Below are 72,089 nucleotides of genomic sequence, written 5' to 3'. Positions count from 1 at the left end.
TGTAATGGCATCCTGGCATTAAAGAGGAAGTACAACAGTGATGAACTGAACTGTAGTTTGGTCAGTTACACTACAGTTCTGTGCTGCTAACTGCAGAACAAATGGGATGGATAGATTTGACTGACTTCTCTGTTCCACATGATTACGCTTGGCCAACACATTAGTAGATGGCAGCACAGTTACACAGTTCCACAGGGCACTTAGTGGTGCTCTCTTGTGGAAGGCACGAAGAGTTCCTTGAGGCACATGCCTAACTAACACAAGGCATTTAGAATCAAACAAAAACATACATGAAAATTCCCAGCTGCCACCAAGTTGGAATTTCACAGTACATTCGGTGTGTATGGTGGTCCTATCCATTCCATATCTAGAGTTTGGTGAACCCTTTGTTTGACTCACATCTGTGGCATCCAGCTCTTCATTGTCATTGATGCTGGCCACAGTGATCTGTCCCTGGCTGCACATGGGGAAGTCGTAGGGGTTAGTGGTGATGAGCGCCATTTCTGTGGACAACGGAGAAATCTCTTAGAATTCTGCTGTCCTACCTTTACAGTATCTCTCCCTCTTTTACTCAGTAGATGGACTCAATGATACATGTAGTATATAATAAATAGCATCAAAAGAGGAGACTGAGACTTGTGGACTAGTGCATCACAGTGCATTACTTGATAGATATTTCCCAGAGACCTTCCAAATGTCTAGATGCTTTGTTACCTTGTAAGTAATCATTGTAATAGTATTATTAGTCTGTACTATAAATATTTTTAACAAGTTACACAGATGGGGGTGGGAAAGAGTTCCTCTGAACCTCTACTTTGTCGTACCAACTAGCTCAGGTTTGTGGCCTGTCATCATCTGGAAGAAGATGTGGTAGCCTCTCTCATCGGGCAGTTGGAAGGACACTCTGGACTTCTCCAGCAGGTCTGAGGGTGAAAGAGAGAGAGAGAGAGAGAGAGAGAGAGAGAGTGAACGACACAAAGAGAGAGAGAAAAAGAAGTGAGATCGAGAGAACAAGAGAGAGCAAGAGAGAGAACATGAGATACATTTAAATTGAATGATCTCCCCCAAAAATTCTGTGTGCATTTAGGAAAGCATTGAGAAACAATCAAAACTAACTCACAGGTTTCAATATCAGCTTTAGCCAGTTTACCACCTTGGAAGTGAATCCTGATGAATTTACCCTATATCAGAGCATGGGGGTTAGAAATAGGCCAACAAATAAATCTAACATTTGACTTTGATAGACCCCTTTAAACGTTACAGTTTGTTGGACAGATGTTGGATCTATTGATACAGATATAGGATCTTGATGTAGGATCCAGTTTGCTACAGCAGGAAAATAATCCTGCAGCAACAGGAAATGTGAATTATGATGAAATTTTAAAGATGAAAATTACAATTTTAGAACCTCGAATACACTACAAGTTCGAATTTTCAGCAACAAATCAGTGAACAAAATAAAATTGTAAATCTGTATAACGAAAGGGTATAACGTATCTGTATAACACATTTTTCCAATATAAGGTAACTTCCACAGTATGCCCTTCATACTTACAAAGCGAGACGAGTTGTCGTTCCTCACTGTCTTGGCATTACCGTAAGACTCCAGCAGAGGGTTAGCTGCAATGATCTGATCCTCAAGAGACCCCTGATTGAGACAAACACAAGTTGCTCAAAAACTGGTAACATTGTCAAGTTAGTTTTTCTCAATTGCTTGAAAGAGGATTCACCACTGGAAAAAAAGTTTACACAACCAACCAAACTGAAATGTGTTAAAAAGACAAACATAAGAACAACCTACCTGCATTTTGCCAGGTTCTGCTTCCTTCTTTGCCCCAGACACTGCAATGGTGGCGAAGTACTGGATGACACGCTTGGTGTTGACAGTCTTTCCTGCACCGGATTCTCCACTGGTTTATATGACAGAGAAAGAGGGGTTTTAGTTACATGTCCGAGTGTCAGATTGGCTTTCACTAAGAAATAGCATAGAAAAATACACTGTTAACCTGTGTTCTGACATAAGTCTTTAACAAATACTACTTCTCATCGACTCGTTATTACACATAGCCTAATGCTCTAATCCATTCATATTGTCATGTATTTCATCACACCAAGTGACCCAACTTATTACAATAGAAACACTTTCTCAAGTGACATTTTAGTAAACAACTTACGTAATCAGGACGGACTGGTTCTCCTTATCTGGAACCAAAAAACGCATTGCTTATCATACTCAAGCAACATTATGAGGACATTATTTAATTCATAGCATCATCATGAATTTCAATTTGGAACATTTTCCATTCAAGGGTAGTGAAATCAGATATTCCCAGCAAACTGTTATTACCTAGACTAGAAAACAGGAGATACCTTTCTGATGCATATTTTAATTTCCATTGATGCATCCATCCATCTATCCATGAGCACTTAATGGACATCTATCCAACCAACCATCCATTCCTCCATCCATCCATCCATCCAACCATCCATTCCTCCATCCAACCATCCATGAGAGCTCGTACCAATCATCATGAACTGAAAGGCGTTGTCAGAGACGGAGAAGATATGGGGTGGAGCCTCCATCCTCTTCTTCCCTCTGTAGGCGTTGACAACCTCTGCGTCGTACACTGGGAGCCATTTGTAGGGGTTCACCGTGGCACAGAAGAGCCCAGAGTAGGTCTGGATGAAAGCATAATTACATTTGTGGATTAGTAAAGTCAGATGTACTTTTACCTGGATTTATGTAAGGATGTGGGTGTACTTTGGTTTACTGATGTGGGTCGACTGTATTGATTTGTTTTGGTTTCTACCATTCATTTATGTGTGTATTTATTTTGTTCATGTATGTGAGTGTTTGTATGTGCAGGTTTCTTACATAGATCATCCATGCTGCATAACGCTCTTTGAGGTTATACAACACAGAGGCTTCATTCAGGTAGGTCATCATGGCCATGTCCTCAATCTTGTCGTACTTAGGGGGGTTCATCTCATAGATGTCTGCATCTTTGAACTCTTTTCCTTCCTGAAACAGTCAGAAATCTAAATTACATACAGATCAAACTGGACATGACTAAATGCTTTTAAAAGTTGAATCTTTAAAAAATTGTACTTCCACATTTAATCCACTACTTAGTTATCATCCACTGACACATAACTGGTGATTCTTGACTTGTCAATATCAAAAGTTCCATGCCAATATTAAATACAGCTTTAAACATCATGTGTTTGAAGGTTATATTCTGCTTACAAAAACAAATACATGTTTAATCTATCTGTTGTTACTGATTTCAAAAAAATGCTTCATAATATATATTTTGTTTTAAAGTTTTTATATTGAAATGCTTTTGATAATTTTGATGATTTTTCATGAAACAGAGTAATTATACGAACTTGAACTTGAATACTTTTCAGATCAGGCTTACCTCCTTAGTGCCGTCAGGTTTCGTGACTGTTACAGTACACTTCCCGTCGGCCCTGGCAGTGACCAGACCCTTAAGGTACAGCTCTGCCTTGTCTGTCACATAGCAGGAGTTCTTTGAATCAAAGGGTGCGGTTTGTGCCTCAATCCTCTCCCTCTCAGGCTTACGGAGGTATATGGCAGCCTTGCCGTAGATTTGCATCTCCGCGTCCGTACTCATGGTGACGGATAACTAGGAAAGAGATGAAACATGATTGACTCTGTGGTGCTTCCTTCCCAGTCAACAGAGTTAAGTGAGCGGTATCTCTCAGAAGACTCAAACCATGTCTCACCTTCTTTTTCCCCTCCTACAGATGAATGTGTACTTCTTGGAGGACCCTGTGAAACATGAGAGTGTTGTGAAAATGCAAAAGTCTAAAGCATTATCATTTTAACCCCAGAATGTCTAAAAAAAACATTTAACTAAATAATTAAAGCCATGTCAATTTAAACTACAGGTGCAACTGCTAACTTTCATTTTCCTAATAGCATCTCACTTTACTACTGAAATAAATACCCCTGAAAACCCAGTTGCATTCTAGACTACTCCCTTAATTTACAAACAGGTGCTGGAGCACCACTTTAGACCATAAAAGGAAGTTACAGATTTGAAGTAATGCACATTTAAAGAAAACCAATGGCACTTGATTGCATATTGTAAAATCTTACAAGAGACATGCAGCACTCAATTTAAACAGTGCAGTTAGCTACTGCCTCAGTTGCTGAGTAAAGATGAGACACATTTACAACTCTAAGGAGGTGGAGAGGTCTTACCACAGAGGAAGAAGGTATCTGACTTATGGATGCTGGGGCCTCAGCCTCCTTATATCTGGTTGGAAGTGCCAACCAGGCAAAAGTTAATTATGGACCACTCTGGGAAAGGAAATGAATTGTAGGAGAGAGGTGTTTATTTCTGTGTCTCACTAGCACCTCCCACTTCCAGGAGCACCACACTCCCATTACTTTTTAATGTCATATTTGTCTCTGAATTGAATTTCGCTGAATTTACGTAAATGAGAGATGTCATTACTAATAAATATGACAATACCAAAAGTTTGATTCATCCCAATGTTACCTCTACTGATCCTCATATACTGTAATGGAGTGAGTCCATGTTGCCCCACTACAACTAAAATAGTTTTCATTAAACCTAATCTGGCCTTATTTAGTTCCATTTTAGTGGCATTAATCCTCATCAACAACTTTATATATATGTTCACCTGTTATTTCTATTATTTTGCTTGTAAACACATCTGAACTGTCTCCTCACCTCATGCTTGTGACGGAGTTGGCCGTTACCTCGCGCTTTGCTCACTTTGATTTATCACCCTGGTGGAACCATATTAAATTAATATTTAAAATCTAGAACAGAAACATTTAGGCCTTCAATAACAGCTTATAAAACCGTTAAATCTAATGTGTTATTTATCTACAGTATGATCTAGTAAAAAGATTCTCGAGACACTTTTATTAGTCTCACATTTCAGTTGGCTAAAACGGTTCAGTAGGATTCTTATGACTTACATAACACCAGTACAGTATTTCAATCATCTTATCCACTCATATTGCTGACAGCGATATAGCTGCCTCAAACTTTTATAACACTCTGAAGTTAACCGCTTAGCAGCTGAGCTGACTTCAGTAAAATTGTTATAAAATGAATAGGGAATAGTTGCAAAAAAGTAACAGATTCCTTCACATTTACATTGCATTTTCACCACCTGAATACACCCTGTGTGTTTGGGGTGCTGTGTCCACCCAGCACATTAGTAGGGAGACCGGGGTTGGTTGTCACTTTTTACTCTGGTGTGTATTTCTCATCACCAGTATATCTGTCACGGATCCCTCCGGAACTGTCATTATGCACACCTGGTTCCTTTTCCCAGTGATTAGTAATTGTATAAGTATGCCTTTGGTTTACCAGTGTCCTGTCGATTATTGTCACAATGTCCGTTGGTTTGTGTGAGTGCCTGTGCTATGTTGTGTTGGCTTTCGTGCCATTGTGGATTGTGCAGATGATTACGATTTTTGTCCCGTGTAGAATCATTGTTTGCGTGTGTGTTATGGGTCTCGTCCCGGTGTATTTATTCGATGTACTCCTCGCTCTTTTGTTAGGGTCTCAACCCTGTGTTTTGAATACGTGTTTGTTTGGTCTTCGTCCCCGTGCCTTAAACATGGCACGCTGTCATTTGGGAAATTAAAACCCCTATTACACATTCCTGCGCCTGCCTCCCGATCCTTCATACCAACGTGACAACATTTTATGAGGAAACCAATGTCTTGGGTTGAAATGGGGACCCTTTTTATCCTCATATCTAATTCCAACATGGAGTTATGAGTCATCAAACACACTCTGTCCACTTGTGACAACCAGCCCCATCGCAGGGGCAGTATTATTCTACAATTCTGATGATGTCACACAGTATGGGGTTATTCTTGTGGAAAGAGGAAGTGATGCAATAGTTTCCCAGTGCCACTCGTTTCCCAGTGTCAATGTAACTTAAGCACTGCGATGATCGCACCAGATGCATCGTTATTTTACAAGCACATTTTTTAATAGTTTCCCAAACAAGCACGTAGAGAAAGCGTTTGCTAAATGCATCGTTAGACCATGTGTCGATACTGATAGGATGGAAAGAAAAGCACCTCTGCTCTGGGATCAGCTTTCTCCATTCAAATCTTACCTTAACATTAGAATTATTCCACAATACTGATGATGGATGAGCTCCTAGAGAGATATTGTCACCTATGGCTGCAAATAGGCAATTGAGGCGGCTTATTATGCTTGCCCAATAATAATGCACAAATCACAGATTGGGAACATAATTTGCTCACATGCTGTTGCACATCATGAAACACAGAGGCAAAAATTACAGATAGTAGCCTGGTCGCAAAATAGACTTCAGTTGATTGAACATTACATTTATTTCAATACGATTGAAAAGCCTATCATTTTATCCTTCACTTGTTTATAACAATTTAAAATTCCTTGGCAACTTTGTATTTGTAGTCAACTTTGTTCTGAAGTTATCGGCAGTCACAGTCAGACAGATAACCCAAACTTCTTGATTCTATGTTTAGCGGAGATCTGTGAATAACAATGCACTTTGGCTGCTCTACGAGTGGTCACTCGTAGATGTGCAAAGCTTCTTAAGAGACACGTTACTAACAAAGGCTCTGGGAAACACCTTGACTATTAAAGAGACATTGTAAGAAGGTTCTAAAGATTATCTTAATGCTACGAAAGCTCAGAGAATTCACACATTTGAACCTTAAAAATTACACAGTGCCATTTAGATTGGGAATCATTAGCACTCTGACAACCAACCTGTGAGACAACCAACCCTGGTCTCCCCTACAAGAAGCCCCAAAGGGGGAGCGACTGGATGCAATAGATGAGCAGGGTGACCATCTGGAAGAACCCCATCTAGGCCTTTTCATTTCTTGGACTGTGCTCTCATCTTCACTGCAGCCAAGGTTTATTGTTAGATATATCTGCAAACGCAGCCTAATTCTGGCACTGATGCCACTGTTATTAGACAAGATATTTACTTGCCATGTTTGTGGTTGGAGAGAACATTAGCACCATGCAGACTAAATGTTTATGAGATTAAGTTATTTTAATGTGCAAATATCTTGCATGATATATGACCTGTCATGTACACCCGGCATGAGCTCCAAAACTTGCTCTGGGCAGAAGTTACCCTCAGGGAAATTAACCAAATTTGAACTTTGATTGAAAGTGCAGTGATAGACAATTGGGTGACAAAAAACCAAAAGTCTGATATCATTTTTTCATCGGAATTTGGTTATGCTTTAATATGTTTGAAAGCATAATGATCACACATTGGAAATTCAACTATCTTTTGGCTGTCTTTATGAGTGGGTGAATATAGGTTGTAATCTCATTGATTAACATCTCAACCAAATATTACCCAATTATCCACGTTGAAATGACGTGGTGTGCCCAGTGGGATGACCCTTCACAACAAGTTGATTTAGCTGAACCGGCTGAGTTAGTGCTTGGGGTGGAACAAGAGCCTGCAAACCATGTGGATGGGCTGTCCAGAACAAGAGTTGCAGGCCCCTTGTATACTGTTATTAACTGCCAGATGTCATTAAGCTGTTGAGTAAACTGTCATTATAAAACTGTTTTGTACATATTGGCACATGGGGGAATCGAATAGTAACTCTTGATCCAATACAATTTAAGGGTGCTTTAAACGATCAGTCTGTGCTTGCAAAGAAGTTTTATCACGACATACAGGAGTTTGGCTGAGACACCCCAGCGCCTTGGCTCAAGTCAGCATTTCTTTTACATGAATCAATCCATTAAAATGTCACAGCCAGTAAAAATCTAAATCTGGATATGAAATGTCAGATGCTTGTGGCATGGATCCACAAAACAACCAATCTTGGCTCGGTTAATTCAGATCTTATTTTCCAGGTCACATATCTTGCTGTAAATCTATTACGGTGTCAGCAATGTGAGGACCGTCTGGTTGACTAATAAGGTCAAAATAATGTGCTGGCCTGTATCAGATCTCTGTGGTCCACAGTATAGGTATGAGGTCTTCACCTTTCAGCATGCAGTGTGAAGTCAATGGAGGGCTAAATGTAATATTAATCTAATACATTTACAAGGAGAAACACTTGGATCAAATGGGGAGCTGTTGAAATTTTCAGCAAGCTGTACAGATCTTTAGTCCAAATTATTCCAATTATTACCCCCTTTCAGTGACCTCCAACCATGGCCATGATATGAAACTGCATGTCAGAAATACATGCAGCCTGAAGTCAATTGGGATTGCTTTATGACCCTCTGGGATTGCTTCATGATACCTGCTGAGCTGTTCTTGAAACTAACATTTGATCCCATACAGTCGATGGCAAAGTTACAAGAAGTGTACCAAAGCAACAGATCATTTCCAAGCCCAATATGTCCATGTTCAGAAACAGGTGTCAGAAATACATCCAGCTTCCCCAGCAATATATCTAAAGTAATTTGGCATTGCTTTATTGGCAGATCTGCTGCCATTTGAGCTGTGCACCAGAGGATAGGACCATATATGAAACAGACTTATAACTGATATGGCCATTAAACGGACATTTCAAATACCTGCTTCTTTTGGACAGCTTTATTTTTAGACTTTCAAATGTAAAAACAGCAGAGATCGCAGAAAGACACAGTCAAGGACAATATATATAAAGTCCATAACAGAGAACATCAATAAAACTGGGAATCCCACACCCTCCCTTCAGCTGCAGCTGTTGGAACACAAGTGTCTCTGGGGGAGCAGGGACTCGTCCTAGCCAAGCATTTTAGAACAGAAAAGACAAGTGACAGCCCAATCCACTAGATGACCCCACCAAGGATCAATGTTTAGAAGTTAAACCCTTCACATCCAGTCGCACAATTGGAAGACTGATTTAAATCATGGGGGAAATGGGAAGTGTTCCTGTCTACCTGTGAATGAGTTGAATAGAAGGTGGTGAATGGAAAGTTGTCCAGTTAACTGCTGCTTTGGTAATATCCTTGACGTCTATACCAGCTGTTATATCTGGAATGACTGAAGACCTGATGATAGGAGCCTCTGTTTTATAGTCCTGCAATTTATGAACCAAAAAGTGATAACATGTCAAACAGTCATAATAACAGTCAACTTCAATATTGCAATTATATAAATAATGTTGTACTCAACTTGTTGGATCAGAATCAGGGTTGTGTTCATTAGGTACACCATAGCAAAACATTAAGAAGCTGGCGGCCACAGGCTTCTTAATTAGGCATTGTTCAATGTTAAATAAAAAATATTTATACCATCCCATCTAAGCCAATATAACAACAATTTCAATGAAACTCAGCAAATTAATTTATACGGAGGTGCACAACACACTCCCCATCCTCTCGTCATGTTCTGTTCAGCCGTTAACGAGAACCACATACCTGATTTATAAACAGGGTCGTTAAATGTCACAAATGTTCCAACTTAAATGGTGTATTTCTCAATTATGCTTTAAGATACAAATGTCAAATATATGTCAACAATCCTTCCTCCAAAGGACTCTTCAATGGATTAAATGTGAAAATCCCAAAATCTTGTTTTCTCGTTTGGTGAGGAATCACCCCAATAACTTTCTAATAGCTACAATAATGTGGCATACAGACTGTGACTTTCTAGTTAACCTTCTTCTCTCAAGTAGTTAATGTTTCCTCTTTCAGAACCTGTTCATAATCCACTTCATTTTTACATGTTGAACGCTAAATATGTTCAAAATCACATTGAGGTGACATTAGTGTGGGACCAATGTGTCTGATCAACTTCCCCTCGCACTCCATGGTCCTGGACCTTTCTCTTTGGTTTTGACTAGATGGTATACAGCTCTACGTCAGAATTGAGTTTTTGAATTTACACAGCAGGTTAGGAGAATTAGGTTAAGGTTAGGAAAAGCGTTAGGGTTAGTTAAAATGCAAAATGTTCAAACTTAAAGCTGTATCCCATCTAGCCTGCAACTAATGTAAGCATACAGAGTGGGTAACTGCTCACTGCTCCAAAAACTGCCTTCTGGCACCATGTATTTAGTCTGAGTTGACTGGCTGTTTGGCCTTCATTCCATCCTCTCCCGCCACTGTGGATTCTATTTATAGCCATCTCATAAAACTGTGAAGCTTCTATTATGTGTATGCTGACAAAGTGATCTAGCCTCCAACTCATTGCAATTTGAACCCTCTGGTAAATGTGGATAAGTGTAACATTACCGAATACATGAAATGCTTTGTTCCTAAACGGGTAAAGACTTGTTACTGCTTGTCTAATAATATATTATCGAATTATTGCAACAACCAAGCCAGACTGTGAGAAATTCCTGCTGCTGCCACTGCATCACATGCTCTCTGCGCCTTTTAATACACCAATGGTTCGCAGAATGAGTTACTTACATAGCTAGCTAGTCTAGTGGTGCCTGCAGAGTGTTAGCAAAGATACTTACGTTGCCTTATTCATATGGGGAGAATGGTGTAGTCGACACAGATGTATTAATTTAAACACTGAATAACGTTATGCATAGAATTAAATATAGATTTTCTCTTTGAATTGCATGCTAGTACAAGTTCTAAAAAAGATGTATGCTCAGCACACGTGGGAACTTCCTCAGGATTGTTGGAAAAGCATTCCAGTTGAAGCTGGTTGAGAGAATGCCAAGAGTGTGCAAAGCTGTCATCAAGGCAAAGGGTGGCTACATTGAAGAATCTCAAATATAAAATATACTTTGTTTGGTTACTGCATGATTCCATATGTGTTATTTCATAGTTTGGATGTCTTCACTATTATTCTACAATGAAGAAAATAGTAAAAATACTTTTTTGACTGGTACAGTATATACAGTCATTGGTCCAGATACATCATTCGAACAAAAACAATTAGCCAGCTTGCTAGCTAGCCAGCCACACCATAAAGAGTTAACCTAATAGACATCTGGTGTCATCGAAACAATTATTGGTAGCATGATTGTCTTTAAAAAAAATTACACAAAGATTGATCTCCCCTGATCTGGACACTGCGCCAGCTTTTTTGTTTCACCTGGCTGATGGTTCCTGATCTTTTGAAAACATAATTTGAAGCTTGAGAGGAATGGGAGATGCAGTACAGTGATGCAATGCTGAGGCAGAGGGCTCATAGTGAGGATGACTGCCTACTGCTCTGAATCTGAAGTGTGTGGAGAGCTTTCTGGCACCCAGAGCTGCTGAGGAATCACCCACGTGGGTGCTACAGATTGTGGAGGAGGAGAAGTCCAGTGTCTACATGACTCTACAAGATCGTAACTACACATTTCATCAACCACCTCTTTGATCACATTCCTCTAATGAAGGTTCTGACTGTTGTCGGATGTGGCAGCTCTTGCAAACTATCACAGATTACCAAAAGAAACCCAGTCGCGAGCTGCCCAGTGAAGCAAGCTTACCAGACGAGCTGGTAAGTACCTTCTATGCTCACTTTGAGGCAAGCAACACTGAACCATGCAAGAGACCACCAGCAGTTCTGGATGACTGTGTGATCACGCTCTCCGTAGCCGATGTGAGTAAGACCTTTAAACATATGTATGTACGGTCACAAGGCCAGACGGAATAGCTACAGAGCATGCGCTGACCTGCTGGAAAGTAAACTTGGTTAGAAGGCCTAGACTACTTCATCCTAATGTAATCTAAATGCATTTGATACAAAACAAACACTGGCTAATTATAAAGGAGAATGTTCAATTTAATTATATGCATGCATATCAAAACAGATAATACAGTGCATTCAGAAAGTATTCAAACCCCTTCACTTTTTCAAATGTTGTTACATTACTGCCTTATTCTAAAATGTATTAAAATCGTTTTTTCCCCTCATCAATCTAAACACAACCCATGATGACAAAGCAAAAACAGGATTTTATAAATATTTGCACATTTATAAAAAAAAAACTGAAATATCACATTTACATAAGTATTCAGACCCTTTACTCAGTACTTTGTTGAAGCATCTTTGGCAGCGATTACAGCCTTGAGTCTTCTTGGGTATGACGCTACAAGCTAGGCACACCTGTATTTGGGTGGTTTCTCCCATTCTTCTCTGCAGATCCTCTCAAGCTCTGTCAGGTTGGATGTGGAGCGTTGCTGCACAGCTATTTTCAGGTCTCTCCATAGATATTTGATCAGGTTCAAGTCTGGGCTATGGCTGGGCCACTCAAGGACATTCAGAGACTTGTCCCGAAGCCACTCCTGCATTGTCTTGGCGGTGTGCTTAGGGTCATTGTCCTGTTGGAAGGTGAACCTTTACCACAGTCGGAGGTCCTGAGCGCTCTGGAGCAGGATTTCATCAAGGATCTGTCTGTACTTTGTTGCGTTCATCTTTCCCTTGATCCTGACTATTCTCCCAATCTCTGCCACTGAAAAACATCCCCACAGCATGATGCTGCCACCACCATGCTTCACCGTAGAGATGGTGCCAGGTTTCCTCCAGCCACAATGCTTGGAATTCAGGCCAGAGAATCTTGTTTCTCATGATCTGAGAGTCCTTTAGGTGCCTTTTCACAAACTCCAAGTGGGCTGTCTTTTACTGAGGAGTAGCTTCTGACTGGCCACTCTACTATAATGGTCTGATTGGTGGAGTGCTGCAAAGATCGTTGTCCTTCTAGAAGGTTCTCTCATCAGAGGAACACAGAGGAACTCTGGAGCTCTGTCAGAGTAGCCATTGGATTGTTGGTCACCTCCCGGACCAAGGCCCTTCTCCTCCGATTGCTCAGTATGGCCGGGAGACTAGCTCTTGGTGGTTCCAAACTTCTTCCATTTAAGGATGATGGAGACAGCAGCCAGCCGCAACCAGGAGACCCATGAGGCGGCGCACAATTAGCCCAGCGTTGTCCGGATTAGGGGAGGGTTTGGCCGGCCAGGGTGTCCTCGTCCCGTCGTGCTCTAGCAACTCCTTGTGGTGGGCCGGGCACGTGGACGCTGACTTCGGTCACCACTATTTTGTCCTACCACGTCAATGCCACTGAGTGAAATGAATGCATCAGTTGCCATCTGTCCCTGAAAACAAATTGAAATTAGCTAGCTAGCTAGCTAGCTAGCAAGTTCACCAATTCAGGATTTTTTAAAAAACTGTCGACACTGCTGATTTTATGATTAGTTAATTTAGTTGTTCATCCCTAAACAGCTGATAACTAGGACGAGATTGCCTGCTAGCTAGCTAGCCATTGCATCTGATGAGATAACTTCGCTTGGCTAGCGGGGCTGATAAACAGCAATGACTTAACATTTGAATACAAAATTCATATGAAAAAGTAATTTGCTGAACATAATTTGGTGAATAAATAAACGTAATACGTAAAGTTATTCCTCAGGAATATTTTTTCCCCAAAAGGGTCTTCAGTCTGCCATTGAAACAGAAGTTTGGGGAATTTTTGCTGTGTCGCAAGGTGCTATGGGATAGCTTCCCCATCAAAGGGAACAAAAAAGTATTCTCCCGTGCATGCTTTGTTTTCCAGCTCTCCCAAGTACGCTTATAGAACTTCCGGTAAACTTAGTACATACTTGCCATTTCGTGTTCCTGTGTTTGGAATCCCACTTGAAAAGTGAGTGCTTAGTCCCATCCTGCACTCCCTGTTCACCCACTACTGCGTGGCTGACTCCCAACATCCTCATTAAGTTTGCGGACAACACAACAGTGTTAGGCCTGATCACCGATGACAATAAGACAGCCTACAAGGAGAAGGTCAGAGACCTGGCAGTGTGGTACCAGGACAATAACCTCCTCCTTAATGTCAGTGACACCAAGGAGCTGATCACGGACCTCAGGAAACGGGAGGCCAAGCACGCCCCCATTCAAATCGACGTGGCTGTAATGGAGTGGGTCGAGAGCTTCAAGATCCTCAGTGTCGACATCACTAAGGACCTATCATGGTTTGAACACAACATAGGGGGCTGAAAAGATTTGGCATGGGCCCTCAAATCCTCTCAAAGTTCAACAGCTACACCGTTGAGAGCATCTTGACTGGCTGCATCACCGCTTGGTATGGCAACAACTTGGCATCCGACCGCAAGGCGCTACAGAGTGTAGTGCCTACGGTCCAGTACATCACTGGGGCTGAGCTCCTTGCCATCCAAGACCTCTATAACAGGCGGTGTCAACAACTCCAGCCACAAGTCTGGGACCAAAAGGCTCCTGAACAGCTTCTACACCGAAGCCATAAGACTACTGAACAGTTAATCAAATGCTGACCTGGACTATTTGCGTTGAACCCCTTTTTGAAAATTTATATTTATACACATACACACTGCTCAAAAAAATAAAGGGAACACAAAAATAACACATTCTAGATCTGAATGAATGAAATAATCTTATTAAATACTGTTATCTTTACATAGTTGAATGTGCTGACAACAAAATCACACAAAAATAATCAATGGAAATCCAATTTATCAACCCATGGAGGTCTGGATTTGGAGTCACACTCAAAATTAAAGTGGAAAACCCCACAACAGGCTGATCCAACTTTGATGTAATGTCCTTAAAACAAGTCAAAATGAGGCTCAGTAGTGTGTGTGGCCTCCACGTGCCTGTATGACCTCCCTACAACGCCTGGGCATGCTCCTGATGAGGTGGCGGATGGTCTCCTGAGGGATCTCCTCCCAGACCTGGACTAAAGCATCCGCCAACTCCTAGACAGTCTGTGGTGCAACGTGGCGTTGGTGGATGGAGTGAGACATGATGTCCCAGATGTGCTCAATTGGTTTCAGGTCTGGGGAACGGGCGGGCCAGTCCATAGCATCAATGCCTTCCTCTTGCAGGAACTGCTGACACACTCCAGCCACATGAGGTCTAGCATTGTCTTGCATTAGGAGGAACCCAGGGCCAACCGCACCAGCATATGGTCTCACAAGGGGTCTGAGGATCTCCTCTCGGTACCTAATGGCAGTCAGGCTACCTCTGGCGAGCACATGGAGGGCTGTGCGGCCCCCCCCAAAGAAATGCCACCCCACACCATGACTCACCCACCGCCAAACCGGTCATGCTGGAAGATGTTGCAGGCAGCAGAACGTTCTCCACGGCGTCTCCAGACTGTCACATGTGCTCAGTGTGAACCTGCTTTCATCTGTGAAGAGCACAGGGCGCCAGTGGCGAATTTCCCAATCTTGGTGTTCTCTGGCAAATGCCAAACGTCCTGCACGGTGTTTGGCTGTAATCACAACCCCCACCTGTGGACGTCGGGCCCTCATACCACCCTCATGGAGTCTGTTTCTGACCGTTTGAGCAGACACATGCACATTTGTGGCCTGCTGGAGGTCATTTTGCAGGGCTCTGGCAGTGCTCCTCCTTGCACAAAGGCGGAGGTAGCGGACCTGCTGCTGTGTTGTTGCCCTCCTACGGCCTCATCCACGTCTCCTGATGTACTGGCCTGTCTCCTGGTAGCGCCTCCATGCTCTGGACACTACGCTGACAGACACAACAAACCTTCTTGCCACAACTCGCATTGATGTGCCATCCTGGATGAGCTGCACTACCTGAGCCACTTGTGTGGGTTGTAGACTCCGTCTCATGCTACCACTAGAGTGAAAGCAACGCCAGCATTCAAAAGTGACCAAAACATCAGCCAGGAAGCATAGGAACTGAGAAGTGGTCTGTGGTTAACACCTGCAGAACCACTCCTTTATTGGGGGTGTCTTGCTAATTGCCTATAATTTCCACCTGTTGTCTATTCCATTTGCACAACAGCATGTGAAATGTATTGTCAATCAGTGTTGCTTCCTAAGTGGACAGTTTGATTTCACAGAAGTGTGATTGACTTGGGAGTTACATTGTGTTGTTTAAGTGTTCCCTTTATTTTTTTGAGCAGTATATATATATATATATATATATATATATATATATATATATATATATATATATATATACACTGTGTTTATTATCTATCCTGATTGCCTATTCACTTTTACCCCTACCTACATGTACATAGTACCTCAATTACCTCAACTACCTCGTACCCCTGCACATTGACTCGGTACCTGTACTGCTTGTATATAGCCTCTTTATTATTTTATTGTGTTACTATTTCTTTTTTAAATTAGTAATTATTTATTTGCTAATCATTTCTTACTTTTTAACTCTGCATTGTTGAGAAAGGGCTCATAAGTCAGCATTTCAAGGTAAAGTCTGTTGTATTCGGCCATATGACATTTTTTTTTTTATTGATTTGAGTTTTTCCTAGCCACTGTGCTTATACATCTGCATGGCTTGGTGTTTGGGGCTTTAGGCTGGTAAAGTATAGCACTTTGAGACAACAGCTGATGTAAAAAGGGCCTTATAAAATACACTTGATTGAAATGTCATGTAAACATATTTAAAGATTTTTCATTTTGTTCCGTTTTACACACACACACACACACACACACACACACACACACACACACACACACACACACGATCCACTGTCTGTTTCCTAAAGACCACACACACCACAGTAGTCCATAAATACTGCCAGCCAGCCCAGGGGAAGCCCTTCTTGAGAACTGCCTTGATCCCCGGTTTCCTAAAACACTTGCACATGTTGTCCATAAATAGGCCAACCAACTGTCAGTGGAAGCCCTACATGCTGACTCAAAGACAGACAGTCAGGGTGGAGAGGTTAACTGTGGTTATTGAACAGTTTGTTTTAGCAATGCTTTAGGCTCCTCCAATTTCACTCCAAGATCTCTTTCAGGCACCTCCAATAAACTTTGATGTGGCAGGCAAAAAAAAGCCCCTTGTATTGGCTCTTCTAGCCTTGGCGATTAGTGCCCTCTATTGAGGAATAGTTATACTACATCAATCAAATGTATTTATAAAGCCCTTTTTACATCAGCAGATGTCACAAAGTGCTTATACAGAAACCCAGCCTAAAACACCAAACAGCAAGCAATGCAGATGTAGAAGCATGGTGACTAGGAAAACTCCCTAGAAAGGCAGGAACCTAGGAAGAAACCTAGAGAGAAACCAGGCTCTAAGGGGTGGCCATTCCTCTTCTGGCTGTGCCGGGTGGAGATAGAATAATGTGGCCTTAATGGCCATGTACTTCAAGATGTTCAAACGTTCATAGATGACCAGCAGGGTCAAATAATAATCACAGTTGTTTTAGAGGGTGCAACAGGTCAGCACCTCAGGAGTAAGTGCCAGTTGGCTTTTCATAGCCGAGCATTCAGAGGTCGAGACAGCAGGTACAGTAGAGAGAGAGAGAGAGAGAGCGAGAGACCGGGAAAGTTGAATACAGCAGGTCCGGGACAAGATAGCACATTCGGTGAACAGGTCGGGGTTCCATAGCAGCAGGCAGAACAGTTGAAACTGGAGCAGCAGCACGACCAGGTGGACTGGGGACAGCCAGGAGTCATCAGGCCAGGTAGTCCCGAGGCATGGTCCTAGGGCTCAGGTCTTCTGGGAGGGGAGGGAAATAAATAAATAATTAGGAGGAGCATACTTAAATTCCCACAGGACACCAGATAAGACAGGAGAATTATACCAGATATAACAGACTGACCCTAGCCCCCCGGCACATAGACATAGATACTGGAGGCTGAGACGAGGGACAGGGCCAACCAGGCAGGATATAACCCCACCCACTTTGCTAAAGCACAACCCCCACACCACTAGAGGGATATCAACAGACCACCAACTTACTACCTTGAGACAGAGCTGAGTATAGCCCACGAAGATCTCCACCGCACGAGCCCGAGGAGGCACAAAACCAGACAGGAAGATCACGTCAGTGACTCAAAGCAGTCAAGTCGAGTATAGCGTAAAAAGGCCTGGCACGACGTGACGTATCCCTCCTAGGGACGGCATGGAAAAGCACTAGGAAGCTAGTGACTGAGCTCCCGTAATAGGGTCAGAGGCAGAGAATCCCAGCGGAGAGAGGGGAGCCTGCCAGGCAAGACAGCAAGGGCGGTTTGTCATTCAAGTGCCTTGCCGTTCACCTTTGCACGCCTGGGCCAGACTACACTTAATCATAGGAGGTTGGTATACCATTGTTTGCCAGTGCTGTGATAAGAAAGTGTAAAATAATGAGATTGAAGAATTTATATGCACTGCTTGTTTGTTTGGTAACTAGCCAGTCACACTTACAAAAATGTATTTGTTGCGGCAATCTTCCTGCAAACTAAATAGTGTGCCAGAAGTTTGGAAATGTTTGCCACTAGTGGTTAATCTGCAGCAAACCTTTGGCAACAATAATATTTATTGCAACTCGTGGCAAATAGTTTACCAGAAGCCATTTCTGGAGAACACATGAGTTCCAAGACCAGTAACCGTTGACCAGTCAGGGGGAGAAGAACAATCTGTTGGAAAATGGAAACCAAGCTATCTAGTTGTCCGGTGAGTGTCTACCTTCCTAATAAACTTTAAAATAGTGTTAGCTAATTGATGCCTAGATGGGATAGAGTAAAACACATTGTATTGATATCAGTTTCAATCTGTCAGCGCTATTGACTGGTTATCTAGATAGCCAACGTTAACTGGCTAGTGCTTAGCTAGTTAATGTTAGCTATATTTTTGCACAATGAATGTGATATCTAGCTAGCTAACTAATGATTTGCCTAAACACATTTTTTGGTGAATATGTTGCTGTCTTTTAATACCATATGCATGTCAATATGCTAGCGTCACGGTTCAGTAGCATGTTAGCTAGCACAACAGCAGTAGCAACAATGTGAGCACACTTGGCGTCAAAGCAAAACTTTTGCAGATACCCTTCTCCTATCCGTGGTGTTGCAAGAGGCTGCATTGAGAAGAGGATGCATCAACACCCTGGAAATATGTTTTTGGTGCACTCACTCATAACACTTTGTTTGAGTGAGAAATGTAGCCTATTCATTCTTTGTAACAATTAGATGGGTGACATGTCTGGTGAGTATGCAGGCCATGGAAGAACTGGGACATTTTCAGCTTCCAGGAAATGTTGTACAGATCCTTGTGACATGGGCCCATGCATTATCATGCTTAAACATGAGGTGATGGCGACGGATGAATGGCATGACAATGGGCCCCGGGATCTCTGTGCATTCAAATAGCCATCGCTAAAATGCAATTCTGTTCGTTGTCCGTAGCTTATGCCTGCCCATACCATAACGCCACCATGGGGCACTACGTTGACATCAGCACACCACTCACCCACATGACGCCATACATGCTGTCTGCCATCTATCTGCCCGGTACAGTTGAAACTGGGATTCATCCGTGAAGAGCACACTTCTTCAGCATGCCAGTGGCCATCGAAGGTGAGCATTTTCCCACTGAAGTCTGTATGACGCCGAATTGCAGTCAGGTCAAGACCTTGGTGAGGACAACGAGCGTATGAGCTTCGACCTAAGACCATTCCTAACCCAAAGTTTTATCAGCTGTCCGGGTGGCTGGTCCCAGACGATCCCACAGGTGAAGAAGCCGGATGTGGAGGTCCTGGGCTGGTGTGATTACACATGGTCTGCGGTTTAGAGGGCGGTTGGACGTACTGCCAAATTCATTAAAACGACGTTGGAAGCGGCTTCTCTGGCAACAGCTCTGATGGACATTCCTGCAGTCAGCATGCCAATTACACGCTACCCTCAAAACTTGAGACATCCGTGCCATTGTGTTGTGTGACGTAACTGCACATTTTAGAGTGGCCTTTTATTGTCCCCGGCACAAGGTGCACCTGTGTAATGATCATGCTGTTTAATCAGCTTATTGATATGCTACACCTGTCAGGTGGATGGATTATATTGGCAAAAGAGAAATGCTCACTTACAGGGATGTAAACAAATTTGTTCAAACATTGAGAGAAATGAGCTCTTTTATTTCAGCTCATGAAACATGGGACCAACACTTTACCTGTTGCGTTAATATTTTTGTTCAGTATACATGAAGTGCCTTGGGTATACAAGTCTAGGGGTATACAAGTCTAGGGTTGATTATTTAGAATTACGAGAGAACATTTTTGATCCCCCAGAGCTGTGTGATTTGTACTAATGTCCCTGCTTTTCCCTACAAATTATAAACTGTCTATGTTCATTACAGGCCCCACCTAACCTGAAGTCAGTGCTGCAGGCCGGCTGGCTGCTGACTGTAGCCTTTGGCAACGTCATTGTGCTGATCGTAGCCAAGGGGGCAGGTCTGAATCAGGTAAGTCCCTGTCCCACTAGTCCCACCCTGTATCACTGCTGGCTTGCCTCTGAAGCTAAGCAGGATCAGTCCTGGTCTGTCCCTGGATGGGAGACCAGATGCTGCTGGAAGTTGTGTTGGAGGGCCAAGTAAAGGACACTTTTCCCTCTGGTTTAAGGAGATCCCAGGGCAGTGAAGGGGACATTTCCCTCTGGTCTGAGATCCCAGGGCAGTAAAGGGGACATTGCCCTGCATAGGGTGCTGTCTTTCGGATAGGACTTTAAAACGGGTGTCATTGACCTCAGGATGAACCTGTTACTCCAGTAGGTCGTTGGTGGTGATGCAGACGGCTCTGATCTCCATGGAACTAGAAAGGTCAGTCCAGGAGCTGGACAGGTCATCGTCCATGGAGCTAGACATCACCTTCTCCCCCCCCAAACTAATTGCTAAACACGCCCCCAGAACTAGAGGCCCGTTGAGGCTTGAATCCCATTAGCGGGATCGATATGACGACAGACAGTGAAAGTGCAGGGCGGCAAATTCAAAACAACAAAATTCTCACTTTTAAAATTCCTCTAACATACAAGTCTTATACACCATTTTAAAGCTTTACTTCTTGTTAATCCAGCAACAGTGTCTGATTTCAAAAAGGCTTTACGCCGAAAGCAAACAATATGATTATGTTAGGTCAGCGCCATCACACACAAAAACACAGCCATTTTCCAGCCAAAGAGAGTCACAAAAAGCCGAAAGAGGGAAAATGAATCACTAACCTTTGATGATCTTCATCAGATGACACTCATATGACTTCATGTTACACAATACATGTATTTTTGTTTGATAAAGTTCATATTTATATCCAAAAATTTCAGTTTACATTGGCGCGTAATGTTCAGTAATCTTTTGCCTCCAAAAACATCCGGTGATTTTGTAGAGAGGCACATCAATTTACAGAAATACTCATCAGAAATGTTCATGTCAATACAAGTGTTATACATGGAACTTTAGATAAACTTCTCCTTAATGCAACCGCTGTGTCAGATTTCAAAAAAGCTTTACCGAAAAAGCAATAATCTGAGTACGGCGCTCAGACACAAAAACATGCCATACAATATATCCGCCATGTTGGTTGGAGTCAACAATCGTCAGAAATAGCATTATAAATATTCACTTACCTTTGATGATCTTAAATCAGAATGTACTCCCAGGTCCACAATAAATGTTTGTTTTGTTCGATAAAGTCCATCCTTTATGTCCAAATACCTCCTTTTTGTTCGCGCCTTCAGTTCACAAATCCAAATTCAGGACACGCATTTCAGACGAAAACTCAAAAATGTCCATTACAGTTCGTAGAAACATGTCAAACGATGTATAGAATCAATCTTTAGGATGCTTTTATCGTAAATCCGCAATAAAGTTTCAACCGGAGAAATCCTTGGTCTTTAGAAATGCAATGGAACTGAGGTACCTCTCACGTAAGCGCGCATGTCTGAGGCTCATGCCCTGATAATATGCATATCTTAGTTTCTGGGAGTGAGTAGCAGGCAGTTTACTCTGGGCACGTCAGTCATCCAAGCTACTCAATACTGCCACCATCCATAAGAAGTTAAAAGGAACTGGAACTTATCTTCAGCACCATTGGGACTGGGGACCTCTCCACCTCGTTACTGCTGTGCGCTGCTTCTCTACGCTGTTCGCCTGCTGACACGGGGACATGCCCGACGCAACTGCGAGAGGCTTCACCCAACGCTAAAACCCAGCAGGCCCGGCGCAACGCGAGACCACCAAGCAACCAGCCACAGACAACCGTGCCAGGCTACCAAGAGCTCAACTCATACAACGCGCTCTACAGCACTATTAAAGAAAAATGTTTGGTTTTTTTCCAGCATGTGAGTGTGACTCCAATTGTTGGCCAGTACATGCTCTAATTGTAAGTTCTGTGTCCCCCGAGGCTACAGACACAGGGGACACATCCGACGAGGCTACCAACACAGGGGACACATCCGACGAGGCTACCAACACAGGGGAGACATCCGACGAGGCTACAGACACGGGACTCGTACGACGAGGCTACAGATAAAGGGGACACATCCGATGAGGCTACAGACACAGGGGACTCATCCGATGAGGCTACAGACATAGGGGACTCATCCGACGATGCTGAGAGGCCTCGTATTCATGGATGCCAAGGGAAGACAGGCTTTTTTAAAATATAATTTTCGTATCTCTATATTTCATAATTTTCTTTCAAGTCATAAGAGGCTGAATGTATCTCACCAGAGAAAGTACCTGAGCGAGCACCCCCCGTCCCTATGTGTAGACCATCTATCTGATTCTCTCTGGTCAAAAATGGTATGATTGTTACGCCTGTAGCATTGAATGCAAGGGAAGCCAGCAAGGATTTGGCCTCCCTTGATAAAACATGATAAAATAATAGCCAATCAGCATCGAATTAAACTGAGTGAGCTCAACTGTGAATGGTCCTGGCGCACCAAAACAAAGTGTCAAGGGAGGCCAGTTTGGATTTGGCTTCACACCAATCACATTACATCAAGGCAAATGTCATTGACAGAAAAGAAATTGAATTACTACATCTCATTACGCCTGGCGAAAACCAAACACTACATTCCACTGTAAGAAGCTTATACCAACGGTCAAGCATGGTGGTAGTAGTGTGATGGTTTGGAGATGCTTTGCTGCCTCAGGATCTGGACGACTTGCCTTAATAGAAGAAACATGAATTCTTCTCTGTATCAGAGAATTCTACAGGATAATCCGTATGTGAGCTGAAGCTCAGCTGGATCATGCAGCAAGACAATGATCCAAAACACACAATCAAGTCTACATGAAAACGGTTAAAAAGCAACAAATTTGAAGTTTTGGAATGACCTAGTCAAAGTCCAGACATAATCCAAATTGAGATGTTGTGGCAGGACTTGAAACGAGCAGTTCATGCTTGAAAACCCACAAATGTCGCACAGTTAAAGCAGTTCTGCATGCAAGAGTGGGCCAAAATTCCTCCACAGCGATGTGAGAGTCCGATCAACAACTACAGGAAGCATTTGGTTGTAGTCATTGCAGCTAAAGGTGGCACACCCAGTTATTGCTTGAAAAGGGGGCAATTACTTTTTCACACAGGGGAATTGGGTGTTGCATAACTTTGTTAATTAAATAAATAAAATAAGTATATTTTTTTGTGTTATTTGTAAACTCAGGTTCCCTTTATCTAAGATTAGGTTTTGGTTGAATATCGAATAATTCAATATTAAAAATATAAAAAAATCAGAATGGGGGCATATACTTTTTTAAAGCACTGTATATCCTCCTCCACCTCCTCTTTGACTTCGGTCTCCACCTCCTGCTCTTCTTCTTTCACTCCTCTACCTCTTCTGTAACTTCTGTCTCTATGTTCCTTTTCAATCTCTTCCTCTGTCTTCTCTCTCTCCTCCTCCTCCCTTTCTTCTCCTCCACCACCACCTTCTCTTCTTCTACTTTAAGTTCTCTCTCTTCCTCTTTAACAATCACATTGACTTCCAATGGTTCACTGCAGTCCTCCAGCTTCTCTGGACCCCGCTGTGAACTTCTCTAGGCTGGAAGACTACAGCCAAAACCGGGGGACTCGGGTTCAGACATGGTAGGCTAGTAGGTGTATCTGTAGGTGGTTTAGTCAAAAGAGGCAGATACAGTGGAGGGTTTGGTTCACGTTGTTAGCTCAAGCTACATTCTAATAACTGATAAAGTCGTAGCGAACTAGCTAGCTAAGTTAGTTGTTAAAATTACAACTTTTCTCATCACTGGTTGAGTTAACTTCAATGACTTACTACCCATTAACACGCATTGCATGCCGCACAGTTTTGGAAACAAGGACATTATCTTTCACATCGGCAAGAAATTATTTTATTTTTTACACTGAAAAGGTTAAATTACAACACACCTTTATAAAGGTTAGGCTTAGGGTTCCTAAAGTGGAAATATTTCCATGTTCCAGCACTTGTTTACGAAAGACAGAGGCGACCACTTGTACCTAACTAGCATGCTCCAAACACCTGTGTGTAACGGGAGGAAGGACGGCAGAAAGTGTTTTAAGTGAAAAATACTGTCTGCTACAACTGTGATAAAGCCGGTTACAGCGCACAGAAAGTGTATATTTTACAACTGAAATGATTTTAATGTGATATGAAAGTAGAGGGATTTATGTTTCTAGAACCATATCGTAATTGAGAATTGATTCACGTTTAGATGGAATAAACCTTGTTGATATCAATAGCAAATTCAGTGAGGTTCATTTTAGGGACGTCCATGATAGCAATGACAAGTTGACAGTGGATTTACAGAGGTCTAAATGGAAACGTAAAATCAAACTAACTGAGCCATTTTTTGACCAATCCCTAAACTTTTCTCAAACTAAGTTAAGACATGTACCATGGATATACATTCCATATTTGGTGTGATTTGGTTCTATGGTTCATGAGAAGATTTTTTTAGTATTTTTAGCATTTAGTGTGGCCATATTTGAATGCATAAATGTTGTTTTCTCAAACTCTTTAGGGACTATTGTGATTAGCCCAAAGACCACATTAGGAGTGAATTTGACTTTTAGTCCATGAGAATAATATTTTTGATTATTACTTTAATTATTAGCATTACATAGTCAAAGTGAATTGTTAATGGTTTCCTTAATTGCTTAAGATATCAATGCCAAACTTAACAATGTTCATCATAGTGGCTTTGATGACCCTAAAAATGTTCATCATAATGGCTTTGATGACCCTAAAAAGTTTAAAGTTTCCATTATGGAGTGGATTTACAAAGGATTTAAATGGACAAGTAAAATCTGATTTATCAATAACTCAGCCATCTCTTAACCAATCCCTTAGCTTTTCTCAAACTAAGTTAATGGTTTGGGTGTTATTTGTACTTATGGTTCATGAGAAGTTTTTCAAAATGTTTTCAGAAATTTCCAAGATAGAGGAAAATCTATCCTGACAAACCTTGTGGGTCCGTGAGGCAAATGTGTTCAGCACGAAGAAAGAAACATTCATACAAAGTTTCAAGTGTCTTGGTCAAATGGAGAGAAGAATATGGAGGGTTTACGTGAGGCGGCTTATAACAGCGCCACCTATAGGCCAATCAGTGCCATTATTATTGACCAAGTTACTCATGGCCTCTAGTTTCTGTGTGCCAAATTAGAATAAACAGTTACCAATCTATACTTCAGTCATTTAGCATTAAAAAAAAGACTACAGAGAACCCCTAATTATTCAAGTAATCGTCTTAGATTTTTTTTCCATCACTCACACCCGAAGATATTAACATCTAATATTCATCCAATGTCTGCCATGCTTCTGGATGACGTCATCGCTGCTTGCGCTGGGCTCCAGTGCGCATGCGCTATCGGCTCTTCAAACCGGATCTAGAAAGTTGTCTGTCACCACAAAACGGCGGATGTGAACGTGAGTAGATTTAAGTTGAAAACAACGGTCGTCAATTTTTAGATGAAGTCTCCTGTTCTTCTCCAGCTCAATGGTATCACTTGATTAGAAGCACGTCATCAATGATGTCCAAAGCATTGTTTTCTCACAACCACCTGATTGGTTTGTTACATTTTTTTCGTTGGAGACAAAAACCGCTATGCTAAGCACGTGCTACGGGCTGTTTTGATCATGCCTCCAGTAATGAAGACATTTTTGACACAATTGGCTGGAAAGCCTCAATCACTAGTGCTGCAAAAATCAGAAGATAGCCTTTTTTGTTGAGTCCTGAAATAGTGGCAAAATGCTCACAATAATAAACAGTTGATGCCCAGTAAGTCAGACCCTGTGATAATCTAATAAAAATAGCTGTTATGAAAAGAAAAACCTGTTTTAAAGAAATACATTATACACAGTAAGGTCAAACGTTTGGACAAAATCGTGAAGACATAATATATGAAATAACATATGGAATCATGAAGTAACCCAAAACATGTTAACTAAATCCAAATATATTGTATATTTTAGATTCTGTAAAGTAGCCACCCTTTGCCTTGATGACAGCTTGCACACTCTTAGCATTCTCTCAACCAGCTACAAGAGGAATGCTTTTCCAAGAGTCTTGGAGTTCCCACATATGCTGAGCCCTTGTTGCCTGCTTTTCCTTCACTCTGTGGTCCAACTCATCCCAAACCATCTCAATTGGGTTGAGGTCAGTGATTGTTGAGGCCAGGTCATCGGATGCAGCACTCCATAACTCTCCTTCTTGGTCAAATAGCCCTTACACACCCTGGAGGTGTGTTGGGTCATTGTCCTGTTGAAAAACAAATGATAGTCCCACTAAGAGCAAACCATATGGGATGGCGTACCATTGCAGAATGCTGTGGTAGCCATGCTGGTTAAGTGTGCATTGAATTCTAAATAAATCACCAGCAAAGCACCCCAAACCATCACACCTCCTCCTCCATGCTTCATGGTGGGAACCACACATGCAAAGGTCATCCGTTCACCTACTCTGCGTCTCACAAAGAAGTGGCGGCTGGAACCAAAAATCTCAAATTTGAACTCATCAGACCAAAGGACAGATTTCCACCGGTCTAATGTCCATTGCTTGTGTTTCTTGGCCCAAGCTAGTCTCTTCTTATTTTTGGTGTCCTTTAGTAGTGGTTCCTATGCAGCAATTCGACCATGAAGGCAGATTCACGCAGTCTCCTCTGAACAGTTGATGTGTCTGTTACTTGAAGTCTGAAGCATTTATTTGGGCTGCAATTTCTGAGGCTGTTAAGAACTCTAATGAATTTATCCTCTGCAGCAGAGGTAACTCTGGGTCTTCCTTTCCTGTGGCGGTCCTCATGAGAGCCAGTTTGATGGTTTTTGCGACTGCACTTTAAGAAACTTTCAAAGTTCTTGACATTTTCCAGATTGACTGACCTTTGACTAGCTCATGAAGCTGGTTAAGGGAAAGCCAAGAGTGTGCAAAGCTGTCATCAAGGCAAAGGGTGGCTATTCTGAAGAATCTCAACTAGAAAATATATTCTGATCTGTTGCTAATATTTTTTTATTTAACTTGGCAAGTCAGTTAAGAACAAATTATTTTTAAAAAAACCTACCCCGGCCAAACCTGGGCCAATTGTGCTCCGCCCTATGGTACTCCCAATCACGGCCGGATGTGATTCAGCCTGGATTCGAACCAGGGACTGTAGTGACGCCTCTTGCACTGCGATGCAGTGCCTTAGACCGCTGCGCCACTCGGCAGCCCCTCAGTTCAACACTTTTTTGGTTACTACATGATTCCATGTGTTATTTAATAGTTTTGATGTCTTCACTATTATTCAGCAATGAAGAAAATAGTAAAAATAAAGAAAAACCCAGGAATGAGTAGGTGTTCTAAAACTGTTGACTGAGCTAGATAGATGATTAGCTAGATAGGATACACACAGATTTTCAATAATTTTTGTTATCGAATATTTTATCTCAACGATTTTGAGAGGTTTCATGCAAAAAAATCAAAAATTTGTTAAAACTGCATCAAAACCTCAGGAGAGGCGCCAGGGTATGAGTTGCCGATCGCCATATGCAGCAGCTACATTCCTATTCATTGAAATGCATTCAAATTGCATGCACGTGCACACGTTCCTTACTCCAGTCACTAGGCAAGATCAAGCAGATCCCTTTTGTCCAAGTCATCCTTGGTCAGCACCTTTCAAAGTGTGTTGCATTATGGTTATAAAATGTGTCAGACTTGCGACTGATTACATGTCGACTGCATAACTTTTACAAAAATCATGTGATTGAAAACAAAAACTTGAAAAATGAAGCCCAAATACCACTGTACAGTGCATTCAGAAAGTATTCAGATCCCTTTACTTTTTCCACATTTTGTTACAGCCTTATTCTAAAATGAATTAAACTATTTATTTTCCTCATCAATCTACACACAATACCCCATAATGTCAAGGTGACCCATGAGCATTATTTCAATATACAATACTCAAACTCCAAAACATGACTTGGAATCCTCTACTTTCGCCACTAACATTTTTATTTAATAATATAGCTAGTGTTTATAACATGACACCCAAGTTAAAAGGTTGTCAACCATTCTTCCTTCACAAATATCTACCTATTATACCCATGATTACCATCATTTATTAACAGACGTCCAGTGTTTATTACATGATACTCAAGGTTTATAAGATGTTACCAGGTTTACCCAGGATTGAAGTGGTAAAACAATAGGTTAGGTAAACGCTGAGCAGTGATCCAGATGACCAGAGACAAGTTGTGTGGACGTTAATGCCATAACCCCTGTCCTATTTGGGGGGCAAGTCCTATCCCATAATAAAATGCAACAGAACTCACTTTAACAGGTATGTCGTCAGATTTGATGAGTGACCGAAACCTTTCCCATACTCAGAGCAGTGATTAGGCTTCTCTCTTGTGTGCGTAAGCAGGTGTCTATTTAGGGTCTGTAAAAGGGAAAAACTCATCCCACAAACAGAGCAGTGGTAAGGCTTCTCTCCGGTGTGAGTTTGCTGGTGTACCTTCAGGGCTGCTACTCGACTGAAACCATTCCCACACTGAGAGCAGTGGAAAAGCTTATTTCCTGTGTGAGTAAACTGGTGTCTTGTTAGGTCTCCTGCCCGACTGAAACCCTTCCCACACTGAGAGCAGTGGTGATGCTTCTCTCCTGTATGAATTAGCTGGTGTGTCTTCAGAGTTGATGAATGACTGAAACTCTTCCCACACTGAGAGCAGAGGAAAGGCTTCTTTCCTGTGTGAGTTATTTGGTGTCGATTTAAGTTCTGTGAAAGAGAAAAACTCTTCCCACAAACAGAGCAATGGAAAGGTTGCTCCCCCGTGTGAGTTCGCTGGTGTATTTTTAGTTTGCTTGGGGTCTGAAAACTCTTTCCACATTGCCCACATGGGTGCGTCTTTCTTTTTTTTGTCGGTTTTGATTTGAGGTGAGTTGGACAAATAAAACTGCCTCTGCAATCTGAGCAGGAGCGGGGCCTACACGTGTGCCTTCTCAACTCCTCTGGCTCATAGAAACTAGTGAAACAGTCCATGCAGTGGTGTTTCTGTCTTGAGTTCCTCTGTCTGTGTTGTTTATGGTTTCCTGATGCTGTGGAACTGGGCTCACTGTCTGAACCTGGGTTGGAGATCTCTCCTGTGGGAATATGAACAGATATGGGGTTAAGGCCTTTTTCTCACCAAGTCCAATTTTTGTCAAAATAATTCTGACCAAAAAGAAAAATACGAGCATGTCATGAAAAGTGGTCTATATTTAAGAAATTAAGGCATATATACATTTTAAACATTTTCCATCCTAAAAATGTGAAATAAGCAAAGACTTTGATTTCTGGTCAAACAGATGGTAAAGGGGTCTTAGAAAACATTTACTAGAAAAAGTCTTACGGCATCAGAAACACATCAGAACACAATAATGAAGTAAAGACACCAACTAATATTAGCACTTCTATTTAGATTAGGATCAACTTCCCGGCCTTCCATACGTTTAAGAAACATTGCCTTGTGTCTTGTGGGTTTCTGGTAACAGAATTACATATCTTGAAGATATTGTCTAATTTCTCTCCCTCATGAGGATAATGAAAGTTCACAGAAATAACAAGTAAAAGGTAGAACTATCAATTAAATTTGTGTTTTAATGATTCATAGGTAATTGATATCAGTAAAGTGTTTAGAACTCGAAATAACCAAAATCAGTAACAGAATTTCGGAAAAATCGTTAACGTAATTGTAAATTGGCTACAATGGATAATCATAGTAGTCACAAAACACAATTGGGTTCACAGGTTTGGACAGCACAGTAGAGTATAGTTCAGTACAATAGAGTTAAGTACAGTAGACGTTTATGATTCGTTCAGATTTGGTCCAGACCGGACCAACCAAATTTGGTTGTTTGGAGGCAGAGCTCATTAAAATAATAGCTAGCCAGTGTAGAATAATGCCCAAAGTAGGATATTGCATATATATACACACACACACACACACACACACCTTTGTGTACCTATTTAGGGTACATCACCATGAAGAGAATGACATTCATATCCAAATGATCTCCATCATTTCTGTGTAGTACAGATCAGGAATCCATGATGAAATTCCATTACCACAATTCCGTTACCAGGTGTAAATCCACTTCAATAACCAAAAGAGATTTTTTCAAAGTCAATGTGTCATGTCATAGCTGAGACCCCATGATTTCTACAGATATTGTTGAATCTAAATTCAGAGCAGATATTTAAGAGTTTTGGGAAAACGTGGACGCAACCCGTTTCCAAACTTTGCATCTGCACAGTTCTTCCAGTAAATGTATCTTTGTAAAAATATTCAGAGGAAATTGTTAAAAGTAGTCCTTGTGCATAGAGTTGTATGGTTTGTTAACTCTTGAAAATCAATGGTTTTTGTTTGGCATATATACTGCTCAAAAAAATAAAGGGAACACTTAAACAACACAATGTAACTCCAAGTCAATCACACTTCTGTGAAATCAAACTGTCCACTTAGGAAGCAACACTGATTGACAATACATGTCACATGCTGTTGTGCAAATGGAATAGACAAACAGGTGGAAATTATAGGCAATAAGCAAGACACCCCCAATAAGGCAGTGGTTCTGCAGGTGGTAACCACAGACCATTTCTCAGTTCCTATGCTTCCTGGCTGATGTTTTGGTCACTTTTGAATGCTGGTGGGGCTTTCACACTAGTGGTAGCATGAGACGGAATCTACAACCCACACAAGTGGCTCAGGTAGTGCAGCTCATCCAGGATGGCACATCAATGCGAGCTATGGCAAGAAGGTTTGCTGTGTCTGTCAGCGTAGTGTCCAGAGCATGGAGACAGGAGACAGGCCGGTACATCAGGAGACGTGGAGGAGGCCGTAGGAGGGCAACAACCCAGCAGCAGGACCGCTACCTCCGCCTTTGTGCAAGGAGGAGCAGGAGGAGCACTGCCAGAATGACCTCCAGCAGGCCACAAATGTGCATGTGTCTGCTCAAACGGTCAGAAACAGACTCCATGAGGGTGGTATGAGGGCCCGACGTCCACAGGTGGGGATTGTGCTTGCAGCCTAACACCGTGCAGGACGTTTGGCATTTGCCAGAGAACACCAAGATTGGCAAATTCGCCACTGGTGCCCTGTGCTCTTCACAGATGAAAGCAGGTTCACACTGAGCACGTGACAGACGTGACAGAGTCTGGAGACGCCGTGGAGAACGTTCTGCTGCCTGCAACATCCTCCAGCATAACCGGTTTGGCGGTGGGTCAGTCATGGTGTGGGGTGGCATTTCTTTGGGGGGGCCGCACAGCCCTCCATGTGCTCGCCAGAGGTAGCCTGACTGCCATTAGGTACCGAGATGAGATCCTTAGACCCCTTGTGAGACCATATGCTGGTGCGGTTGGCCCTGGGTTCCTCCTAATGCAAGACAATGCTTGACCTCATGTGGCTGGAGTGTGTCAGCAGTTCCTGTAAGAGGAAGGCATTGATGCTATGGACTGGCCCGCCCGTTCCCCAGACCTGAATCCAATTGAGCACATGATGGGACATCATGTCTCGCTCCATCCACCAACGCCACGTTGCACCACAGACTGTCCAGGAGTTGGCGGATGCTTTAGTCCAGGTCTGGGAGGAGATCCCTCAGGAGACCATCCGCCACCTCATCAGGAGCATGCCCAGGCGTTGTAGGGAGGTCATACAGGCACGTGGAGGCCACACACACTACTGAGCCTCATTTTGACTTGTTTTAAGGACATTACATCAAAGTTGGATCAGCCTGTATTGTAGTTTTCCACTTTAATTTTGAGTGTGACTCCAAATCCAGACCTCCATGGGTTGATAAATTGGATTTCAATTGATTATTTTTGTGTGATTTTGTTGTCAGCACATTCAACTATGTAAAGAAAAAAGTATTTAATAAGATTATTTCTTTCATTCAGATCTAGGATGTGTTGTTTAAGTGTTCCCTTTATTTTTTTGAGCAGTGTATTTTAAGTGAAAAGTCTCAGGACAATTTTGTTATGGTGGAATTGCCCCACTACAATATTATTTCTCTCATTACACAGTCCTTCCTCTCTGCAGCAGCGTTTGTGACGTTGAACAAATATTTAATTAAAGTGTGGGGAAAAACGCATCAGACTTGTGAATGGTTTTAAGGTTTGGGGTCAATTCCGTTTTAATTCAGAAAGTAAACCAAAATTCTAATTCCAATTCCAACATCTCCTCATGGAAAAGCATTGAAGAGAATTGGAATTTCAGTGTGATTCCTGAATTGACCCCAACTCTGATGGTTTTGTGTGTCAAAATCAGAATCCATATTTTTCCAGAATATGTAACGCAGTTGGTATGAAAAGGCCTTTAGAATCAGAAACAGAGCATTGAAGGGGGCTTTAAAATACTTGTTGATACAAGTAGAAGCACAACAATAGGGTTTTACAATCCCCTGTGGCCACCAACCTCTCCATACTCCACACCTGAACTTACCTGGGTCAGTGATACTATCTACTTCCTCCTCTTCCTCTAGATCTGGAGCAGACACTTCCCTGTTCTCCACCTCTTCTTTGACTGCTCTTTCCTCCACTTCTTCTTTGACTGCTCTCTCCTCCACTTCTTCTTTGACTGCTCTCTCCTCCACCTCTTCTTGGATTTCTGTCTCCTCTTCTTCCTCTTTGACAATCACATTGAGTTCCAGTGTTTGACTGCAGTCTTCCAGCTTCACTGACACCATCTCTGGACCCTGCTGTGAACTTCTCTGGGCTGGAAGGCCACAGCCAGAACCCGGGGACTCCATGGACTTGGGTTCAGCCATGGCAGGTTAGTAGGTAGGTGGATCTGTAGGTGGTTTAGTCATAAGAGGCAGATACAGTGGAGGGTGAGTTGCACATAGCTAGCTGAAACTACACTGAACAAAAATATAAAACGCAACAATTTCAATGTCAGGCCCAGCCAATCAGAATGAGTTTTCCCCACAAAAGGACTTTATTACAGACAGAAATATACCTCAGCACCCCCCTTCTCCCTCCTCAGTATTTAGTTTTATATTTTTGTTCATTCAAAAGTGTTGTAAACGATCATGGCACTCCTACAGGACTGCTAGTTGTAGAGCCCTATTAAAAATTTAAAATAAATAAATGTTTACATTTTTTTTAAATAAAAATAGGTTTAAATTTGGTTCCCGGTTTTGTTTTTCCCAAATTCCATTTTGTTTTTCCAGGTTTCAGTTTTTCACTCTCTAAATCAGTTTTTAACCCTTTACACTTGTGGGAATTGGCCTATATTGATAGGGCTAAACTGAAATGTTTCTTACATAAAAAAATATTAACAGCATATTAAATGCATATGCATGGTAGCAACTGAAAGGGAACACTTTGGAGATTATGGTAAAATGATTAGACTTAAGTTGAGGACACAACAGTTGACCTGACAAGACTATATCCAAACATTACACTGTTGATTTTATGTGCATTTTACATTTATTTTGACACATTTGTTGATAACAAAATCTGAAAATACTCTGGATACATTCAGTAACATGATAAGAATATTCCTGTAATATGTGGGGTAGGTGCAACATAAGACAAAAAAAAATGACAAGGGTTTGAGTGAGAGGACTAACTGGAGTCTCCAAGTGGACACACACCTCTCCAAAGTGTTCACAGTTCTTAAGTAACTTCAATGAACTTGAATGACTCAAAGAGTCTTAATAATCATCATAATAACCTTCATAGTTGCTCTCCTAGCTGTGCCGCTGAGGAACTAGAGCAAGCACACTTGTAGTTGTTTTGAACATAATCCTGCATCCCCGCCATCACACAATTACTGTTGTTGTTTACGCCATCCAAACACGGCCCATTATAAATGGCAATCTGGGTCAAGCTTGTTCTATTGCCAACATAACTAGTATTTATTAGTCCCTCAACGTCTCATCTTTCAAAATACATTGAGTCATTTTCAAAATACATTACAGCATTTCCCTCTCAAGACAGCAAAACATTTGCAAAAGTTACTCAATTAGCGGGAGAGATGGGGGCAACTTGTCGCGCACGATGCTCAAGTTCAGAACGGCTGTCAGTCAAAACCCATACAGCGCTGTGAAGCGCAGAGTCTGAGCTCTGACATCATGTATAGCATGTTAATGTACAGCCACTGGGTTCCAATGTAGCTTTATCAGTGCCCCAATCTGTCATTCTGAGTGTAAAGGTTACTAGAAAAACTAAATTGGACAATGCTTAAACCACTTTTGAGGTCTGGGAAAAATAGAAGAAATTTAGATTTTTGGGTGTAGTTACACTTTAGTGCGCACCAGCAACAAACCGTTGCTTGGTTACCAATGTTTCTGTAGCAATGATGTAATTGCAGTTTGCAAAACAAATGGCCACTGGATTGATGTAAATAATCATGATATCACTCTGCCAGGTAGGTGTTTATCGCCCCGTCCGTGTTGCAACATAATTAAAGCCCTTTCTGACTGAAAAGTTCTGTTACCAAAATCCCTAATTTGTTTAGCAAAAACATTCCTTATTCCCTCAACCTGTAAGCATCTCATGCATGTAACCAATAGGAGCTGACCTATAGCATATCATAATCACAATAATACATTGATTATAACAAATACCGTGACAGCAACATTTGACAGCAAAATGGATGCAGAGGACGTGACAAATTAACTCGAAACGAGGGAATGTTTACAGATTGCTCAGGAGGTAAAGGGGAAGTCAGGTGTGGAATAAATGTGACTAGTTGTGGAAAATACTGGAGATCTAGAAAAATAAGGTAAGGAGCAAGCACTACAGGCATATTATATGTGCCAAGCAGGTGCTGATAGATTACAATATACTTTTTCTGACCGTTTGGAACAATGTAAACAACAGCAAATAAATGATAAGCATACCAGAGTGTCTGTTGTAACGTTTTTTTGTAAAGCCTTTATTACAGCAAAGACTAAAAAGCATTGCATTAATTTGTGAAAGCAATTTCCGGAATTGAACGGTAAACAAACACTCAGACAGGCAACAGAATCTGTCTTATTTCTGGAGATATATGGATGATTTATTTTACTAGGTAAATTCTTATTATCAATGATGGCCTAGGAACAGTGGGTTAACTGCCTTGTTCAGGGGCAGCTCGGGGATTCGATCTCGCAACCTTTCAGTTACTGGCACAATGCTCTAACCACTAGGCTACCTGCCGCCCCAAGCTTAACAGTTAGGCTATTGATTATAGACCTAATTAAGTTGGGGTTTCCTCTTTCCTTGTCTCCTAACTCCAACGCATCGTTCTCAACACCTATATGCTGGATAACTTTGCTATTATGCACATAGCAACATGGTCTAGGAAAAGGCGCCAATTCAACAGCGCATTGATTGTTTCAGACCCGCGGACAGCGACCGTTATCCAACATGAGAGAAAGTGCATGTCATTAAAAAGTTTTATTAGTGTTGTTCCGACAATATAACCATACACAATTACAGTAGCACGTCTTAGATTGATGGACTGTACCATCCTCACGGCCTCCACATTGGATCAGTCCACTCAGACACGAGCCAATCAGAAAGGTGCCACCATGAATTATTTTTTTTTACTAAAGAAATATCGGACGACCAACAGCCAAACAATGGACCAGTTGACTAAATGGGGTCAGCCCTAAGGCATAGCCTATAGGCACTCACTCAGCCCACACACACAGACAGAGACGGGCATTGCTGTGACATTTCAGAAAGTTGCATGAAAATATGAATCACTAATGCATTTAGTCTCATAACTTGGGCAAATTAATGACCGTTCTATTAAGTTCAATACATTTTATATTTTTAAATTATGTTTTAATGTCTGGATTTTGTCCATGTTCTCCGCAATGCATATTTTATAGGGCCTTACAATTGCTCAATTACCTCAGGCCACGCCCCTTCCCTCCACACCTGTTCCCACTCTCTAATCACCTCTCCTCTGCCTTTTACCTCAGGCCACGCCCCTTCCCTCCACACCTGTTCCCACTCTCTAATCACCTCTCCTCTGCCTTTTACCTCAGGCCACGCCCCTTCCCTCCACACCTGTTCCCACTCTCTAATCACCTCTCCTCTGCCTTTTACCTCAGGCCACGCCCCTTCCCTCCACACCTGTTCCCACTCTCTAATCACCTCTCCTCTGCCTTTTACCTCAGGCCACGCCCCTTCCCTCCACACCTGTTCCCACTCTCTAATCACCTCTCCTCTGCCTTTTACCTCAGGCCACGCCCCCTGGTTGGAGCGTTGGGCCAGTAACCAAAAGCTTGCTGGATCGAATCCCCAAGATGACCAGGTAAAAATCTGTCGTTCTGCCCCTGAGCAAGGCAGTTAACCCCCTGTTCCCCGGGCGCCAAAGACGTGGAGGTCGATTAAGGCAGCCCCCGCACCTCTCTGATTCAGTTGTACAACTGACTAGGTATCCCCCTTTCCCCACTCTCTAATCACCTGCCTTTTACCTCAGGCCACACACATTCCCTCCACACCTGTTTCCACTCTAAATCACCTCTGGTCTCCAACATAAGTAGCATGCTACCTTTACCTTTGTAGATGCCACGGGGTGGCTCTATCCTAACCTGTGTGTGACATGATGTAAGTGCCTTTATTATAAAGTGGTAGGGCTGGGCGATTATGGCCATAATCTCATCCCGATATAGGTCATTTCATATCACATTCTGTATATTTAATTAATATAGTTTATATAAAATGACCACATGTAAAGGCCTATTTATTACATTTTGAATTAAACTCAATAAAAAGGTACTTACTCATATTTGATTATTTCTCCTTTTACTTAGAACCTTAACAACTTTTCAGTTAAGCATGTAACGAAATATTAATGTATAAAAAAAATAAAAAACACTACCAAAAAACATAGGCCTAAAATAAAAATATTTTGGGGGGCTTGCCTGTTATTTTGGCATTAATACTTGTCACATATCAATTTGGTACCTTGGGTCGAGTGTTAACACCAGTCATGAAACCCTCGTTTCTCTACGTGTAAATTGGGGCCATGTCTTTGCAGATGTTAGTTGTAACTGCAGTTGTTATCTCCTTCCATCTTCGTGATTCTTTGCCAGATGGTGTGCCGTGGGCAAAAGCCTCTTCCAACGTCTGAGTTGGGGTTGTTTTGAGCACTCGACTGTACTTTTTTGGGCCTCATCCGTAGACTCTCTCCGCACTGTTTCACATGATTCTTGAGTAGGTGGTAAAAGAGGTTAGTGGTGTTTGAGCCGGTTGTTGGGACCGGCCTGCGGCATATTTCGCAGAGGACGGTTTTCTGGCTCTTTTTCATACCCAAACCACGTCCATGCGACCGAAGTAGCCTCTCTTTTAGGTACCAGCTCCGTGTCACTTTCACTCTCCTCCGTGTTTGTTTGTGTTGCAAATTTTCTTTTCACGGCACGCAAAGCGTCGTCTAATTGACGACAAATATTGCCGTAAAGAGTGTGATTTGCGACACAAGGAAATAAATAGACGTTTTCTATCGTCACACGATATATATCGTCATATCGCCCAGCCCTATATTACGGTGTAGAAGTATTAAGAATCTGTATTGCAGCCCTGTCGCTATAGTAAGTATTAAGCATGTACAGTGCCTTCAGAAATTATTCACACCCCTTGATGTTTTCCCACATTTTGTTGTTACAGCCTGGATTTAATTGAGATTGTGTGTAGGCCAGTGACAATAGCCCATAATGTTAACGTGGAATTATGTTAGACATTTTTAAATTAATACAAAATTAAAATCAAATGTCTTGAGTTACTAAGTATTCAACCCCTTTACAGCAAGTCTAAAAAAAAGTAAAGGAGTAAAAATGTGCTTAACAAGTCACATTAATTTGCATGGACTCTCTCCGTGTGCAATAATGGTGTTAAACATGATTTTTGAATGACTACCTCATCTCTGTACCCCACACCTACAATAATCTGTAAGGTCCCTCAGTCGTGCAGTGAATTTCAAACAGATTCAACCACAAATACCAGGGAGGTTTTCCAGTGCCTCACAAAGAAGGGTGCCTATTGGTAGATGTGTAAAACATTTATAACAGACATTGAATATCCCTTTGAGCAGGGTGAAGTTATTGATTACACTTTGGATTGTGTATCAATACACCCAGTCACTACAAAGATACAGGCGTCCTTCTTAACTCAGTTGCCGGAGAAAAAAGAAACCACTCAGCGATTTCACCGAGGCCAATGGTGACTAAAACAATTAAGGAGTTTAATGGCTGTGATTGGAGAAATATGAGGATGGATCAACATTGTAGTTACTCTACAATACTAACCTAATGAAAGATTGAAAAGGAAGCCTGTACAGAATAAAAAATATTCAAAAACATGCATCCTGTTTGCGATAAAGCACTGAAGTAAAACAGCAAAACACATAACATAGAAATTAACTATGTCCTGAATACGAAGCGTTATGTTTGGGGCAAATCCAACAACAACACTGAGTACCACGCCTCATTTCCAAGCATGGTGGTGGCTTCATCATGTTGTGGGTATGCGTGTCATCGGCAAGGACTAGGGAGTTTTTAGGATGAAAATAAATAGTATAGAGCTAAGCACAGGCAAAATCCTGGACAAAAACCTGGTTCAGTCTGTTCCAACAGACGTTCACCTTTCATCAGGACAATAACTTACAACACAAGGTCAAATATACACTGGAATTGCTTACCAAGGCGACATTGAATGTTCCTAAGTAGCCAAGTTACAGTTTTGACTTAAATCAGCCTGACAATATATGTCAAGACTTGAAAATGGCTATCTAGCAATGATCAACAACCAACTCGCCAGAGCTTGAAGTTTGCAAGTATTGTACAATCCAGGTGTGCAACGCTCTTACCCAGAAAGACTCACAGCTCTAATCACTGCCAAAGATGACTATAATATGTATTGAATCAGGGTTGTGAATACTTATGTAAATGAGATATTTCTGTATTTGATTTTCAATAAATTTGCTAACTTCTAAAAACACTTTAACTTTTATTATGGGGTACCGTGTGTAGATGAGTGAGAGAAAAATCTGTAATCCATTTTGAATTCAGACTGTAACAACAAAATCTGGAATAAGTCAAGGGGTATGAATATGTTCAGAAGGCACTGTATCAGAGGCCTGCAACACCTGTTCTGGACAGCCCATCCACATGGTGTGCAGGCTCTTGTTCCATACCAGCACTAACACAGTGGGCTCAGCTAAATCAAATAATCAATCCTCAATTTAGCCCTTATTACTTGACATTCGTATGGGTATGAATATTTTCTAAAGGCACTGTAGCTATAGCTTATGATATGTCCCTATTGTATAACCATGACCTGTTTGATATGCTAATGCCCTCCTTTGTCGTGTTTAGTCCTGGCAGTCTCATACATATGTAACTATATGTTAAGCCTAGTCATATGGCATTACTTCATGATTTATGCACCTTTGTTGATGTGTTCCTAATGCGTTTCTCTAATCTCTCTTCTAGACCGCCACTTCCTACCTTACCGTCCTACCGGCCTTACAAGCCCCAACTCCAACCCTTCCCCCATATGCAACTGTGCTTATTATAAATACCCTAAACGTGGATTATTAACCTCCATCTCCTAAATGTGTTCTGACCGATGCTGCAACACCCCGGAACTAGCCTATACAGTTCACATAGTCCTTTATTGTTGACATCGTAGCTACTGCAAGTAGTATAGCTAGTACTAACTTGGGTGGGTCTACATTGAGGATATTGAAGTGACGAGACATTTGTTTGATGTCTACTTCTAGCTAATCTCGGTTACCCAGAAGTAAATTATCGCTAAACCTTAGGTGGTGGAAAATAGTTCAGGACTGTTGCTCCTCTTCATCACTGCTAGTAAACAAAGCTAGCTAACGTTAGCTAGCTAACAGTAGATAGGTTGTTGGCCCTCAGTAGCGGTTAACCTTCCAATGAGGTTTTCACTGACGATTGATAATGGAAGCCAGACCTTATTCACGTTCATAAATAGTTCAACAGTTCATAAACTCACCTTTAAAAATAGTCCTTGTCGTCAGTTGTTTGGCTGAGAAAGGACACGCGACAAAAACCAGCAGGACTGTAAACTACCGCCCGCGTTCTAAAAACGGAAGTGACGTTATATTTGTGCTGCCGCCAGTTAGATACTGTAGGTATGTAGCCAGCAACTCAAAGGCTTTCTAGTAAACAAAATATATAAGGCAGCTGAAAAGTATATAGTATTGATACTTCTTCCCTTCTGCCACTACCAAAACGCTAGAGAATTAAATAGTTCAACTCTATAAAAAAAGGGCAGGACATGCCAGTCACAGAGCAAGCTAACAAAGTTAGCTAGCATCGTTAGCATTGGTGTGTGGATGTTTTGTTTGCAGCAGTGGTACTAACATCTGAATTATTGTACCATAATTTGTTAGACATCCAGGGTTTTTACCTGATACTAAATTAATTATTACATGTTACCCAGAGTTGAAGTGATAATGTAGGGTAAGTAAATAATGAGTACTGATGAACAGTAGTGTTCATGTTAACGCAAGAACCCCTGCCTGCTCTATTGTCACATAACAGTTGCGGTTGGTAAATACTATTTACATAATAACATGCGTATACATGTGTTTTACTTCTGTGGTTTGAAGTTGACTTTCTTCTAAAGCAACAGTCCAGTGTCAGGCCTGTGATATAACATCACTACTCTATATTCACGCTCATAAATAGTTCAACAGATCATAAACTCATTTTAAAAAATAGTCCTTGTCGTCAGTTGTTTGGCTGAGTAAGGACACCCGACAAAACCAGTAGACATACCCTCGTAAAACTGACCATCTTACCGATCCTCGACTTTGGCGATGTCATTTACAAAATAGCCTCCAACACCCTACTCAACAAATTGGATGCAGTCTATCACAGTGCCATCCGTTTTGTCACCGAAGCACCATATACTACCCACCACTGCGACCTGTACGTTCTCGTTGGCTGGCCCTTGCTTCATACTCGTCGCCAAACCCACTTGCTCCAGGTCATCTACAAGACCCTGCTAGGTAAAGTCCCACCTTATCTCTGCTCGCTGGTCACCATAGCCGCATCCACCTGTAGCACGCATTCCAGCAGGTATATCTCACTTGTCACCCCCAAAGCTAATAACTCCTTTGGCCGCCTCTCTTTCCAGTTCTCTGCTGCCAGTGACTGGATCGAACTACAAAAATCTCTGAAATTGGAAACACTTATCTCCCTCACTAGCTTTAAGCACAAACTGTCAGAGCAGCTCACAGATTACTGCACCTGTAGATAGCCCATCTATAATTTAGCCCAAACAACTACCTCTTCCCCTACTGTATTTATTTATTTTACTCCTTTGCACCCCAGTATTTCTACTTTGCACACTCGTGTCAAATCTACCATTCCAGTGTTTTAATTGCTATATTGCATTTACTTCGCCACTATGGCCTATTTATTGCCTTTACCTCCCTTATCTCACCTCACCTGCTCATATTGTATATAGACTTATTTTTCTACTGTATTATTGGCTGCATGTTTGTTTTACTCCATGTGTAACTCTGTTGTTATATGTGTCGAACTACTTTGCTTTATCTTGGTCAGGTCGCAGTTGTAAATGAGAACTTGTTCTCAACTTGCCTACCTGGTTAAATAAAGGTGAAATAAATAAATAACTAAAAAAATACTAACCAGTGTGTCATTTTTTGATGACCAACAGAAACCCTTCCCACACTCTGAGCAGTGGAAAGGTTTCTTCCATGTGTGAGTGAGCTGGTGTCTTTAGATGGTGTAACTGACTGAAACTCTTCCCACAGAGCAGGGGAAAGGCTTCTTTCCTGTGTGGATCAGCTGGCATCTATTTAAGGTCTGTAAAAGAGGGAAAACTCTTCCCACAAAAAGAGCAGTAGTACAACTCATTCCCTTTGAGTTACTTGGTGCATCTTTAATTTGCTATTCCCACATTGACCACAGGGGTAAGTTTTCTTTCTTTTGAAAGTCTGTTGAGGTGATTTAAGGTAAATTGGATAATAAAACTGTCTCTGCAATCTGAGCAGGGTTGGGGCCTACAAGTATGTCTTCAAGTCCTGTGGCTCATAGACACGAGTGAAGCAGGCCATGCAGTGGTGATGTTTCTGTCTTGAGTTCCTCTGTCTGTGTTGTTTATTGTTTCCTGATGCTGTGGAACTGGGCTCACTGTCAGAACCTGGGTTGGAGATCTCTCCTGTGGGAATATGAACAGATATGGGGTTAGAATCAGGAACAGAGCACTGGAAGGGGCTTTAAAGAGCAACTTCCCCTAAAAAACAAATTCCTTTGAAAACAGCCCGTGGCATCGATATAAGTCAGAAACATTTAGTCTAGTGTCACAATTGACTACAAATTGTAAATAGGATAATTATGGTCATAAAGTCAGTCTCGTTTTAAAATGGAATTTGGAACTTCAGTGCGTCACAACAAGTAAATGAAGGTTGGGTTTGGATTACAATTATGTCAACAAATCATGCCCCCTTTTGCCAATCTCCAAGTGCAAATCGTCCCTCCGCCCACTTCGCTTCCCTTCATTGAATGGGGCTCTGTTGTTTCATCGCCCCCAACGCGTTCAAAGGATCATGGCCGTTTGAAACTGAAAAGCCCTATACGGATAGACCATGTAATGCATGCTTCCAGTAGGATGCACAGCCTGTGCTTTGCATGCCCAGTGGTTGGAGTTTGTTGGTCCCCAGTGGTGGTGAGTATACCGCTAGCTAGACCATAGACTGCTGGTTATGAATAGTCCAGTCCATTCGGAAAGTAATCAGACCCCTTGATGTTCCCCCACATTGTTGTTACAGCCTGGATTCAATTGAGATTTTGTGTCACTAGCCTACACACAATAGCCCATAATGTCAAAGTGAAATTGTGTTACACATTTATTTGAAATTAATAAAAAATTAAAAGCTTTACGGCAAGCCTAAAAAAAGTTCAGCAGTAAAAATGTGCTTAACAAGTCACATAATAATTTGCATGAACTCTGTGTGCAATAATGGTGTTTAACATGATTTTTGAATGACTACCTCATCTCTGTACCCCACACCTACAATAATCTGTAAGGTCCCTCAGTCGAGCAGTGAATTTCAAACAGATTCAACCACAAATACCAGGGAGGTTTTCCAGTGCCTCGCAAAGAAGGGCACCTATTGGTAAATGTGTAAAAAAGAAATGTTTTACAGACATTGAATATCCCTTTGAGCAGGGTGAAGTTATTGATTACACTTTGGATTGTGTATCAATACACCCAGTCACTATAAAGATACAGGCGTCCTTCCTAACTCAGTTGCCGGAGAAAAAAAGAAACCACTCAGCGATTTCACCGAGGCCAATGGTGACTTTAAAACAGTTGAGTTTAATGGCTGTGATTGGAGAAATGATGGATCAACATTTTAGTTACTCAATACTAACCTAATGAAAGATTGAAAAGGAAGCCTGTACAGAATAAAAAATATTCAAAAACATGCATCCTGTTTGCGATAAAGCACTGAAGTAAAACAGCAAAACACATAACATAGAAATTAACTATGTCCTGAATACGAAGCGTTATGTTTGGGGCAAATCCAACAACAACACTGAGTACCACGCCTCATTTCCAAGCATGGTGGTGGCTTCATCATGTTGTGGGTATGCGTGTCATCGGCAAGGACTAGGGAGTTTTTTAAAATGAAAATAAATAGTATAGAGCTAAGCACAGGCAAAATCCTAGACGAAATTCTGGTTCAGTCTGTTCCAACAGACATTCACCTTTCATCAGAACAATAACCTACAACACTTGTGCCTTTTACTGCGGAGTGGCTTCCATCTGGCCACTCTACCATAAAGCCCTGAGAGCTGCAGAGATGGTTGTCCTTTTGGAAGCTTCTCCCATCTCCACAGAGGAACTCTGGAGCGCAGGTTCTTGGTCACTTTCCTGACCAAGGCCCTTCTCCACCGAATGCTCAGTTTGGCAGGGCAGCCAGCTCTAGGAAGAGTCTTGGTGGTTCCAATCTTCTTCCATTAAGAATGATGGAGGCCACTGTGTTCTTGGGGACCTTCAATGCTGCAGAAATGTTTTGGTACCATTCCCCAGATCTGTACCTCGACACAATCCTGTCTCGGAGCTCTACTGACAATTCCTTCGATCTCGTGGCTTGGTTTTCGCTCTGACATGCACTGTCAACTGTGGGACCTTATATAGGCAGTTGTGTGCCTTTCCAAATAATGTCCAATCAATTGAATTTACCACAGGTGGACTCCAATCAAGTTGTAGAAACACCTCAAGGATGATCGATGGAAACAGGATGCACCTGAGCTCAATTTCAAGTCTCATAGCAATGGGTCTGAATACTAACAGTATGTAAATAAGGTATCTGTTTTTGATTTTTAATACATTTGCAAACATTTCTAAAAAGCAGTTTTCGCTTTGTCGTTACGAGGTATTGTGTGTAGAATGAGGACTTAAAAAATATCTATTTTAGAATAAGGCTGTAACGGAACAAAATGTGTAAAAAGGGAAGGGGTCTGAATATTTTCCAAATGCACATTTATAATATTAGAAAGGAACTTAGGGATGGCAGGTAGCCTAGTGGTTAAGAACATTGGGCCAGTAGTTAGCTGGTTCGTATCCCCAAGCAGACTAGGTGAAAAAAAATCTAATGTGCCCTTGAGCAAGGCACTTAACCCTAATTGCTCCTGTGAGTCGCTCTGGATAAGAGCGTCTGCTAAATGACTAAAATGTCAAATGTAACTAACTTCTTTCTCATGTCACGCACAAAGTAAGGAAGGAAGGAATCAGGTCACCTCATGGCCTCATCAAGCATGAACTACTACTCAGGTAATAGCATACTGCTTATGTATGAAGGAAGTTAGAGGTTGTTTTGTAAGCCAATGCTAACTAGCATTAGCGCAAATACACCATAGACTTCAAGTCATTGCGCTAATGCTAGTTAGCAACTTCCTTCAAACTGCATGCAGACATAAAAAAAAAAATGGTACCCACGAGATCATTTAGCTCTAGGGAAGTAGATAAAGATCTTAATTTCCAAAATCGCTAAGTATTCCTTTAAGGTAGGTCCCCTCCCAGGTTGACTAAATGTTTAGCAAAATAATACAACTAATCAATACCCCTGGAGGGAAGGGCCTTCAGGGGTAGCCAAATAGATTCAGCTGCAAACTGATCACAACTAATCACAATTTCATACCTTGATTACATTGGGACATGATCACATCTTTTTTTCGTGTAATAATTGGAAATTCCTAAATTAAACACATTTTTAGCTGAATTTCTAGTGATTCGTTTTTTTTAACCAGAAATTAAATCCCCCCCCAAATAATAATATAGATACTTTTACAACTCTGAAAGGCCCCCAAAATAAAACTGTTATTCTACATATGACTTATTTGAGCACGGTCTTGATTTTACATATTTTAGCAGGGTCTTGGAAGGATCGGATAGTAACTCTTGATCCAATACATTTTAAGGGTGCTTTAAACGACTCAAGTCTGTGCTCGCAAATTAGTGTATCACCACAGACAGGAGTTTGGCTGAGACACCCCAGCGGCTTAGCTTATGTCAGCATTTATTTTTACATAAATCAACCCATTAAAATGTCACAGCCAGTAAAAATCTAAATATGGACATGCTTGTGGCATGGATCCAAAAAACATCCAATCTTGGCTCAGTTAATTCAGATCTTTTTTCCAGGTCACATATCTTGCTGTAAATCTATTACGGTGTCAGCAATGTGAGGACCGTCTGGCTAACTAATAAGGTCAAAATAATGTGCTGGCCTGTATCAGATCTCTCTGTGGTCTACAGTACTGGTATGTGGTCTTCACCTTTCAGCATGCAGTGTGAAGTCAATGGAGGGCTAAATGTAATATTAATCTAATACATTCACAAGGAGAAACACTTGGATCAAATGGGGAGCTGTTGTGTTTTTCAGCAAGCTGTACAGATCTTTGGACAAACAAGTACTCAAAATGATTACCCCCTGCCAGTGACCTTCTAACATGGCCATATTCCAAAACTGGGTGTCAGAAATACATGCAGCCTGAAGTCGTTTAGTAGAGTAGTGGCCCGAGGGCACACACTTAGTGTGTTGTGAAATGCAATGTTTTTATCTTATATAACTGCCTTATTTTGCTGGACCCCAGGAAGAGTAGCTGCTGCTTTGGCAGGAACTAATGGTGATCCATAATAAATACAAATATAAGCCCAGTTATGTCAAGTTGGCTGGATGTCCTTTGGGTGGTGGACCATTCTTGATACACATGGGAAACTTGAGCAGGAAATACCCAGCATCGTTGCAGTTCTTGACTCAAACCAGTGCGCCTGGCACCTACTACCATACCCCATTCAAAAGTACTTAAACATTGTCTTACCCATTCACCCTCTGAATGGCACACATACACAATCCATGTCTCAATTGTCTCAAGGCTTAAAAATCCTTATTTAACCTGTCTCCTCCCCTTCACCTACAGATTGAAGTGGATTTAACAGGTGACATCAACAAGGGATCATAGCTTTCACCTAGTCAGTCTTTCATGGAAAGAGCATGTGTCCTTAATGTTTTTAATATGAAGGTAGCTTAATGTGAATGCTGGGCAAGAGGTGTGTAGACTTTCACTAGCGACTGTATATACAGGTTTTTTAATATGTGAATTCTGACCAAATAGGTTCAATATTGTAAAATCATATAATTGTGGTAATATAATGACCCAAGTACCTCACCTGCATCTGGATGGAGTAGTCCTGCTTGTAATTGCAGTAGTCCTGCTTGTAATTGCAGGACTAATTGCACTTGTCCAGTATTGGTGGCTTGATCCATATGTGGTAACCATCGATGACCCTGACTGCTGTCTTGGAAATACTTATTTAAAAAATATTTCAGGCACCGGAGCTTGTGAATTCAATATAGACTTTATTACAAAGTATCAAGCCGAGCTGGTCCATGGAGCAACTGCCGGTCCCAGACTCGGATCTCTTTATGTACAGTTTCAGTCTGACACAACATACATAGTCACTCCTCTTTATGTACATGATCCACATCTTTTGGTATTCTGACACTATTGTTTCCTAATATTACTTCTAGTCTGTCTATGCCCATCTTTACTTGGTTTCTCCTCCCCTTCTTGGCACATACAGGGCATAGATTATATTGGCGGCCAAACCATGGCAATGATACAAAAATAGTACAGACATACATTCATAATGCAGGTGCATGTCCAAGGACACACACAGGACTAGACAACGGCCTCCCTCAAGCCCACCATGGCCCAGACACCCACAGGACTAGACAATGGCCTCCCTCAAGCCTACCATGGCCCAGACACACACAGGACTAGACAACGGCCTCCCTCAAGCCCACAATGGCCCAGACACCCACAGGACTAGACAACGGCCTCCCTCAAGCCCACAATGGCCCAGACACACACAGGACTAGACAACGGCCTCCCTCAAGCCCACAATGGCCCAGACACACACACACACAACGGCCTCCCTCAAGCCCACAATGGCCCAGACACACACACACACAACGGCCTCCCTCAAGCCCACAATGGCCCAGACACACACACACACACACAACGGCCTCCCTCAATGGCCCAGACACACACACACACACAACGGCCTCCCTCAAGCCCACAATGGCCCAGACACACACACACACACACACACACACACACAACAGCCTCCCTCAAGCCCACACACACACGGCCTCCCCCCAAGCCCACATTGATTGTGCTCACCACTCCGAGACGCACAACACACGCACCGGAAAATCCCCCATACTGCCTGGTTTAACACTGGATTTCTCGCCAACTTCCCGAATCCCGCACGATGACCTCATCTTCTGGAGTCGATGGCCTTCTTGTGAACAATCCTGCACACAGCAGGTTTTGGGACGCTAAAAAGTGCTTGCTATTACCCTCTAGGAAAGGCAGTGGTCTAGCAAGTAAACAATGATCCGGACCTTTAAGCGCTGCCCCCAACCATGATCCTTCTCATAGTGAAGCAGTCTCGTGAGCTGTGCCCAACCATGATCCTTCACCTAGTGAATTAGTATTTTGTAGCATTGTCTTTAAATTGTTTAACTTGGGTCAAACGTTTTGGGTAGCCTTCCACAAGCTTCCCACAATAAGTTGGGAGAATTTTGGCCCATTCCTCCTGACAGAGCTGGTGTTACTGAGTCAGGTTCGTAGGCCTCCTTGCTCGCACACGCTTTTTCAGTTCTGCCCACAAATTGTCTATGGGATTGAGGTCAGGGCTTTGTGATGGCCACTCCAATACCTTGACTTTGTTGTCCTTAAGCCATTTTGCCACAACTTTGGAAGTATGCTTGGGGTCATTGTCCATTTGCGACCAAGCTTTAACTTCCTGACTGATGTCTTGAGATGTTTCTTCAATATATCCACATAATTTCCCTCGTCATGATGCCATCTATTTTGTGAAGTGCACCAGTCCCTCCTGCAGCAAAGCACCCCCACAACATGATGCTGCCACCCCCGTGTTTCACGGTTGGGATGGTGTTCTTTGGCTTGCAAGCTCCCCCTTTTAACCCCAAACATAATGATGGTCATTGTGGCCAAACAGTTCTATTTTTGTGTCATCATACCAGAGGACATTTCTCCAAAAAGTATGATCTTTGTCGCCATGTGCAGATGCAAACCGTAGTCTGGCTTTTTTATGGCGGTTTTGGAGCAGTGCCTTCTTCCTTGCTGAGCGGCCTTCCAGGTTATGTCGATATAGGACTCGTTTTAATGTGGATATAGATACTTTTGTACTAGTTTCCTCCAGAATCTTCACAGGGTCCTTTACTGTTGTTCTGGGATTGATTTGCACTTTTCGCACCAAAGTACGTTCATCTCTAGGAGACAGAACGCGTCTCCTTCCTGAGCGCTAGGCCTTGAAATACATCCACAGGTACACCTCCAATTGACTCAAATGATGTCAATTAGCATAACAGAAGCTTCTAAAGCCATGACATCATTTTCTGGAATTTTCCAAACTGTTTAAAGGCATAGTCAACTTAGTGTATGTAAACTTCTGACCCACTGGAATTGTGATACAGTGAATTATAAGTGAAATAATCTGTCTGTAAACAATTGTTTGAAAAATTACTTGTGTCATGCACAAAGTAGATGTCCTAACCAACTTGCAAAAACTATAGTTTGTTAACAAGACATTTGTGGAGTGGTTGAAAAACAAGTTTTAATGACTCCAACCTAAGTGTATGTAAAGTTCTGACTTCAACTGTATGTATGTGTGTGTATATTATTTTACTGCTCTATGGATGTAATTATTGTTTGGATAATCTTATTTACTATTATGTATTGATGGTTATATATCTTTTATATTTGTTCACTCTGTGACGTGCAATGCAGAGAACGCCGGAAGAATTATAATTTAATTACCATAGTGAATTATTGTAATGTTTGTTTATGTGTCAATAAGGGATGGGTTGCCAATTGGTGATTTCACACAAAAATACAATTTCATTCATTCGGTAGAAACAAAGTCAAATTGATTGTCTAATTGGTTAATGCATTAATGCATAAATAGCTGTCTCTGAAAAACTCTGATGTGAAACATTTAAAATGTAATGATATTTAACTCAAAAGATGCCCAATGGTTGAAAAGAGCATTCTGTCTGGATTAATTGCCATTCTGTAACTATGTAAACAGCAACAAAATTGCTGTGGTATAGTTTTGGTATTGAGTATTGTGATACTGAACCTGGTATCGAAGTCAACATTCTGCTATCGTGACAACACTTTCAGGAACAGTAAGAGCATTAAAGGGGGCTTTAAAATACTTGTTGATTCAAGCATAATAATCGTTTTGGAATCCCCAGTGGGCGCCAAGGCACCAACTTCTCTCCGTACTCCACACCTGAACTTACCTGGGTCAGTGATACTATCTACTTCCTCCTCCTCTTCCTCTAGATCTGGAGCAGACACTTCCCTGTTCTCCACCTCTTCCACTCCTCTCTCTTTCTTCTCCTCTTTGACTGCTCTCTTCTCCTCCACCACCTGTTCTTCTTCTTTAACTTCTCTCTCTTCCCCTATCATAATCACATTGACTTCCAGTGGTTGACTGCAGTCCTCCAGCTTCACTGAGACCATCTCTGGATCCCTCTGTGAACTTCTCTGGGCTGGAAGGCCACAGCCAGAACCTGAGGACTCCATCAGCTTGGGTTCAGCCATAGTAGGCCCATGTGGTAGGTGGATCTGTAGGTGGTTTAGTCATAAGAGGCAGATACAGTGAAGGGTTGTTTTCTAAAGTCATAGCTTACTAGCTAGCTAACTAGCTATAGCAAGTTGTTAAAATTACAACTTTTCTCATCACAGGTTGAGTTAACTAATGACTTATTACCCAAAGAGACATTTAGCCAATTGTTACCCTAACGTATTTACTCTGAGGTGAAATCAGACTGCATGGGTTCTACTAGGTAGCATCAGGCTAGCCCTTGATCATGACTCTCAGTTCCATTCAATTACACATAAGAGTCATTGGACTAAGGCATCTTCTGTACGGGGTAGTTTTTGATACACACCTTTTTAGGGTTAGGATTCCCACACAGCCATATCTCCATGTTACTGCACGTGTTTGCAGAAGTCAGAGGGACCACCTGTGCTAATTAGCATGCTCCTAGCACCTGTGTGTAACGGAAGAAGGCCGCCTGAAACGTGTTGTAACTGAAAAATATTGTCGGCTGCAACTGTGATAAAGCCGGTTACAACAGTGTACATTTTGTATTTATGAAATTATTTTTGATGTCATATGAAAGTAGATGGCTTTATGTTTCTAGAACCGTATCGCAATAGAGAATCGATTCACTTTTAGATGGAGTATTTGGCTGTTTTGGCTGCCAGAGCCAGTCTACTTCTAAAAATACCATGTGCTTGGACCTTAAGATTAGAGTACATATTAGGTTAGCTAATTAACTATCTTTTAACAAAAGGTGGTGGTATATGCTTCGCCTTTTACTCTCTGCTGGTAACACAAGCTAGCTAAGAGTAACTTATGGTGGCTAGTTATCTGCCCTTGGTGGACGTCATTCCACCAATTTGACTTTCACTGAGGATTTGCAATGGGAGTCGGGGTTTATTTACACTCATAAATAGCTCAACAGATCATAAACTCACCTGTAAAAGTTGTACAGTAGCTAAGATTAATTATCGTCAATTGTTGACAGGGACACGATCAGGAACGTAAACTTCCGCGTTTTACTTCTCTTATTCTATGGTATAAAGGCGTTGACACAATTTGAATGTGCATGCCGCCACCTACTGCATGGTAGTAAGCTAGAGAACAAAATAAATGTCAATTTGCAGAAAAGGGAATTGTCCCCCACAGTGGGCACGTCATTAAACCCATTAAACCTAGCGGTCAAACACGGAAATGGTTCCAATCGTCTTTCCACCATTCATTTTTCACATAGTGAATTTTACAAACAATGTCAGCTACCATCAGGGGTGAAAGTAAGGCGGTGAGGTCCAGAATAGTGGAGGAACAGCTTACAGTAAAACATGAGCCTATCACAATAAAGAAAACATTAGGCTATTACACCATCATTTGTGTATCATTACTGCATGTCAGAGTCATGATAAATGAGCATAGATATAGCCTATGCTCAAAAAATGCCATTTGTTTCGACGGGAACACTGACATTTTGCCAAGGCAGAGATAAGTGGCTTACACCAAGACTTGCACAGACAGCAGTGGAGGCATACATATTGGTCTAATGACAATCACCAAATGTCATGACACTATTTGGTGTTTTGTGTAACAGATGTCACCACTGTTCGAAGGCTGGAAATATGTTGCTAGTGGGTGAACGTGTGTGGGTAGCCTAGTAAAGCAGACATATGAAATGATTGTTTTACAATCAGATGAAAACATCATGACTGGTTGTGTTTATGCCACAATAAAAGGCAATAGATTTATAAAGTCAAATGACAAATCTTCATGACTCACAGAGATGCTATTGAATTAAAAGGGATTCTATGTGTAATTATATGACTAGGCCCACAGAGATGCTATTGAATTCAATGGGATTCTTAATGCAATTATATGACTAAGCCCCACGGCAGGCCCCTCATTAGGCAACAGCCTAGAGCGGTAGTTTGACGAGGGCAGCATTTTCCATGCTAAACTGACAAAGACACACCTCCAACAACTCACATTATTCTGCCCAAAAAACAATGATAACTTCTCTCACACAGTGGCATGAGGGCTATTTAGGTGAGCGTTGATGCCGCCCAATGATAACCAGTGCCCACTTTGCCAAAGGCATTGGCGCAAAATATTTAGGTTGTCCATGCCCAGCACGCCTCTCTAAGGTGCTGTTGGAGAGACGCGGCCCTTCAGTGCTCCACCAACGCTCCATCAAATGAATTTAACATGAATTCTGTAGTCTACGGTCGAAAGAGTAGTAGCCTAGATGGTTTTACGGTAGCCTATAGACTGGAGACCAAATATAGGGTGAGTATTGGTTAAGTGGGACAGCTGGCAAAGTGGAACACTTATAAGCTTTGTAATGGATATATTTAAATGTATACAATAACATAACCACCAATCAATGCCTGTGTGTTTGTGAGGAAGTATGTGATGATAAAAAAATGGCTTCAATTGGTATGATGTCATCGTTATGGGCGTGGCCTCCCGTCTAACGACACGTCTCTAGAGTCGTACTGGTAAGTAAAATGACATAGTGTTCTGAGGTAACTAATGTAAAGGTTATAAAAAAACGAAAAAAAGATATTCAGTGTCTCATCACATATTTTGTAATGGGATGTAATTGTAAACAAAAGGCCTCTAGGCCATTTTAATGCAGAACAAATATTTTGGGGTATAATGAAATACATGTTTTCTTAACAGAAATCAATTTTCTAAATAGGATCAAATGTTATTTTTCCTCAAATCTGCTGTCAGCTAGCTTGTAGAAAAAGCTAGAATAGCTGCATTTTACTAAGAAAGATATTACCTCACCAATATTAAAACTCCTAGCTAGCTATATTCATAACCATACAGGTATATGATGACAGCTGTTAACATTCTACAAGGAAAGAGACACTTAATCAATTATATAATCATTAACCAGATCACCCCGGATACCAGACTTAGATGAGTCATAACTCAGTTCTAGAATGTTGTCATTGATGAGAATGGATCTAAAAATCTATTGACATTCAGAATTCTTGACTTTGTTTAAACACCCAGGCTGTATTGTAGTTTCATGACCAGAGACATCTTCAAAGGCACAGTATTTATTCAGAGTGGTACATGCATTCACACAGTCTTGATCTTTTGGATCCTTCCCATTGTATGATTGATATGTCAAGTGATAAAATCCCATGCTATCATTTTAAAGTTTATGGAAGAAATGCAATTGTCCTCATGTGAAAATGTTTTTATCAAGCCGTAATGTCATCAATCAAATCAAACTTTAGGCAGTGGTGTAAAGTACTTAAGTAAAAATACTTTAAAGTACTACTTAAAAGTATTTTTTTGGGGGTATCTGTACTTTACTTTACTATTTATATTTTTGACAGCTTTTACTTCACTTACATTCCTAAAAAAAATATTGTACTTTTTACTCCATACATTTCCCCTGACACCTAAAAGTACTAGTTACATGTTGAATGCTTAGTAGGACAGGAAAATTGTGAAATTAACCCAGTTATCAAGAGAACATCCCTGGTTATCACAACTGCCTATGTTCTGGCGGACTCACTAAACACACCTGCATCTTTTGTAAATAACGTCTAAGTGTTGGAGTGTGCCCCTGGCTAACCCTACATTTCTAAAACAAGAAAATGGTGGTGTCTGCTTTGCTTAATATAAGACATTTGAAATGATTTATACTTCTACTTTTGATACTTACGTATATTTTAGCAATTACATTGACTTTTGATACTTAAAACCTCTTGAAGTTCTCCGTCCCGTATGCGGGATCAACATCCAGCGTAAAATCATTTCGCCATATTCATAACCGAACAATAGAAAAATTTCATTTTTTTATTTTTTCAAATATAGGACTATTTTATATCGTTTTATAGATACACCTCTCCTGAATCGAACCACGTTGTCCGATTTCAAAAAGGCTTTACAGCAAAAGCAAAACATTAGATAATGTTAGAGGAGTATATCGTCAAAGTATTCACATAGCCATTTTCCGACCAACCCCATGCATCACAAATAACCAAAAAACAGCTAAATGCAGCACTAACCTTTGACAATCTTCATCAGATGACACTCCTAGGACATCATGTTACACAATACATGCATTCTTTTGTTCGATAAAGTTCATATTTATATATAAAAACAGCATTTTACATTGGCGCGTACGTTCAGAAAATATTTTCCCTCAAATACTGGCGGTGAATCAGCGCCACAATTTACAAAAATACTTGTCATAAACGTTGATAAAATATTAAACTGTCATTCAAAGAATTATAGATCAACATCTCCTTTATGCTAACGCTGTGAAAGATTTCAAAAAAGCTTCACGAGGAAAGCACTCTGCAATAATCTGAGTACTGAGCTCAGAAAAATACACTAGGCAATACAGATACCCGCCATTTTGGAGTCATCTAAAATCATAAATTGCATTAGAAATATTCCCTTACCTTTGATAATCTTCATCAGAAGGCACTTCCAGGAATCCCAGGTCCACAATAAATGTTGTTTTGTTCGATAAAGTTCATAATTTATGTCCAAATAACTCCTTGTTGTTCGAGCGTTCAGTTCAGCTACTCCAAATGTAGGAAGCGCGCGGACAATGTCACGACGAAAAGTAAAAAAAAGTTGTATTTACGTTCGTTCAAACATGTCAAACGTTGTAAAACATCAATCTTTAGGGCCTTTAGAACGTGAAGATTCAGTAATATTTCAACCGGACGGTTCCTGTGTCTTGAAAAACGTTTTGGAACAGAGGATCCACCCTCGTGAACGCGCACCAATGAAGTGATGTCCTTCCCTGGGTGACCAACTTCCCCATCTTCTCATTCGGTCTCTGTTCATCGTAGACGCCTCAAACAACTTTGTAAAGACTGTTTACATCTAGTGGAAGCCTTGGGAAGTGCACAATTATTACTACGTCACTGTGTATTCAATAGGAAACGACTTGAAGAGAGCCCATGCATCCAGATTTCCACTTCCTGGTAGGATTTCTCTCAGGTTTTTGCTTGCCATATGAGTTCTGTTATACTCACAGACATCATTCAAACAGTTTTAGAAACTTCAGAGTGTTTTCTATCCAAATCTACAAATAATATGCATATCCTAGCTTCTGAGTTTGAGTAGGAGGCAGTTTAATATGGGCACATATTTTTTTCCGAAAATGTCAATACTGCCCCCTATCCTTAAAGAGCTGTAAGAAGTTTAAGTATATTTAAAACCAAATACTTTTAGGCTTTTACTCAAGTAGTATTTTACTGGGTGACTTTCTTTTAAGGTATCTATACTTTTACTCAAGTATGACAATTTGGTACTTTTTCCACCACTGACTTTGAGTATTTAGTACAACCAATGCATTTCAAGGTGTTCAGTCATGCATTAAAAGGCATGTAACACTTAACCTCCTTCCTATTGGCAGGTCTCTATAGGTGACCAGGGGATTCTATTTGTGCTGCCATCAGTGAGCTAGCTATGTATTTAGCAATTAAATGTTTTTCCAGTAAATAAAATGCACATTGAGTGTTCCAAACATTAGAAACACCAACCTAATATTGAGTTGCACCCCCAGTTTGCCCTCAGAACAGTCTCAATTCGTTGAATGCTTTCCACGGGGATTCTGGCCCATGTTGGCTCTAATGCTTCCCACAGTTGTGTCAAGTTGGCTGGATGTCCGTTGGGTGGTTGACCATTCTTGATACACACAGGAAACTGTTGAGCATGAAAAACCAAGCAGCGTTGCAGTTCTTGACACAAACCGGTGCGCCTGGCACCTACTACCACACCCTGTTCAAAGGCACTTAAATCGTTTGTCTTGCCCATTCACCCTCTGAATGGCACACACACAATCAATCCATGTCTCAACTGTATCAAGGCTTAAAAATCCTTCTTTAACCTGTCTCTTACCCTTCATCTACACTGATTGAAGTGGATTTAACAGGTGACATCAACAAGGGATCATAGCTTTCACCTGGATTCACCTGGTCAGTCTATGTCACGGAAAGAGCAGATGCTCCTAATGTTTTGTACACTCAGTGTATAAAGCATTGGATAATTCATGATATTCTTGATACATTGTTCCCCTAAGGACTACAGCCACTACCAGAAACCTAGAGAATGAAAGACCTAACCTGTATGAAAAGGAAGGCCAGGCCAGTCACTGATAAAGCAAGCTCACAGAGTGAGTTAGACTCATTAGTATAGGTGTGTGACTGTTTTGTTTGCTGCAGTGCTGCTAAAATCAGAAGCTGTTGTTTTTTTTTAGTCCTGAAATAGTGACAACCATGTTTACAATACTGTTATTATCATGCCAGCTTCATATCAATATACAATACTCAAACACAACTCCAATGCAATACTTTCAATCCTCTACTTTGTTCACCATTATTTTTATAACATAATATAGCATTTATAACATGATACCCAGGTTCAAAAGGTTGTCACCCTATACAATAATCTAAAGGAAATTGTTCCTTCACCTCCACCATAATAACCATCATTTATTACCAGACACTCAAGGTTTATAACATCTTACCAGGGTTGAAGTGGTAAAACAATCGATTGTGTAAATGCTGAGCAGTGATCGAGATGATCAGACAAGTAACGTCAACGCTAATACAAGAACCCCTGCTCTACTGTAGAATAACAGGTGAGGTGATGGCTAATACAAGAACCCCTGCTCTACTGTCAAATAACAGGTGGGGTGATGGATAATACAATAACCCCTGCTCTACTGTAGAATAACAGGTGAGGTGATGGATAATACAATAACCCCTGCTCTACTGTAGAATAACAGGTGGGGTGATGGCTAATACAATAACCCCTGATCTACTGTAGAATAATAGGTGGGGTGATGGCTAATACAATAACCCCTGCTCTACTGTAGAATAACAGGTGAGGTGATGGATAATACAATAACCCCTGCTCTACTGTAGAATAACAGGTGGGGGGTCCTTTGTAGCTCAGTTGGTAGAGTATTGTGCTTATAACGCCAGGGTAGTTGGTTGGAGTCCCTGGACCACCCATACGCATGGATGTAAGTCGCTTTGGATAAAACCGGGCTGCTAAATGGAATATATTACCTATATTATAAATGTTGTTAATGTAGACTTTTTATTTGTAAATCACTGTGTTTATTTCATGAAAATGACTCCAACTATATTGTTTACCATTTATTTCCCTGAGCCTCCTTTAGCCGTTGGAATGCTCAGTCTGATTGCGGGGGCGTGTTGATACAAATGGAAATATATTTACATACACAGCACTGATTGGTGGATAGGATCGCCTCTAGACTCTAGAGCAGGGATCATCAACCAGATTCAGATATTTTTTTCCTCGCCCGGATGGTCATGGGGCCAGAACAAATTGAATACAGGAAGCCCAAACCGATAACATTTTATTAAAACATAATAATTTCAAACCTTGCTTACATTTGTATATGATAACATATATATCTTATGCGTGGGTATGCTTTAGAACAGATTTTCAAAATTCAAATCACTTGGAGCTGATTGGCTGGTGTTTTTACAATACAAAATGATACATTATTAGATTTGTTGGACAAGAAAACTTGGGGGGGCCAATCAAAACCACCCGCGGGTTGCCAGTTGGGCAACCCTGCACTAGAGCCTACCCCACAAACCTCTTCAATATAAGAGGATATATATGCAAATAAAAGATGATTGGTCAGATCAGATTGTGATGTCATGCTCTGGGACAAAAACTCTATCACACCTGAATAGGCTGAAAATCCTGGCAAAATAATATATTTTTTAAAAGTGTTATTTCAACCTTATTAAAACTGCTCTGCTCCTTTAACATCATAAGATGTGTTTACATGTGTTTTATTTCTGTGGTTTGAAGTTGACTTTCTTCTAAAGCAACAGAACTCTGTCCGGTGTCAGGGCTGTGATACTTTAACTGGTGTGTCTTCAGATTTGATGACTGACTGAAACTTTTCCTACATTGAGAGCATTGGTGAGCCTTTTCTCCTTTGTGAGTTTGCTGGTGTCTATTTAGGTGGTGCAACAGACTGAAAACCTTTCCACAATGGGAGCAGTGGTATGACTTATTCTCTGTGTGAGTTAGCTGGTGTGTCTTCAGACTTGAAAACTGACTGAAACTCTTTTCACACTGGGAGCAGTGATAAGGCTTCTCTCCTGTATGAGTTCGCTGGTGTGTCTTTAGATCTGAAGACTGAATGAAACTCTTTCCACACTGAAGGCAGTGGTAAGGCTTCTCTCCTGTGTGAGTTCGCTGGTGTGTCTTTAAGTAGCTTGAATGACTAAAACTCTTTCCACACTGAAAACATTTGTGAGGCTTCTCTCCTGTGTGAGTTCGCTGGTGTATCTTTAGATCTGAAGACTGATTGAAACTCCTCCCACACTGGGAGCAGTGGTAAGGCTTCTCTCCTGTGTGAGTTCGCTCGTGTGTCTTTAAGTAGTTTGAATGACTGAAACTTTTCCCACATTGAGAGCAGTGGAAAGGCTTTTCTCCCGTGTGTATTCTAAGATGATTTTTCAGGGAATCAGGTCGCTTAAAGCCCTTCCCACATTGGGAGCAGTGGATAGGCTTCTCTCCTGTGTGGATCAGCTGGTGTCTACTTAAGGTCTGTGAAAGAGGAAAACTCTTCCCACAAACAGAGCAGTGGAAAGGCTTCTCTCCTGTGTGAGTTATCTGGTGTTTCTTTAGTTTGCTTGGTGCCTGAAAACTCTTCCCACATTGACCACAGGGGTAAGTCTTCTTTCTTTTGATAGTCTTTTTGCATGGTATGTGAGTTGGACACACGGAACTGCCTCTGCAATCTGAGCAGGGGTGGGGCCTACAAGTGTGCCTTCTTAACTCCTCTGGCTCATAGAAACTAGTGAAACAGTCCATGCAGTGGTGATGTTTCTGTCTTGAGTTCCTCTGTCTGTGTTGTTTATGGTTTCCTGATGCTGTGGAACTGGGCTCACTGTCTGAACCTGGGTTGGAGCTCTCTCCTGTGAGAATATGGACAGATAAAGGGTTAGAATCAGGAACAGAGCATTGGAGGGGGTTAAATAGTCCTGTTGATGCAAGCATACACACAATAAGAGTTTTAGAATCCCCTGTGGCCACCAAGGCACCAACCTCTCTCTGTACTCCACACCTGAACTTACCTGGGTTAGTGATACTATCTACTGCTGCCTCCTCTAGATCTGGATCAGACACTTCCCTGTTCTCCTCTTCTTCGACTTCTCTCTCTTCTTCTTCTAGTCCTCTCTCCTTTTTGACTTCTGTCTCCTCATCCTCTTTCACACCTCTCTCCTCTGTCTCCTTGATGACTGCTTTCTCCTCCAGCTCTTCTTTGACTTCTGTATCCTTGTGTTCCTTTTCAATCTCCATCTCCTCCTCTTTGACTGCTCTCTTCTCCTCCACCTCCTCTTTAATCTCTATCTCCTTATGGTCCTCTTTAATCTCCATCTCCTCCTCTTTGACTGCTCTCTTCTCCTCCACCACCTTTTCTTCTTCTTTAACTTCTACCTTCTGTTCTTCTTCTTTAACTTCTACCTTCTGTTCTTCTTCTTTAACTTCTCTCTCTTCCCCTATCATAATCACATTGACTTCCAGTGGTTGACTGCAGTCCTCCAGCTTCACTGAGACCATCTCTGGATCCCTCTGTGAGCTTCTCTGTGATGGAACACCACAGCCAGAACCTGGGGACTCCATGGACTTGGGTTCAGCCATGGTAGGCTAGTAGGTAGGTGGATCTGCAGATAGTTTAGTAAAAAGCGGCAGATACAGTGGAGGGTGATTTTCACTCTGCCAAGTCAAGTTACACTCCAAACACTGATTTTCTAAGGTCATAGATAGCTAGGTAACAGCTTCCACGTTTCTCATCATAGGTAGAGTTGGCTTGCTAACTGATCAGAGACTCCTAGCCAATTGTTTCCGTTACGTATATCTGGTATTTTCTCTGAGGTGAAATCAGACTGCATGGGTTCTACCAGGTAGCCTTAACTTGAGTTAGCTAACTAGCTACTTAAAAAGATGGTTGTACTGTATATGTTTTGCCTCTCAGCTAGTAATTGGCTGGACAATAGAACGAGTCAAAATTCACCCAAGGCTGAAAAACAGCAAAAGAACGTTTGCTAAGCTGGAACACTAGCGCGAGCCCATAGCAAATGAATAGTATCTCAAAAGTGCTGTACAGAAACCCAGCCTAAAACCCCAAACAGCAAGCAATGCAGGTGTAGAAGCACAGTGGCTAGGAAAAACTCCCAAGAAAGGCCAAAACCTAGGAAGAAACCTAGAGAGGAACCAGGCTCTGAGGGGTGGCCAGTCCTCTTCTGGCTGTGCCGGGTGGAGATTATAACAGCACATGGCCTAGATGTTCAAATGTTCATAAATGACCAGCATCTTCAAATAATAATAATCATAGTAGTTGTCGAGGGTGCAACAAGTCAGTAACACAAGAGTAAGTGTCAGTTGACTTTTTCATAGCCAATCATTGAGAGTATCTCTACCGCTCCTGCTGTCTCTAGAGAGTTGAAAACAGCAGGTCTGGGACAGGCAGCTCGAATGTTCGCTTCGAATTGAATTCGACCTGCTTTGCTTTATCTTGGCCAGGTCGCAATTGTAAATGAGAACTTGTTCTCAACTTGCCTACCTGGTTAAATAAAGGTGAAAAAATAAAAAATAAAATTCGCCTAAATTTATTTTACCACCACAATCTGTTCCTCGGACGAAACTGGGAAAAAGACAACTTGTGTAGAAAGTAAATATCCGCACCTCGATGGTGTCAACTGTGCTTATGTCTGCGTAATGAGAAAGTAGGGAAAAATGAAAACGTCGGAATATTTCTGGTCTAGTGATGACGACAAACGAGCTCACTGCCAAGACTTACATAATTAAATTTTTAACTAGGCAAGTCAGTTAATAACAAATTCTTATTTACAATGATGACCTACTGAGGAACAGTGGGTTAACTGTAAGTCGCTCTGGATAAGAGCGTCTGCTAAATGACTTAAATGTAAATGTAAATGTTTTTACCTTGTCAGCTCGGTATTTCGATCCAGCAACCTTTTGGTTACTGGCCCAACGCTACCTGCCTAGTATTTTTGTTGTTTAAATTTTGACTATACATGAGCATGCATCATTGCCAACAATAAGCTAGGAATGGAACATTCGGAAGGCGAGTTGGTACCACAATATAGCTTCGGTCCCTCTCCTCGCCCCAACCTGGGCTTGAACCAGAGACCCGCTGCACACATCAACAACTAACACCCACGAAGCATCGTTACCCATCGCGCCACAAATGCCGCGGCCCTTGCAGAGCAAGGGGAATAACTTCTTCACGTCTCACATAGCGCTGTGACGTCACCCGATTGAAACGCTATTAGCGCCGCTAATTAACTAGCCATTTCACATCGGTTACACCACGGTGCTCAATAGAACTAATAGTAGCTGGCAGGGTGAAAATGTCCCTACAATAAGGCCTGTTTTTTCGTGATTACTTCAAATCGACGGCAAGCAGTTGGTAAATATGGTCATATTATTAAACTGGGCTCCACGGCGGATGAAATTAACTCGTTTTTATCAGAATAAAGCGTTAAAAATGTCATGTGCCCAGCCTACTAGTAAGAAAACAAGCTAGGTAGCTAACGCTAACAGTAGATAGCTACGTTATTGGCCCTCGGTACCCGTTATAACACCATTTGCTCTATCACCGACGATTGTCAATGGAAGTCATGCTTTAGGCACGCTCATAATTAGTTCAACATATCACAAACTCACCTTCAAACGTTGTGGCTAAAAGTCTTTATCGACAGTTGTTTGACTGAGTAAGAACACGCAAGGTTAAAAACCAAGGATGTAAACTTCCGGATGCGTTCTTCTTCTTTAAGGGCGGAATATATGAAACAATGGTGTATTACCGCCACCTGCTGGATGGGGTGAAAACGGAACTTCTTGTTAATTTGGCAAGTTTAACACCTGCGCAGTGAAAGCAACATAATCCACCTTCTTTAAGATCAGTGTTTCAGGATCTCTCAACAGGTGAATTACATTTTCAGTTGGCTACGGTGTAATCCACTGCTAATTCCTCCTCATTTCCACTATCTCCTTCAACAACGTGCACTGACTCCGCATAGGAGACCTACTGGACAGCTACTCCAACCTTCTTCACCCTCACAGGGCACTCCGGGCAGTCAGGAACATGATTCCCAGCACAATTGCAGCACCGTACACTCTCTGACTCTGAAGCAACATTTATTTTGTGACGAAAAGGAAAGTAGTGGGTGCATGTCGAAAGCGCCCTGCTATAGGTTAGACGGTTCTGATTGAGTTTCTTCCTCCTTCCGTTTCTTACCACACAACTAAGCCTACCATATATTGAGCTACCATACTGCAAGAGTATGGATTTCAGTTTTAAAAACAATGTGAGCCATATTTCACTGTTCATTTTACACAAATAATTGTACATTTTCAGTTATAAAACTGACGATTGTTTATTTTCGATTGTACTATTGCTTCATGAGTTGTATGCGTGTGCTTACTGTGACTGTCACCCTGGTATTGGCTACTAAGTAGCTACTTCCCAGGTCGTTTCTGGACAGTAGTGCTTGTCAAGCGGGGGCGAAGGTCAATGTGTCCAGTATACGCAGTTTCTCTGGATCCCCGCAAGGTTGGAGTTAGCCCCCTGTCTTGTTTTGTACGCTTTGTACAAAATAATAAAACACAGTACTACAGGATATTTCTTAACGCAGCTCTTTATTAGCTACAACTGGCATGTTCACCTATCTCCAACCATGATCAACTGACCATGACCTAACCATCTGGGTGGTCTTAACCAATCATAGCACAGTATGATACAGCGGTAAAATGCCTCCAATTATAATTCAGTATGTTTACACATATGAATATTACATCCCCCTTCTTTTAAACAAAAGAAAATGTTTACATATTCTAAGCGTTTCTTTTGAAAACATGCTCTGTAGTTTGAACTCAAGATAAGTAACCATTTATATTGCATACTACACCAACTGAATCAACATAGACTCTTGTGCGATATGATGCTGAGCATGCTTCTGTGTCAGTCAACAGCTCTTGTGGTGTTGCAGGTAAGTATGGTGTATGTTGTGCTGTGTGTGTGTTTAGTCCATCACGTTCTCTTTCAGGGGAACAGTTCATCTCATCAGTGTGTTGTTCTTTTGTGTTCAGTAGGTGACGACGATTGCGGCGGTACACCTCTCCTTCTGCGGTGCGGACGTGATATGAACGTTCAGTGTCAGCTGGCTGGATGACAACTGCTGGTTTCCAGAGGCCATGCTCCTGGATTCTAACTGACTCTCCGTCGATCAGTGGTGGCAGTGGTCTAGCTGACCTGTCGTAGTTTCGCTTTTGTTGTTGTTGTCTCTGTGCACGTTTTTCATGCATTTCCTTGTAGCTGACGACCTCAGGTTGCAGCTGCTGGTTGGTGCTGGGAAGGATTGAGCGAAGTCTGCGGCTCATCAACAGCTGGGCTGGTGATTTGAAGTTGTCAACTGGAGTGTTGCGGTATTCAAGGAGACTGAGGTAGGGGTCTCTCTTGTCTGCTTTTGCTTTGTCCATGAGTGATTTAGCAATCTGCACTGATTTTTCAGCAAGGCCATTACGTTGAGGGTAATGTGAGCTTGTGGTGACATATGTAAACTCCCATGCTTTTGTGAAGGATTCAAACTCATTTGATTTGTAACAGGGCCCATTGTCAGATATTAAAGTCTCTACAATGCCATGCCTGGCAAAGGCTGCTTTCAGCTTGTGTACCACAGCTGCAGATGTGGTGCTGTGAAGCTTGTCGAGTTCGAAGTATTTGCTGTAGTAGTCCACTGTTACGATGTAGTCCTCGTTGTTCCAGGTGAACAGATCGGTTGCCACGACCTGCCAGGGTCGGTCTGGGATACAGTGAGGTAATAATGGCTCTTTGGTGTTTGAGGGGCGTCGTTCAAGACAGATGGCGCATCTACCAACAATGTCCTCTATTTGTTTGCACATTCCAGGCCAAAACATAATGTCCCGTGCTCTCTGTTTGCACTTTTCCATGCCCATGTGTCCAGCATGGATCTTTGTCAAAATCTCTTCTCTGAGACTGGTAGGAATAATGATTTTCTCTCCTTTGAAAATGATTCCGTTGATCTGTGATAGTTCATCACGATGGTTCCAGAATTCTGAGACGCTCTGAGGGCATTTTCTCCTCTCCTCAGGCCATCCATCCTGTATGACTTTCCTCAGTTGTGTGAGTTGTGAGTCCTTTTCTGTTTCTGCTAGGATCTCCTTCAGTTTTGTGTCACTAACTGGTAAGTTGTTGTACACAGTGTGCACTTGCATGTCCATGCCTTCACTGAGGCTGCTGTCCTTGTAGGTAAGAAACTTCCTGGAGAGTGTGTCTGTGACAGGGATGTCTTTGCCTGGACGGTGAGTGATTGTGAAGTCGTATTTTCGTAGTTGAAGGATCATTCTCTGTAGCCTTGGCGGGACTGCGGCTAGTGGTTTCCTCATGATTGACTCGAGGGGCTTGTGGTCGGAATCCACAATGACTTGTCGTCCATATATGTACTGATGGAAACGTTTACATCCGAACAGAATGGCATAGAGCTCCTTTTCGATTTGAGCGTAGTTGATTTCACAGTCTGTGAGAGATTTGGAAGCGTAGCCAATGGGCTTTCCTTCTTGCAGTAGCACTGCACCTAGTCCATACTTTGACGCGTCCACTTGGAATCTGAGCTCTTTGTTGGGGTCATAGTAGGCAAGGATTGGTCCTGGTTCTTTCGTGATCAAGTCTTTCACATTCTGGAAAGCAATGTCGTGTTGCTTGTCCCAGAGAAACTCACTGGACTGCTTTAGCAGTTGACGCAGTGGTGCATTAGCGTTGGAGAGGCTGGGTGCGAACTTGGATAAGTAGTTGACCATGCCAAGCACTGTTTCCAGCTCTGCACGGTTCTTTGGTGGCTCCATTTCTTTTATGGCTGAGATCTTCTGTGGATCTGGCTTGATTCCATTCGCTGTGAGAAGATGTCCGAAGTAGCTGACCTCTGTAGTGCCGACTGTGCTCTTCTCGGAATTGAGCCGGACTCCTCTCTCGCGGGACCTTTGCAGCATCGCGCGGAGGTTTCGGTCGTGCTCCTCTTTGGTTCGACCATAGACAAGGATGTCGTCCACAATTGCCACAACTCCGTCGAGGCCTTCGTACACTTCGTTGATCTTTCGCTGAAACTCGTCTTGGGCTGAGATAATCCCAAAAGGCAGGCGATGGAACCTGTAGCGTCCAAACGGTGTGTTGAATGTTGTGAGCTTAGATGACTCTTCTGTGCGCTTGATAGCCCAGTAGCCTGATCCAACGTCCATGACACTGAAGTAGTGTGCTCTCACTAGCTTGTGTGTGATACCATCTAGCGTCGGTAAAGGATAATGGGGGCGTTTGATAGCCTTGTTCAAGTCTCTTGGGTCGAGGCATACTCGGAGCTTGCCTGTGTGTGGTTTCTCCACCACCACTAACGCGTTTACCCAGTCAGTCGGTTCTATAACCTTGGTGACTATGTCAGATTGATCCATGCTCTCCAACTCTTTCTTCAGACGGGCACGGAGAGCAAGGGGAATCTTTCTCGGTGGGTAGACCACAGGGGTTGCGTCTGGGTCAAGGTGAATGGTACATTCTCCTGGGAATGATCCTATTCCTGTAAAAACATCAGCAAACTCCTCCAGTACATTTTCTGTCTCTACTGGTGCTGTCACTGATAAAACTAGCTTGATGAGGTCCATGTCTAAACATGCTTTAAGACCTAGCACTGCAGGTGCTCTAGTGTCAACAACGTAAAAGTCCAACATCATGTCACTTTCCTTGTATTTGCATTTGAAAGTGCATGTGCCTTTTACTGGGAGCTGTTCACCACCATAACCAGTCAGTCTGCGCATGGTGGGCTGTAGCTCACACTCAATGTCAAGCTGCGGTACTTATTCAGAGGAATAATGTTTACTTGTTCACCAGTGTCTAGTTTGAACTTTAGCTTTGTGCCTTGTGTTCCTATCTCAATGTCAGCAAAGGCTTGCTCTGTCTCTGATATGTGACTTTTCTGTGTCACTGAATCAATAAACAGTTCATCGTCATTTGACTCTTTGATTGACATTTCATCTTCACTCACTGTGTGTACTGTTTTTCCACGGTAAGCTCTGCACACTTTTGCAAAGTGATTCCATTTACCACATTTAGTACACTGTTTGCCTTTAGCTGGGCAATTTCCTTGTTCGCCATGCACTTTGTATCCACAATATCCACATGTTTTGAGTCTGTGTCGCTCTGTTTTGGAGTTGTGTCTCTCTCCGTTCTGAAACGCGCTCTCTGGGCACCCGAGGTGTGCTTTGATGTCTGCCTGACTGCGTGCACTGCTTGTTCACGTGATGCGCTCGTGCTAAATGGTTTTCATCTGAGTCTGTGCTAGCTCGTGAGATCTGGCTATGTCGATAGCTTTGTCCAGCGTTAGCTCAGACCCAACATTCAAAAGTTTCTCTCTCACTCGCGGTGAGTGTATTCCAAATACACTACAGTCCCTGACCATTTCATCCTTGTTTGCATAATCACAGTCTTTCACAAGCAGACGCAGCTCAGTCACAAACGGTTCAAAAGACTCTCTAGCTCCCTGTACTTTCTCATGGAATTTGTATCTAGCGAAAATTGCATTAGTCTTCGGCACAACATATGCTTCAAAACGATCGTAGTATGTTTTCAGTACCTTTGATTCAGCCTCGGTAAGTGTCCATGTGTTATAAATATCTCCCTTTTTCACCGATCCAGAGGAGCAGGTAGCTGCATTTTTCCTCTTCTCCTCTTTCCTTCAGAGGACCCGTGAACATTAGCTCCATATGCTGTTTGTACTTACGCCATGTATCGGGTAAGTTTGTAGACTCCCAGTCCATTCGAGGTGAAGGAACTCCAGAAAAATCCATCTTTTAAGACCGTTTACTCTGACACCATGTCTTGTTTTGTACAAAATAATAAAACGCAGTACTGCAGGATATTTCTTAACGTAGCTCTTCATTAGCTAGCTACAACTGGCATGTTCACCTATCTCCAACCATGATCAACTGACCATGACCTAACCCTCTGGGGTGGTCTTAACCAATCATCACAGTATGATACGGCGGTAAAATGCATCCAATTATAATTCAGTATGTTTACACATATGAATATTACACCTACTGATCCTCAACACTGGGTCCCCACAAGGGTGCGTTCTCAGAAGGTCAATGTGTCCAGTATACGCAGTTTCTCTGGATCCCCGCAAGGTTGGAGTTAGCCCCCCTCCCCTCCCTAAAACAAAAATATATGCGGCGTCCATCTCGCAAAAGAGCCTTCAACCTAAAGGGGGCGTTGCGATTCCACTCTTGTAGACGGTCCACATTCAAATGAATGACATCCGGAGCAATGTAACAGAGTGCTTATGTTTAATGTGAATGAGGCCAGATATCTATATATAATAACAAGATGCTCATGTCTCCGCCATAACAATCGTTATCCAAAAGGCGGGAAAGCTTAGGTCCAAAATGAACCCATATCAACACATTTTGGACCCATTTTGCCTCTTCCTCTCTGAGAAGGCTTTACAGTCCTTACCAGTAATGATGCCTTCCGTCACCGGAGGGTGCAGGTTTCTTGAGTACCTGAGGATGATGGCAGTGGCGTTCTCTACCTCTTTTCACTCCTTTCTGAGCTTTCCAGCTCTTATGTTCGTGTGCATCAACCGGAGACTTGCGCTCTTTTCCATGGTGTTTGAGTCGCCATTTAGCTCGCTCGAGGTTTCTCATGCCTATTCTGGCTAACTTTCCTGTTAGTGGGCTAATTTCGCTTGCTCCCTCACTAGCGTCACCATATTCTTAGTCTATTCTTTTTTTTCAGTAGCTAGCTCCTTGGTTTTATACTGTTACTAAATCTTACACCACAGTAGCTAGCTCCTTGGTTGTATACTGTTACTAAACCTTACACCACAGTAGCTAACTCCTTGGTTGTATACTGTTACTAAACCTTACACCACAGTAGCTAGCTCCTTGGTTGTATACTGTTACTAAACCTTACACCACAGTAGCTAGCTCCTTGGTTGTATACTGTTACTAAACCTTACACCACAGTAGCTAGCTCCTTGGTTGTATACTGTTACTAAACCTTACACCACAGTAGCTAGCTCCTTGGTTGTATACTGTTACTAAACCTTACACCACAGTAGCTAGCTCCTTGGTTGTATACTGTTACTAAACCTTACACCACAGTAGCTAACTCCTTGGTTGTATACTGTTACTAAACCTTACACCACAGTAGCTAACTCCTTGGTTGTATACTGTTACTAAACCTTACACCACAGTAGCTAGCTCCTTGGTTTTATACTGTTACTAAACCTTACACCACAGTAGCTAGCTCCTTGGTTGTATACTGTTACTAAACCTTACACCACAGTAGCTAGCTCCTTGGTTGTATACTGTTACTAAACCTTACACCACAGTAGCTAGCTCCTTGGTTGTATACTGTTACTAAACCTTACACCACAGTAGCTAACTCCTTGGTTGTATACTGTTACTAAACCTTACACCACAGTAGCTAGCTCCTTGGTTGTATACTGTTACTAAACCTTACACCACAGTAGCTAGCTCCTTGGTTGTATACTGTTACTAAACCTTACACCACAGTAGCTAACTCCTTGGTTGTATACTGTTACTAAACCTTACACCACAGTAGCTAACTCCTTGGTTGTATACTGTTACTAAACCTTACACCACAGTAGCTAGCTCCTTGGTTTTATACTGTTACTAAACCTTACACCACAGTAGCTAGCTCCTTGGTTGTATACTGTTACTAAACCTTACACCACAGTAGCTAGCTCCTTGGTTGTATACTGTTACTAAACCTTACACCACAGTAGCTAGCTCCTTGGTTGTATACTGTTACTAAACCTTACACCACAGTAGCTAGCTCCTTGGTTGTATACTGTTACTAAACCTTACACCACAGTAGCTAGCTCCTTGGTTGTATACTGTTACTAAACCTTACACCACAGTAGCTAGCTCCTTGGTTGTATACTGTTACTAAACCTTACACCACAGTAGCTAGCTCCTTGGTTGTATACTGTTACTAAACCTTACACCACAGTAGCTAACTCCTTGGTTGTATACTGTTACTAAACCTTACACCACAGTAGCTAACTCCTTGGTTTTATACTGTTACTAAACCTTACACCACAGTAGCTAACTCCTTGGTTTTATACTGTTATTTTTCTACACAACTATTCGGAGCTGGTTGGTTTAGTAATTTTCCATTCAGTACCTCCTTGGTTTTATACTGTTACTAAACCCTACACCACAATCTGTAGACGGATGGTTATACTGATACTGTCGGGTCGCGTCAATTCGAATCTGGCATCAGAACAAAATAATCAGCACATAGTAACTTCTGATTTCTTTGTACTTTAATTAATGCAAACACTTGAATGGTTAAATATGTGGCTCGTATATACGGGATCTCTGTAACACCACGCAGGGCAGACAGAGAACTGGTATGACATCACAAGTTCTTCCTTAAATACTGGACAGACTTAGTTCCCTCTCCCTGAGGGCCTGTCATAGTAGAGGCTAGAATATGGTTTAGACTTATTCCAGCCTATCGTTGGCGTGCAGGTTGGTCCCAACCTCTGGACGCACGCCTGTTTCCTGGCGTAGCTGTTGTCTCTGGCGGATGTCTCATCTTGTGACTGCACAATGCACAGTTCTCTAAAACCCTTACACCCCCCTGCATATACCTTTCACCCATATCCTGTTATTGCTATTATTCTACAGAAAAGCTCTTGCAAAACCCTGTTTTAAAGCATCAGCATTCAGTCCACATGACCCACCATCACATGAGCCACTTCCTCTAACATATAGCAGTACTCAATTATCTTATAGTTAATAAACTTATCATTATAGCATCTGTGTTATATTATATAGGTTATGCAAACAAATTGTTATATTATATAGTATATGCACACAAATAGTTGGTCAAACCCTAACAATACTAAACCCAACACCACTATTAATATGATAATATTATATATGCCATTTAGCAGACACCTTTATCCAATGTGTGCACACATTTTACTAATGAGTGGTCCAGGGAATCCAACCCACTACCCTGGCATTACAAGCACCATTCTCTACCAACTGAGCTACAAACGATCATCTATTAGTAGCAGGTTGGTTTAACCTGAATTATAATATTATCAATATTATTGACAAGGCACAAAACTCACGTTTTACGAGAGAGACCGTTCAGCGCACTTACCATAAGCCTACAGTGCCAAAGCAGAGACCTACATGATTTAATGAAAAGCAGCAAACAGACACAACATTGTCCACGTTCTATAAGGCTGCAATCAGTATGTAACATTTTGGGTTACCAGACCAAATGCACATAGAAAGGTGCGTTATAGATCTACCGCTCTCATTGAAAGCAAGTCTATAGATCTGTTCTAGGTGCACTATGTCTATACTTCCTGTTCATAAGTTTTGTTTTTCTTTCTTTTACTGTCGTTTTTTGTACACCAGCTTCAAACAGCTGAAAATACAGTATTTTTGGTTATATAAAAGATACTGTATGTTACAGTGGTTTAGATGGTACAAATATTCTCTACACTTGCTTGTTTTGTTGCATAAACTGAAATTAGGCAAACTATAGCAACCAAGAAATGGCAGAGCGATTTCTACATACGGCATCTTTAATAAAAGACTCATGAACAGAAACAGGCAATAGGCTACAGCTCGCTCCAGTTTCCCCACCAAATAGGCATACAAGGAAACGTTGAGTGCGCCGGGGTCTGTACACAGTGCAGTACCTTTCAACAACAAAAAATTCCAGGAAGTGCCATGGTATTCAGCGCAAAAACCTAATAAAAAGCATCTAGCAAATTCATCCACAAACATGGATATCATTTTAAATGACCACATTTTCACGAATTTCATTCAAAAGAGTCGAGGACATGACCATGAAATGAAATATGACATAGGATGACGTCACTTTCACAGGGTATTTTCCTCGTGAAAGGTACATTTATCAGGATGTATATTACTGTTTGGAATGTGTATTACTGTGTTTACAATGTGTATTACTGTGTTTAGCAGGTGTATTACTGTGTTCAGAAGGTGTATTACTGTGTTTAGAAGGTGTATTTCTGTGTTTAGAAGGTGTATTACTGTGTTTCGAAGGTCTATTACTGTGTTTAGAAGGTGTATTACCATAATTTTCCCACTTGAGTACTGGAGGGGAACGCTAATTGTTATGGAAGTGCATATCTGCAGAAAATCTATTGGATAATGCAAATTGTCTAATGATAAATCAATATCACATTTGTCATTTCTTTCCCCATTTATGTGGGCATAATATCAATTGAACCCAGAACTAAAGTCTCACATAATTTGGTCAGATGCTCGATTACCATGTATGTTTAAGTAGTGTTTTTACAAGATATTAATATTTGCATAATCTGTGATGACGTTCATATGCAAAAATATGGTTTGTTGTTTCCTTAGAACTTTGTTCTGAGAATTTCCCAACAATCTCCAAATTGTTCCCTTTCAATTGCTACCATGGTTATGCATACATATGCTGCTCATATCTTTTTATTTTTGAAACATTTACATTTGGGCCTGTCCATAGTTTAAATTATCATGCTGATGTTTGGAAGGTCAGTTCCTGTGATCCATAGCTTAGTCATTGAATTTTGAGAGTGGTTACATTTCTCCAGCCTCATCCCTCAGCTGTTTACCAGAAAAAGTGACCCGTTTTTGGGGGTAAACGCTTTGTTGTTGT

The 72,089-nt window shown here is 41.7% G+C and overlaps 2 protein-coding genes across 8 annotated transcripts in view; both read right to left on the bottom strand.

The window, feature by feature from the left end:
• The window catches only part of LOC115147692 (myosin heavy chain, fast skeletal muscle-like), a 19,618-nt gene extending 15,312 nt beyond the window's left edge, over positions 1-4,306 (bottom strand). Inside the window, exons 1-12 of the mRNA XM_029689990.1 lie at positions 4,232-4,306; positions 3,751-3,796; positions 3,423-3,650; positions 2,876-3,022; positions 2,523-2,679; positions 2,175-2,202; positions 1,802-1,910; positions 1,556-1,648; positions 1,121-1,181; positions 825-923; positions 400-503; positions 1-12 (exon numbers count right to left, since the gene is read on the bottom strand). The exon at positions 1-12 is cut by the window's left edge and continues 127 nt beyond it. Of these exons, the coding sequence (XP_029545850.1) occupies positions 1-12; positions 400-503; positions 825-923; positions 1,121-1,181; positions 1,556-1,648; positions 1,802-1,910; positions 2,175-2,202; positions 2,523-2,679; positions 2,876-3,022; positions 3,423-3,638 (1,026 nt within the window). The 5' untranslated portion in view covers positions 3,639-3,650; positions 3,751-3,796; positions 4,232-4,306. The remainder of the gene's footprint in view (positions 13-399; positions 504-824; positions 924-1,120; positions 1,182-1,555; positions 1,649-1,801; positions 1,911-2,174; positions 2,203-2,522; positions 2,680-2,875; positions 3,023-3,422; positions 3,651-3,750; positions 3,797-4,231) is intronic.
• A 23,216-nt stretch (positions 4,307-27,522) lies between these two features.
• LOC115147703 (zinc finger protein 239) lies at positions 27,523-62,112 on the bottom strand. 7 transcript variants are annotated; one of them, XM_029690003.1, is made up of 4 exons: positions 51,235-51,451; positions 50,643-50,744; positions 49,989-50,316; positions 27,523-29,241 (listed from the first exon to the last, which is right to left on the bottom strand). In XM_029690003.1, exons 2-4 carry the CDS (start codon positions 50,679-50,681, stop codon positions 28,430-28,432), a joined length of 1,179 nt encoding a protein of 392 aa, XP_029545863.1. In that variant the 5' UTR covers positions 50,682-50,744; positions 51,235-51,451; the 3' UTR covers positions 27,523-28,429. The 7 variants fall into 7 exon arrangements, with proteins under 7 accessions (XP_029545863.1, XP_029545865.1, XP_029545867.1 ...); XM_029690008.1 differs by lacking the exon at positions 27,523-29,241 and adding an exon at positions 41,994-42,298 and having other exon boundaries at positions 51,235-51,543; XM_029690002.1 differs by lacking the exons at positions 27,523-29,241; positions 49,989-50,316; positions 50,643-50,744; positions 51,235-51,451 and adding exons at positions 57,650-59,247; positions 59,407-59,665; positions 59,798-59,997; positions 62,024-62,112.
• Positions 62,113-72,089: the final 9,977 nt, after the last annotated feature.

Source organism: Salmo trutta, chromosome 14 (genome assembly GCF_901001165.1).
Source record: "Salmo trutta chromosome 14, fSalTru1.1, whole genome shotgun sequence".
Classification (NCBI taxonomy): Eukaryota; Metazoa; Chordata; class Actinopteri; order Salmoniformes; family Salmonidae; genus Salmo; species Salmo trutta.
Note: the sequence above shows the minus strand (reverse complement) of the source record. Positions and strands in the feature narration are given on the sequence as shown.

Bases quoted from the DNA above. Each gene is read 5' to 3' on its own strand.
- LOC115147703 (XM_029690002.1), bottom strand. From the start codon at position 59,974: ATGGCTGAACCCAAGTCCATGGAGTCCCCAGGTTCTGGCTGTGGTGTT. The intron at 59,666-59,797 runs GTAGAAGTTAAA...ATTAAAGAGGAG, and splicing joins TTAAAGAAGAAGAACAGAAG to GTGGAGGAGAAGAGAGCAGT. The intron at 59,248-59,406 runs GTAAGTTCAGGT...ATATTCTCACAG, and splicing joins AGATAGTATCACTAACCCAG to GAGAGAGCTCCAACCCAGGT.